Raw genomic sequence first — 71,013 nt, 5'->3', positions numbered from 1 at the left:
GCTAGGCACTAAACTGGCATTCTCTACAGCTTATCACCCCCAGACGGATGGATTAGCAGAGAGAATGATCCAGACTCTGGAGGATATGTTGCGCAGATTCTGCTCCTTTGGTTTTGAATTTAAAAATCATGATGGATACACTCACGACTGGGTAAGCCTATTACCAGCCCTTGAAATTGCATACAATAGTAGCAAACACTCCTCTACTAAAGTAGCTCCATATGTACTAGAAAGAGGATGGATCCCACGTATGCCCAAAGACAATCTTAATGAAAAATTACCTCATCTGCACCCTACCGCTCTTGACTTCAAAAAGATGCTGGACTCAACTCACCAACATGCCAGGAAGTGTGTAGATGATGCTGTTGAATATAACAAAGGAAGATGGGATAAAAGCCATAAGGAACCGGAGTTCAAGATTGGAGAAAAAGTTCTATTATCCACGATGAATTTTAATAATTTAGGTGGTAGCAGAAAACTTAAGCCTCCATTCATAGGACCATTCACCATTAAGCAATTGCATGGTAAAAACGCAGTGGAAGTCATTCTTAGTGAAGAACTATCTAGGAAACATCCTGTCTTTCCTGTGAGCCTGATCAAACCTTACAAAGTCAGGCCGGAAGAAGAATTACCCCCCCCGCAACCTGTCCCAATAGAAGAAACTCCACCCTCAGGACAGTTAAGAGTACATAAAATCTTGAAGGACAAGAAAGAAAGAATACAAGGTAAAGACACCAGACTCTACTTGGTCAGATATAAAAACTTATCTGCGGATAGAGATGAATGGCTACCAGAAAGTAATATACCAGATGGACCTATTCACCTGAGAAACTACAGAGCAAGTAAGAGATCAACCTGAGATGGCCAAAAAATTTTCTAGACCTTTCTTTTTCTGAGCAGAGACTCATCTTAGGGGTAGGGAATGTCAGCTGGCTACTATGGCAGAGCCACCGTGACATAAAAATATACAAATAAAATATGAAAAGTAGTTTTACATATGAAAGAGACATTATTACTCTTACATATGTAAAACTACGCAAAAAACATTAAAAACACTTATAAATAATTAATTACTTAGCTTTGTGTAATTAATAAGTAAAATATTATGAAAGATTCTGATTCTACGGGTAAAATAACCTAGGGTACCTCACTTACATGTACCCTTAATTATTATCCCTTCCTTGTGTAAACTAACTTCAAAGTTTACGCAAGTGCATCACGCCCCGCGTGGATGCACTTGTATGCACATATATATATAAGTACATATATTTACAACCATTTTCAGTGACGTAACTGAGGTGTTGTGTACAGTTCAAAAGATAGCTTTATTTGTTGCGTGGCGCACCCAAGCCCGCGTGCTTTGTTGCCTAGAGCTCAAGCCCGCGCTCCTAGTGTAAATATATGCATAATGCATAAACTAGCCCGCAACCAAAGCGCTCAGGTTACCAATAAGTAAGAATGGGCCAGAATACGCCCCAATAACAATATTACATGTGTTATAGGGCTTGTACACATGTAATTAATCACCAAACAAGATGTAATTACCACGTCATTCAATATAAAAACATTCTAGACTGAAAAGAGCTCTTGCAGCGTGCACAGGAGACACTAGAAAGCGCCCCAGCTTCTCCCAAGCCTCACTACACCTAAATTACAACTGTAGTAAATATGTAGAAGGGGTCAAATGAACTGGAGCAATCAATAAGCGCCTCCAGAACATGTATAAAGCACTGCTTACACGTGTACTAGTACACAGAAGCCAGTTCTAGTACCTTCTGTGGCACATTTTCACGGAAATGAGCGTCACAGAACCCCCAAACCAGCCCCCATGACGTGTAAGGCACGTGTAAAATCACGCAGAACCTCTGTAAAAGGTCCTTGGCAACCCTTGTATCCAAGCCCCAAGGTTCCACGACCCACAGCGCCTTCTAGCGCAACCAAATTGCCTCAGAATGCGCCCACAAGTGTCCCCATGTCCCCTGGGCGCCCCTGGAGGCCTGCCTAGGCTATATAAAGGGCCCTTTCTCCGCCCAAAAGGAGATTCCCCAGCTTTACATTACCTATTAGGATTTTACCCGCCTTCAACAGCCTCATTAGCCTGTGATTTGCCAGGTAAAATACCTACTTTCGTGATTTTTAGCCCCAATTTCCGCCCTGAAGCTGTCCAGTAACCACCCTGCCCTCAAGATTACCACTTCTGAGCGCCTCCAACTGCCCAACTTCACGCCTGAAGAACCTCAAGTGCCCCTAGGGTCTTATACTAGTAAGTTTAAGCCCCTTCTCTTGAGATTCTCCGCTATTTCTTTCTGGGATTTAAAACACCCCTGTTTACAGGCCCCAGTTCTTCATTCTAGAGGGATTAAACACCCCTGATTTATCAGGCCCCTCTTTAAAATTAATTATATTCATTTTATTACGTCAAATTGGCCCAAATTGGCCCAAATTGCCTTATTCTTACGCCATAATTCCCAACAATTACGTTGGAATTAACCCTTATAACCTTGCCTTAGAGTTTTATAACTCTAATCTTTTGCTTTGCACCACGTGTAGCTAGAAGGATAATATCCTTGGCATCACGTAGGCTGACAATAAGAGGATGATTGAAAAAAAAACAATCACTTACCTCAATGGAGTTTCCCTTTCTCTTGAGCATTTCTCTCAAGTGTTCACAGTGACTGAGTTCTTTCTTGAATTGGGTGATTAGATAAGATAAGCCTTCATACATCAGTGCATCAGTTTCATGTTGGTGAATTGATGGGTGTGATTCATTTAACCTGACTTTTGCTACCCAGTTGTTGATGTGCTCAATTCCAACTTGAAGCTCTGTTTTCACCTGAGCTGATATAGGCTTTCCTCATGCCCCCACTTCCCACTATTTTATTATGGTGGACCTGGTAGTTAATGGAATTGGTGATGCCTTGAATGCTATTGGAAAGTTCAAATCTTGTGCCTGTGGATGATGATTTGGATGTGATATGACCAAAAGCGTTAAGCCTATCAATTGCATAGAAGTGGGGAATAAGCTCTGCAGCTTAGTCCCCAAAGACATAGCATGGTCTTCCGACAGGCAAGTGTCACTAACTGTAACCTAACCACTTAGGTCACAGCAGGATGGAGGGTGGGTTGTGAAAAAAGATAAACGCTGTCCTGAAACCCAGTTGACTGATTCCCCACCAATGGAAGAGCTATGTACACGTGTAATGAGGCCTCCAAGATGAGATGCCAGATGTTTTGGATTGTTAGTTGGTTTTGTGAGAATACCAGCTTAGGGGAACGGTGCCTAACTCATAAATTGAGCAATACACTGGGAACTAAATTAGCTGCGGAATCTGGTAAGCAAAAGCAAACCATTTCTGCAGTCCAAATCAGCGCCGCAGGAGTTGTGAAACTAAAATCATCTTCTGATGTAAACAGGTCTGACGCACATGAGCAGCAAGATTAGGCTTACAGAAAATCCCGGCCCAAGATCACTGATCAAGAGAATATCAGCAAGCACCAAAGTTAAGCGGCTTCAGAGACTCATGGTGAGATGATTAGATAGATGCTAACACTCTATTCATTTATCTTAGACAGAACCGTCAAAGAAAGACAGACCAAACACCCCAATACCGCTCAAAGAGCAGGAAGCAATATTGGAAAGTGATTTGTGTTCAAAGACGGCAGAGGCTAGAATAAAACAACAGCAGCTGAGGCAAAGTTCATCTTGGAGATTGTGTTGCATTGCTACTTAGCCGTATAGCCAACACAAAGTGAAAAGTCACCCAGGTCAAAAGACAAATACAAGTAAGGCTCAAACAAACCTTCAGGAGAGAGCAGAAAAGGAAATTTAGCTAATGATGGTTGTTGACCATGACATACCGCCAAAAGCCAACACTATTCTTTTCTTACTTTATCTCAGTCTCAACTTAAAAGTAGAGAGCGGCTCTGTTCCTGCTCTTAGGTACTTTTTCCTTTTTCTTTATATATCAATCTATTGTACATACCTTACATCACATAGTCTGATAAGAAAAAAAAAAAACTCTTAGTTCTTTGAAGTTTTTCAGGTTTGGAAGCAAATTTACCGCCCATGATTCTGGTGTGAGCTTTGACCCAATTTTTCCAGGTGATGTGTTTCTTCTTGTTATGGGTGGTGGTGATTTGGGTTGGAGTGCCCTTTTGGAAGACTTGACAGTGGTAGGCAGTTGTTTAGATAATTTGTACCTTCAGTTGGAATCTGTGCCTTCAGGATGGTTGTACATCAAGTCTTATATATAATTAGTTTTTTTCTGCCAGAGGTCTCACTAATGATACTATTAAGGATATCTTGAGTAGGAATTTTTGCTGTCCCTTGGCTGAGGGAAATAAAGGGCCTGGGTGATTCAGGAAGGTGATCTATTTCAGTGGCATTGTTGGCTAGTATGTCAGGTGAAAATTCTTTGGAGAACATCCGCGAGCTGCAGCAGTCCGTTTGTTCGCGCTTGAAAAAAACAATCAAGGCGAGCGCCCCAAAAATATGCCGGCAAAGTCATGCAAGCAGGCCTGGCCGTCCCTCCTCCCAACAGAGTGGCAGGATGGGGGACGGACGAACAGACATAAATAGGCCGAGCCTCCCCGGCGAAAGAACACACTTCCGGCGGCCGATCCGAGGTCTGGTCCGACTAAGTTCGGAGTGTGCGCGGTCCTGATCAGCGGGCCTGGCCCGGAGTTCATGGGCTTGTTCTGGGCGGAAGGGTCGGGGGGCATGCCCTTCGAACCCGAGAAGGTTGTGGACGTAGTGCAGACTGCAGTATCTATGTACTGCGGCCTGTACTCGGCATATGTATCTGAAACGGGTGTCAGAATTCATTTTTCGTTTTCGTTTTGGGTGGCACAACCAATGTCGGCCCAGGTCCACCGTATGTATCGGTGTTTAGCGGGTATCGTGCTGTATCGTGTTCGAAACTAGGCATGGTGATGAAACATACTGGACACAGATTTTGACCTGAAGTGGGGCTCTTCGAGTAACAAGAGGCCAAACGGGCGGATGTACGTATGTATACACGTAAGATGATGAAACAGAAATCCTTTCGATTTCTGTCCAAGAAGAATTCGGAGGAACTGGCACTGCAAGAAAAACTCTAGAAACTGCTTGCAGTTGAGATGCAAGAACTCAAGGCAAGCTGTGCCCCATGCAAGAATCAAGCACTGGTTGATTCCATGCACATTGTCTAATTTATGCAAGAGTGAGTCTAAGGTACAAAAAACTAAGTGCAGGAGTTGATACCTGTGCAAATTCCCCTTTCATGTGCACATACCCCTTTCATGTACACATACCCCTTTCATGTGCATATATCACTTTTGTATGAATTCACCTCTTTCATAATGTGTACATAGCCCTTTATGTGCACATACCCCTTTCATGTGTGTATATCCCTTTCATGTGCATGTATCCCTGTCACAATGTGTACATACCCCTTTCATCATGTGTTCATGACCCTTTCATGCTTACATGCCCCCTTTGAGTTTTTTAGATCCCTTTTAATACCCCTTTTATCATTCAGGTTTACATACCCCTTTGATGTTTACATATCCCTTTCATGTGCAAATACCCCTTCTGCACAAACCCCTTTCATGCATAAATACCCCTTTCATGCATAAATACCCCTTTCATGCATAAATACCCCTTTCATGCATAAATACCCCTTTCATGCATAAATACCCCTTTCATGCATAAATACCCCTTTCATGCATACATACCCCTTTCATCATGTGTAAATATCCCTCTTATGTGTTAATACACCTCCTCACATTCCCCTTTCATGCATACATAGTTCTTTCATCTGTACATATCCCTTTCATGTGTACATACCCTTTTTATGTTATTCTGGCTGGATTTTTTGATAAAAGAAAATGAAAGGGTGCTCAGGGGGGTACTCATTTGCCTCAGCCTACTGCATGAGCACTACAGCATGTTCAACATTGAGATGCTGAACAAGGTACACACTCAAGTTGCACCAGCACGGAATTTGGGTGCTTGACTCCAGCTTGAGCTGAAGCTTGGTTGAAGCTTGCTGCATCTCAACTGCAAGCAGTTTCTAGAGTTTTTCTTGCAGTGTGGGTGCTTCGCCTAGCGCTAAGCTTCAGACCTTGACACTGTCACATTACAAGAGGGGCACAACTCTGCAAGGCTTCTCCGACTCCCGACACCTCACCGACCTGGTTGCCCTCACGCTTTCTTTGCCTCTTGTTCAATGCACGCCATGCTTTCGAAGCGCCAACGACTAGCCTCAATCGTTTTTTGCTGCTTTCAGGCGGCTCATTACATAGCCAAGCCTGGCTCAGGCTGGCCACACTACGTCGAAGAAGGTATCTTTCTTCGTTTCCTCTTCTCCTACATGATACGATCAAAATACGAAAATCATATGATTTACTGATATTGTCCCTCAAAATACAGAAGCCACTTCCTTACTAGCTCCTGTGCTAGGTGCTGGGGATAATCGACAGCCTTTGAGTTATTATGGAAGGATTGGGTCAGGCGAAGCTGAAATTTCACAACTAGCCGCACTTCCAGTCGCCCAAACACGTCAGTTACATGTCTCATCACGTGGTAGCGTAAGCTTAGGAAGCAGAAGAAAGTGATTGTTTGTGATTAAAAATTAAGATCTGTCAGGGACAGGGGTCGCGGTCTCTCCGGAATGGACACCAAGTATTCACTTTCATGGCATCACTCTTTTTTCACCATCCTCAGGTTTTTGGAAACTGACGCTAAAAACATTCGAATAAACATCAGGGCCAGAAGCACTGGATCATGAGTTTAACCTTTTGCTCGATAATGTCCCACTGTTCAAGGAATACCTTGACGCGAAAGATGATGTTCTCAGCAGAAAGCGTTCCACATTTCCATATCTAATGGACCTGGAAATTAAAAAAAATGACAAGTTACAGGCCAACCTTGAAAAACTAGAAAAGATTCACAGCATTATAGGAGATTGTATCCGAGACGGGTTGCTTAAGCCCACTGATAAACTTCACCTGCCGTCACCAAAAATTTCCGCTGATCGCATGGGGAAATGGTTCAAAAGAGTATTCAAAGGAGACAAGTTCGCATTCTACTCGCATTGATTTAATCATCAACTTTCACAAAACTAAATTTCCAATTGATTGCAACTTCCTTACAGATTGAAAGATCGTTACAAATCCACGGGGACGAGCTACACATGGATAATCAGAAAATTAAACACGGAAGAGGAAAAACTGTACGCCTGATCAATTGAATTTCTCTCAGGGAGTTCTGTTGAACCAGCAAGAATGACAGGGCATGTTCTGGATGTGATCATGGGTAGGGTTACATGGGGATGGCTCAAAAGTTTACATCAACTGTCACACGAAATCATTTCAATTGACGAGATGCGCGCAAGGCTCAGCGACGGCAGAAACACACAACACGCTTCGGAATTCATTTCCCTCCAGCAATTGGTGTTCAGAACCGTTGAAATTCTTTACAATAATGGAATGATCCCTCACAAACATCTTGAGAATTTCTTAGGATTGGAGGGTACAAGAGAATTTGCTAAAACTAATCACTACGCAGATAAGACTCCCACTCCTGTATACCTGATACCACGCCGGGCGCATGCGACTACGTGCCCGTGGTTCTACACCCACTTGGAACTCCTGGATCGACTATTTGACCACCGTCAAACTTGAATTATTTGATTTTTTGGTTGATTTAGCTCTAAAATGATGGCCTTGAGTTTTGCTCTGAAATGGTCATGTAGTCACATTTATACCATCAATGTTACTTTATCCAACGCTCCATTTCCGATTGGTCCTTGATTGGAACATGATCTTGGCTTCTATTGCAGTCAAGTGCTACTATTACTGCTCTCCCAGCACTTAGGCGTGCACCTATTTCTCTATATAGTGGAAACACGGCCGAGCGACCAGGAAAATGTCCTGCGGAGTCAGCACAAGGAGCTGGGACACCAAGGTGAAACGGAAACCAAGTGGTGAGTACGGTTGCGGTTCTGGTGGCCTGGTATCATGCGGAGCGTGTGTCAATGGGTGCGGAGCTGTGAACAGTGCCAGAAGCGCAGCCTGTCTCTGCAAAAGGAGCTCGGCAAACCTAGGGAAGCGGATACCCTCTTTAGCAGGGCGTTCCTGCCCCACAAAAATCTTATGTTTGTGTTTGTGTCATTGGTCTTGTTTTTCTTCTTGTCTTGTGCGTCTTGTCTCTTTCCTCCCTCTCTTCTTTCCTCAAGTCACTGTGAAAAAAAGAACAACGTATATGAACCCAATATAAACTTTCCAAGTTCCTTGTTATCCTTTCTTTTCTTGGTTACCCTTGGCAATGACATATATATATTTAGTGAGCAGCACAGAAAATGTAGAACAAGGTGGCTTTCATGCAATTTTGCTACTCTTTGGCAATTTCACTCTACCTCTTTGCAGAATGTTGTACCAAGCCATCATTAAACTGAGTTTTTCAAACAGTTCAGCCCAGACCCCAAAAATTGTTGAACATGTCCCACCAACAACTGCTTAAGGTTTTAGGATCAGTCAATTTCTGCATATCATTTTTTTACAGCATTGGCAATCATCAGTCTAGACCCTATCTGATAAATCAGTATGTTGTGTAGCCAAGGGGTTTTGCTTGCATACATGGCACCAAGTTTTATCATACAGGTAAATCCTCTCTTGTGTACTTTCCTCACCAAGGTCTCATACTGCTTTTCCAATGTCCTCTAAAACTAGTAGCAAAAGCTGTATTTTGTGACGGGGAAAGGAGTTTCATTGAATCAAAGGGATAAACACCATCTCAAACAACCTTGCATTGCCAATGCCACTCAACAAATTCATGCAAAGTGCAAATTCTACTGCCAGTCTTGAATGTGGGGATCAAAGAATGGCATGTGGACTTCCCTTTCAACATAGCCCCCACCCCAACACACCCATTTCAAAGATTATAGAAATCAATAATAGTCAGTCTTGCCTGTCCCTTATTCACATATGGCAGTTTTTCCATGTGAGGCTCATTTTGTTGTTTCAACTTTATTTGATGTGGATATTTCATTTGAAATGCATGGCTTACAGCTGCTACAAAACAACCTCATTCAGACCCTAGCCATTTCAGAAAAAAACAAGCATTGATCCTTCCTGGCCCTGACTCCCTTCAATGAGGCTTGCTCATGGATGTGGCTCTCTGTTTGTTTCATCTTATTGTTTCACCTCAATTGTTGTGCATCTATAAGCCTTAAATTCCTCACGTGTTTCTTTCCCAAGTTTTCATTCCATTCTCATTTCCTTTCTGGTTCACCTCTGCAAATTCTTCTTTTATTTTGAATATCACCTCTAGCAGATTCAGCCTCTTTTTGAGGCATCAGCCAAATAATTCTGCCCCCTCTCCCTGTTTATTCCAAAGTAAAAAGAAATAGTAAATACCACACATAACTCTCTGGTCCCTATTGGCTCAACTACTGCTTCATTTTCTAACCCCATTATACCATGAAGATCCTTTCAGTCTTTCAAAAGAAAGGATTGTGGATATTTTCTCTTTGCAAATTAATCCAATGCATGGAGCTGGAAGGTAATTTACTTTGATCCTCCCCTATTCCTCTACACAAAAACTGATGTTGCTTTACACATCTGATAACTATTCCAGATGTTACTGGACTAACTACAATAGGGTCTGATAAAATAGGCAGCAATGAAAGTCGCTTGGCTGGTAGCAATTCAGTATCCAGAACCTCAGAAAAAGGCAAAAAAATTAAAACAGATTCATTTTCCAGTGGTTTTAATGAAATCAAAGATGATGAAAACAAAGAAAGTATGGATTTTGAAGCAAGCAGTAGCAGTATATCAAGACCTTTCAGAAGTACAGGTTTAGTGTTTGATTCAACTGAAGAAGAGAAGAGAATTGCCAACGGCTTGAAGCCTATCAGGCAATTTTCTAAACAATTTGGTAAAATTACAATTGGTAAGCTGACATTTTTTAGTGCACATTTTTTAAGATTCAATGAGCTGACAATTGTTACTTCTTTTTATCATAATCTCCCCCCAAAAAAATCCTAACTTAAACATGATTGATAAATAATACATTAAAGATCAAGGAGATCAAGGGAGTTCAATCAAAAATGACTACCAATTTATTCACAACATCCTGGTAAGATGGAACCGTGATTTTGTCAAAACCAAAATTGATTATTATTTTGAACAAACTCGCTGGAAGAATAAAGAGAAAATATCAGAAACATTTGAGTTTCTACTCAAACTGATTAAAATAATTTCCCCAAAAAAGCACTTTTATCGCCGTAATTACTTTGATGTGCAAGCTGGTGAAGATTCATATGAACATTCTTTGAATAGATTGAGCCCATTCCAGAGGACCCATATGTACAGAACCCTAGAAACAAACATTTTACGCCATGCAATGGAAATCACCTTCACCAGGAAAAAAAAAATAGTCACTTGATGACAAGTGACATCATGCCAGCTCCAGCGGGCTACCCACCATCTACCCACCATCTACCCATCATCTACCCACCATCTACCCACCATCTAACCAGTTTAAGAATTTCCACAGGAGATCCTCAGTTTTTGCTGGGCACCACTGATCCCCATTTCTGGTCAGCTGATACTCAGCTTTAGCTCCCAGCTTATGCTCAGCTTTGGTGCCCAGCTCATGCTCAGCTTTGTTGCCCAGATCAGAACCAGTCCTGGCCCAGCTTATTTTCAGCTTTATTCCAGTCATGGCTCAGCTTATACTCAGATTAGGACTATCATTGGCCCAGCCAATGCTCAGCTTTGGACCAGTATTGGCTCAGCTGATTTTCAGCTTTGGATAAATCTTGGCCCAGCCAATGCTCAGATTCTGAGTCTGACCATTCCTGTAACAGCTTATGCTCAGCTGTGGACCAGCCTTGGCTCAGCTGATGCTCAGCTGTGGACCAGCCTTGGCTCAGCTGATGTTCAGCTGTGGAACAGCCTTGGCTCAGGTGATATTAATCTTTTGAATAGTCTCAAAAAATCTGATACTCAGCTTTGGAACAGCCTTGGCTCAGCCAATGCTCAGCTTTGTACCAGCATTGGCTCAGCCAATGCTCAGCTTTTGAAAATTTTTGGCCCAGCTGGTGTTAATCTTTGGAACAGTATTGTCCCAGCTGATCCTAAGCTCTGCACAAGCCTTTTCCAAGATGATGCTCAGCTTTGGACCATTGTTAGCTAAGCTGATGCTCAGATTTGGAATATTCTTGGTCCAGCTGACACTTGGATTTGTTTCAGGCTTGAAATATCCAATGCTCAGCTGTGGCCCAGGCTCAGCCAATGCTCAGCTTTGGCCCAGGCTCAGTCAATGCCTACTGCTCAGCTTATGATGAGCATCAGCTGTTCCTGGGAAAAAATTAGGATCAGCTGACTGTGCCACATTGAGTGCTCTGGTGCAGTCCTGCAAGCTTTACAAGTGCTGTTAGAGCAGACTTGGAGCAGCGCTGGAGTAGCTCTGGAGCAGAAACCAAAGCTGCATCATGTCACTTGCCATCAAGTGACTATTTTTTTTTCCTGGTGCTTAGATGAACTTCAGAATTTCTTTGCTGGATACATGAAACACTTACTAAGCTTTGAAGAATTTAGACCTTTTTATAAGTTTGACACAATTGATTACAAACATGATGAAGTCAGAAGAGACTTTGAAATAAGAAGAATCATAATACTTGTGATTAATTACATGCTCAAGTATAAAATGATCAAAGAAGCAGATTTTGTACATCACTTTGACAATTGGGAAACCCTGGATATATGTGCAACAACAATGGTCATGAACTATGTAATCAAACATGGAGCTGTTGACATTGCTTGTACCACTGATATACTGTATAGCTTTCCTAGCAGCAAATTAATGCCTGGAACTGGGGAATTCTCAGATTTTAGCATTTTCACAGAGAGTGAGTCAGGAAAATGTTCTTATCTCCAAATACTCTTCTTGGACTGATTAAATCTAAATTTTGTTTCATCTTGGAATGGGAACAATTGCAAAGTTTTGAGCCAAAGGGGGCAGATGATTTTTTCACATCTTTCTCTTAGTAGATCAATCTTTCACATGTATTCAGGAAGGTCATCCTATCTTCCTGAATTTAGTCATTGTGTAAGAGAATTCAGCAATTGGAAACAAATTGAAGTATTGCAAAGTTTCAAAAGAGGCGAAATAAAATATGAAGACTATTCATGTATCCAAAGAATGGACAAAGCCTATCAAATATTAATCAACTCCTTTCTGTCTGATCCTATGACAAATATGGAAAAAGTCACACCTGGAAGAAGAATTGTAGCATTCTTTATGCTGCAGTTTCTTCGTGATCACATTGGGGAAGATATCTTTGAAATCAAGGATCAAGAAATAAGCAATCATCATTTGAAGGAGAAACTAGAATTTTCAGCTTCAGTTTTTGAGTTCATGGCAGAAATAAACAACATTTCTAGTTATATGAAATCTTATTTATTACAAAAGGTTTATAAGCAGAAGAAAGATTACTGGATTTTGGAATCTGGACCTAAAAGTAGATATAGCCATGCAAAAAAAATTCTTCCATGCATTGAAGGATATGCTGAGAATCTTACTAGAAAATATTAAGATATTATTTCAAAAAGTATGAATCCCATGGATTCTTTCTTTATGAATCAGGTAATCCAAGACTCCATGGATGTTTATAAAGAAACACTTCAGGAAACAAAACAAAAAATTCCTTCCAAGAAATTGAAGAAAACAATGCAAGCAATTTCCATGCTTGAATATTCAACTTGTTTCTCACATCATCTTGAACAAGAACAACAAGGAATACTACTTGTCCCTAGACAACATCAGATTCTACATCTCTATTTACCTCATATTCTCAAAAACTGGTGAAATTCACAGTATGTATGTCAACATCTATCACAAATATCACATCCAATTTGGATTGCTATTTAATGTTTCCCCCTTCATGGCCAGTCAGATCTAAAAGCAACCATCAAGATTCTCACCCATCCTCAAGACTTCAAGATCCTCAAGAACTTACCTCTTCCGCATCTCTTTCTCATTCTTAAGATTCTTTTACCCCTTCCCTCATTCCATTCCTCCTTCCAAACTCTTTTCCCATTTCCCTTCTCTCTCAGTTCCCCAGCCTCTTCATCTTTCTTGGTCCTAACACAGCACCTGATGTGGGTTTATTCCCTGATCTGTTGTGGTTTTCCCCTTTTTGTTCTGAGTTTTTATCTTTCTTTCTTTCTTTTCTCTTCTTTCCTTTCTTTTCTGTCTCTTTCCCTGTTTCTCCCAGTTTCTGATTGGTTTCTTCCAGTCTCATCTCATTGTGTTTCATCCTTTCTTCTGTGTCTTGTTGTCTTTTCTCTGTTTCTCTGCTTCTTTCTGTTGTTTTGTGTGTGTGTGTGCGCGTAGCGCGCGGAGGAGATGATGAAATACATGTGACAGGTCGCCTCCCGGAGTCCAAGTTTGCCGGACTTGGATGATGGGAGAGGCATGGCATTCTGATCCACAGAATACGGTCCATCACTGAGAGCTTATTGATCAGATCTTCAGAGTTGAAAACTCCACATCCCCTTCATCAGTTATCATCACCTAGCTCCGCATCAGTATTCCGCCTCTTTTGGGAGGAAACTCCCCATCTTTCTTTAAAACAAAACAACCGCTGTAAGACTCAAAAGTGGTAATGAAACCCTTTTGCTGAATGGGGAAGGGTATGGTGGAGTTGCAAGCTCTGCCCTTCTGTTATCAGTCAACAAGACCCACCAAGCTCAGCTTGGCAAGTTTTATTAAGTGATAGGTCTGGTCTGTTCCAGATGAAATCTGTTTGACTGGCAACGTGTAAGTGTTTTAATTACTATGTTATAAGGGTTGAATTGTTGTTATAAGGGTTGATTTATTGTTATAAGGGTTTTTAGGATTTGAGTGTGGATGAGTGTTGGGTGACTTGTGAGTTCTGGGTCAGGAACTGGGGAGCAGACCACTGGGGGTGGAGAGAGCTCCTTTTATAGACAAAAGTGGAGCCCCAAAGGGGCTTGTGGGTTAGGGTTTCAGCTAATCTAGACAACAGGGTGAGGGATTTTAGCTGGTGGGAGTAGATACAAATGATGTCATAACCCCTCAGGGGCGCATGAATGGTGTCAGAATATACAACAGAACATTCTAACGCATGCATGAGGTGACAGTAGACTGCATGAGCTGTCATACAGGGGGAATTAGTGTATACACAAGTCTGAGGCTGCAGAAACAGTGTAAATGATGTCATACTATGTATATAAAGGAGTGTATGTAGTTAATATGTAATGAGTGTAGCCTGACAGGGAGATGTATGTTTGTATCCTGTGATATGTATAAGTGTACTACTGTGAAACTTGGGTTGAGGCAGGTGACAGCTGGGTTACTGAGGCTGGCCGTGTGATATGTGTCCATGAGGTGTAACTTCCACACTAGAGGGGGTCCAGGGGTGCTTCCAGTGGTGACTAGGGGTGAAATTGGCTGTAGAATCCATTTCTGGGGTCCATTTGATGGTATCTTGAGGCCTAGTATGAGTAATTATGTGGCATAGAAAAAACTTTTTATTTTTCCACTTTTCCGTCTACCACACCGCCACCAAGGATCCAAACACCAGCAAACATCTCAAAACCACCAACCCCCAAAGCTATCACCAATCTGCCTCCGCTCATCACTCCGGAGCACCACCAGAGGGCAGCTCACAAAGCACTTTCCCCTCACATGACTGCCGCCGCCTAGCACAGACAGGAGTCACTCACCGGCAGTGCTGTTTGCGGACCAAATTTCTAGCAAGATTATGACGGGGTTTTTGTTGTACAAGATGTTTTTTGATTTTCAACCGGTTCTACCTGTGGATATTGAGATGCTCATGTACCTAGCGATGGACTGGTAGAGCTTCAAATTGGCAGACAACTTGCTGGCGGTCCAAGCGGAGCAACTTTTGCGGCAGGAATCTACCATTGCAAAAGCGGAGGCGCACTTGAAGAAGAGTCATGCTAAGGTGGTTTGTTACTGGGACTGTTGTTGCACCAACTGGTTGCAGGATTCCTCACATAAAGGAGACTTGGTCTTGCTGTATAACCACAGCCTTGGGCCGCAGTGGGGAAAGCTGTTTGTGAATAGATGGAATGGACCTTATCAAGTGTTTTTTCAATTTCCTGGCGGCAGCTATTGGTTGGAGGAGCTGGACGGGATGCTCCTGAAGCGGCGGGCAGCGGCAGCGCACATCAAACGGTTCTATCCGCGCAGGTAAACTGAATTTGACCAGGCAGCAGAGTCTGACAATTCAGAGGAGGGAATTTGCGTGCCAGAGGATGCTCAGTCTTTAGCAAATTCCAATAGTGCGGATGGCTCTGATGGCCAGGAAAGCGGCAATGAACAGTTCTATTCTGGTGCAGCGTCTGATGTGGTTGGTGCAGAACCAGAGCCTCCACCTTTGTGGAGTAGGTGGTTGAAGAACACTGAGGAAAGTAGTCAAAATTATGGGGCAGTGATTGTGACAGGCAGAGGCCACAAGTGAATATTGGGTAAGGGAGTGCGCTATCTGGTCTACAGCCAGTTTATATAGCCACTCCAGGATTTTTGTTACACTATAGAATTTTTTTTCTTCCATTATACATTTCACTGGCTTGTCTATCTGTATTTCTAGATGCAAGGTGCAGGATTTTGTGCGGAAATCTTACTGGGGCGGACCAGGTACCTTGCTTTCACCAGGAAAAAATATAGTCACTTGATGGCAAGTGACATGATGCAGCTTTGGTCTCTGCTCCAGAGCTGCTTCAGCGCTGCTCCAAGTCTGCTCCACCAGCACTTGTAGATCTTGCAGGACTGCACCAGAGCACTCAATGTGGCACAGTCAGCTGATCCTAAATTTTTCCCAGGAACAGCTGATGCTCATCAAAAGCTGAGGAGTAGGCATTGACTGAGCCTGGGCCAAAGCTGAGCATTGGCTATTCCAAGCCTGATACAAAGCCCAGTGTCAGCTGGACCAAGAATATTCCAAATCTGAGCATCCTAGCTCAGCCAACAATGGTCCAAAGCTGAGCATCATCTTGTAAAAGGCTTTTGCAGAGCTGGGGATCAGCTGGAAAAATACTGTTCCAAATATTAACACCAGCTGGGAAAAGAATTTTCAAAAACTGTGCATAAGCTGAGCCAATACTGTCAGCCACAGAGTACATGTCACAGTACCTTACACGTACCAAGTACCTGAAATTGTTCACCTTAATCAAATATGTATATCATTACATACAAGCTTAAGAATGTACTCTTGTTATACATCACATTACAGATAACCATAGTTAAATACAGTTACCATAATGTACTGTTGTTATAAGAGTTAAGTTACGTGCAAACAGTAAGATTACAATGCATTGTAATACTACTGTACACGTGAAATACCCCAAGACAGGCATCACTCATTTATCCCCTGTTACGCCTCAGTCCCTATTTACATAACATATTGGTTATGATATAAATACATAAACAATACATGATGTAATCCAATTCAAAGAGAATTGAATGGAATCAATGATTAGTTATGATCAGCTAGTGTGCACTGTTACTGATCTAGGATCAGTACTGATCATTACACTGCCTTGATCATTTCCAATGTTGATCCTCATGAGGATCTGCTTCCTTTGAGCGCTTCCAGTTCCCCCCTGGTCCTGAAGCGCCTCCAAGCGCCTCATATCCCCTCCTGCTCTTTCCCCTCTATGTAAACACGCCCCCCAGGAATTTTTATCCCTCAGAATATTATTATAGCAAGGTTTAACACATACATAGTTGAACAGTGCCTTCATTCTCACCCATCTTTCAATTCAGGAATAACATCAACTCTTGATTACCCTTACCTTTCTGTAGGTAAAACCACGAACCAAAGTTGAGTTATTCCTTGGATACCTATTCACACCCTGTGTTGATCTGGATGCGGCTCAATTGAGCAAGCCTCTCAGTCAAGATTACTGATAGAGTGAAAACTTTTACAGGTCTTACCACGAACCCATTGGCCCATCCTTGGCATCTTACACAATCATCTTGCTAGTAACAACCCTCTCAGACAAGGTTAGTTACCTACAGGCTGACAAGAAGTAGGATTGTGAAGACAAGCCCGTAAGGCGCAAAGAGCAAAAGACGTGATAGAGCACAAGGAGCAGAAGGTGGAGAAAAGTGATAAGATGGGGAGTTGATGATTGGTAAGCTGGGAAGTAAGTTTTAGCAGAAGGGAGATGAAAAGCAGATGAAGTGAGCTGCTTGGTCCTCCAAAGGTTGCTTTTTATAGACAAAGCTTACTGGTCATGGTTTTGCCTAGGCATGGCCTTTCTCACTGAATACAATCAGGGTTTGGGCTGGTTCTTCTCCACCGGTCCAGGCTGGTCGCCATGGACGCAGGTTGTTACTACGTTTGCCAAGGCTATGGTAAGGAAAGGAGCAGGGCATGAGTGAAACTGAACTGGTTTAATGGTGATGGTCAGGGTTCAGCCACATTGGCCACTTACAGTTGAGGAACAGTGTTGCTGCTGGATTCATACTCTGAAAGTATTTCCCCCTCAAAGAACTGCCACCCATCCCAAAAGGATTTCTCACAGCGGAAATTTGTACACTGTTACTCTCAGCCTTAGAGTCAACACAGCTGACCTAAAAGCTGCCTTTTCTACTTTTTTACATATGAATTACTTCATATCTTTTTCATCTTAAGAGATAACCTTGTTTTGACTTCAGATTCTGTTTCCCCATGCAATTTTAACCTTAGTTACAACTTACCATTTCTTTGTAACTCTACTCCTTCCCTGAGTTCTTGAGTTGTGGCGCGCAGGCGCAGTTGTGAAGTGTAAGCGCTACCAGGCGCGCCAAACCTCATGTACATATGTAATTACATAAGCAAACTGTGAAAATTTTCATAGTCAGGATCCCCCTTGCCTGAGGAGGATCTACAGACTTCAGCACACCAGAACCACACCCCAGATAACCCCAGGATCACCATGTTATGAGCTGCGCCCGCGCGCCATAGCCTCCTCAGGGACATGTTACAGTTGTATTTACATGTCACAGTCCCCATGCACATAGGGGAACCGGGGAGAGATCATCACACTCTCCCCATCCAGCAATCTACCTACTTAACCAACAGACCCAGAACCAAGCCCCCTCCCCAGAACCAAGCCCCCTCCCCAGAACCAAGCCTCCTCCCCAGAACCAACCCTTACACACCACCAAAGAGATTACCACGCTCCCAGTATACATACCGTCACAGGCGCCTAGGATATTGAAAGTAAGTAAACTCTTTCACTGAACCTTGTTTATCCCAGAGGTACAACTCTGTGTCTGCTTGATTGCTCTTCTTTTTCTGGCCTTTGCCCCATCTCTGATCACAGGTCTGCACCTGTCTTAATATCATCAACCAAAGGATTCTGCTGCTTTATATCTTTCTTTTTCTGTGGTTTTTGTAAGAAACAAACCACATAGGTTTCCCTTTAAAGAACCCTGACTATCCAGAAGGAAGCTAAAAAATTGTGGCTGGATTAAACTTGTCTAATCCTGAAGCCCTCCACATTTCTTTGGTGAGAGGAGGCTGTTTCACTCTCTAGCATAGCTTGGCAGCACTCCTTTAAGGAGTTAGCATTGCCAGTGGACATGCATACCCACCATAATAACCTTCAATATCTGCTTATCTTGAATCTGCTCAGTTTCTCTCTCTCTTTCTCTTCCTCTCTTATATTTATATTTTCTTTATCCAAAGAAATCCAAATATTGCCCCCCATTTTCTTGTGTCCTGCTGTCACTACAGAGACTCAGGCTCACAGTTACCAACCTTTATTTCTACACCGGTCATTTAGAGGTTGTCTTCTTTTCAATTACTGGTTCACTTGGCTAAATAATTCATCCATTCCAAGTGGATTAAAACAGGAGATTGTCTGCTCACACTCTGGGCCTACATTACTACTTAATATATAATTGTTAACCAGTTTGGAACCTTTTTGGACATGTAAAATGTCTCAATTGTTGACAGCATGACCCAAAATCTGTACTACACATGAATATTTGTAGGCATTGTTAAGCTCATATACTACACACCTCACTGCCAACGCAGTGTGCTCAATCAACAGTCCCATTCAGGCTTGCTGACTGCATTCACTGCTAATGCATGCAGTTGCCTGTGTGAAAGTGTTGCAAATGTGGCAAGGGGGTATTGCAGGGCAGTTGATAGCCAAGATAGGTGATTGAAGTTGCGGGTTAAAAAATTGCTGGGTCTGGGCTTGTTTTTGGTGGTCTGGGAGGGCAGATGTGCATCCTGAGGATGCAGCTGATGATGGCTTTTTAGCATCCAGAAGATAACCAGAGGAAACCTTTAAAAAGATGTCCCAGGTGTAGTTTGACTATGTGGATCTTAGGATGCTTTTTGCCCTGCCACAGGAGGTACATCCAAATGACCTCCCAACATACATCCCCAAGACATGCAATTAAGCATGTGGTGTACTGGTCATCAAGAGGGAAGTATCAACTACACTAGCTGTATTGTTTCTTTTTTTCACTGCACTCTGTTATCCTTGATTTTCTCTCAATAACAATACATCTTTTTGATTTTAAACATGGTCCTAGAGTAAGATAGGTTCACATCATACTTGTTCTTATCTTTTACATGCACATCATATTCACAGCTCAAGTTAAACCAAAGCAGACAAGAAAGAACATTGACCAAAGAAAGGAGAACAAAAAAGGAGTAAAAGCTAGCTATAGGGGAGAAGGAAGAGGTGGAGAGACCAGGCAGACGATATTGTGAGGGCATGATAAAAAAAACATCTGTTTGTCAAGGGAAAAAGTGAAGAGCGTTTGGTGAGGTCTTGAGAAAGGTTGTCTCAGAAAGAGGAATCAGGAACAAAGATGACAAAGAAAATAAGAAAACTCTAGTAAAGGCAAAAGAAACTTTTTTTACTGAAAGCACTCAAAACATCATGATTCATGAACTAGACATAAAAAAACCTCCAGTCAGATCTTAATGTCATGTGAGAATACCCACCCTGCTCTTGTTGATGGGACAGGGCGGGCGAGTGGAAGCACTCAAAGGTGTGAAATGAAAAGTTCGTTTTCCGGGGACATGTTCTAATTGATGATGGAGCCGAAAAAGAGGTTCTGCTCATCTTCGTAACGAAAGAGAATGATGGATACGCTCAAAGAGAACCCGATCAGGCGTATCGCTGAGAAAGATCGCCCAAATAGTCTGCCAGCTAGAGATACATGGGAGAACAAGCGGGAAATTAATGTCGAGAGGAGAGAGTAAGCCAAGCGGAGAGGGGGAGATGGAAAAACCGACCTTCATAGCGCCTGAACGCAAGCCGTCTTGCAACTCGTTAATATTGTTGTACCCGGCGGCCTTCATGGCCGATTTAGCGAGCTCACGGGCGCCCTGCTCCAAGCCCTGCAAGCCGTCGACGCCCAGGATGCTTTCCTGGGCTTGGTCGAGCATCTCGCTTTGGTCCTCACGGCCGAAGTACTGGTTCGACGAGATCGCCGTCGCACCTGAGAACTGCGTCAACCGACTCTTCGCTTCCGTCGACGCTTGTGCATCGTAATCGTTTCTTTCAAAAAACATGTCCGACGAGATCGCTGCGTTTGGTGAGGGCGAAGATCGGCGTGATTGTTTTTTGTTGTTTTGTTTTGTTTTGTTTTGTGTATGTTGGTCAGTCTGTTGGTTCAAAAAAATAGGAGCATGTAGGTGAATTTACCTTTCTGGTTTCCGAATCTCTCTCTGGCGACGGTGCCAGTTTCGGGTTCAACGTATCCCGAGGCAGCTTTAGCAGCGGCGCGTTTCTGTTGCTCAGCCATCGATGCGGCCTCTTCACCGGACAGGCCGAAGGTCTGCCCAAAGCCCAACTTCCTGAAGCCCATTCCTAGCCGCTCGTCCTGGGAGACGTTCTTGGCAGGGTTTGCAGCGGCGTTTGTTGAAGAGGTGGATGGCTTGACGTCGTTGGGTTTGAAGGCTGCTTTACTCTCTTGCGCTTCTTGTTCAGCTCGCGTGTCGTATCCCAGCTTCTTGACTCGCTCCTCCTCTTCTTTCGCTTTCCTTTCGGCTTCCTCGAAGTTGATCGAACCTCCGGTTTTCTTAGCACCTAATGTTATCAAACTTTCCGGTCAGAACTCTCTCCATATGGCTATTTCTGATTACCCAATGGCTCACCTAGTTTGACTTTCGTGGCCCCAACCTTTGTCGCTCCCAGCTTAGACTTGGATGGTGCGGATGAATTCGATGAGGTGGCGGCACGAAGAGAAGAAGACTGGACGGTACGCGGGGCGGCTGGAACTGCTGGGTTGGGGGAGGTGGCCCGCGAGGTGGGTTTGGAGCCATTCGGGGTGAGTCCACCGGTGCCGAAACCAGACAGTTTGGTTGCAGTAGGAGCAACGGCGCTGGGGGTGGAAGATGCTGGTTTGTCCCAGGAGCCAAAGAAGTCATCATCCTTCTTATCGGCCGTCGAGTCGGCGCCCGAAGAAGCGAGCGTCAATCCTTCGAAGATTACTGGCCCTGGGCCGTGCTGGGCTTGATCGGCGAGACATCGACGCTTAAGTTCCTCCTTGTACAGATCCGCCGATTTTGATGAATATTTCGCTTTCGTATCTGAGGAACTCGAGAATGCACCCGGATGCTTGTTCAGGAAGTCTTGGAATGAACCGTTTCCGCCCACCTTCATCGTCCTCAATTGCGCCCATGACCATTGATCTAAGTTTGTCGATCTGAAACGAGAGAAATAAACCCAAAAGTGAATTTTGAACTCTAGGATATCACAATCGAAGGTATGAGTGATCCAAACCTCACCTGACAAAACTGATGTGGACGCCCATGTTCCGATGCACACTCGAACAGTCGAGACAAATATACACCCCGAAAGTTACACTACTCCAGGTTGGGTTTTTGGCGCCGCAATCGAAGCACATCTGATGTTGAATAGAATAGTGGGACGGGTCAGCTTTCCGCACGCTCCCTGATTGCGATTGAGTGGTTGTGACAGGATGCTACACACCTTGTTCCCCTTTTGGTTTTTCAGCAACGCAAAGATCTGGGCAATTTCGGGTTTCGTAGGTTCCACGGCCATATCGTATCAATCAATGTAGGGATAGAGACGTGAGGGGGCAGATTCTAGTTGGAGCAGGTGAACGGGCAGGTAGGGAGAGAGAAAGTGGTGGGTGTGTGAGGTGGTAGGTGCAGTCGAGCCTCCACGGTAACCGGCGGCTGTGGCAGCGGACGTGCGGAGTGACGTCTGCCCGCAGTCCTGCGCTTGAGCCGCACACACTGCAAAAATAACTTGGTCAACTGCTTGCAGTTGACATGCAGGATACTCAAGCCAAGCTGCCATTGTAACTCCACATGAATGCAGAAGTGCCTTTCTTGGCACAGTCACTGTGCAAGGTGCACAGTGACTGTGCATTGAAGCTTGGGTTGAGTTAAACCTTGAGTAAGGCTGGTGTAACACCACAAGCTTCCTCAGAGTTGCCGCATGTCAACTGCTCACAGTTGACACAGTTTTTTTTGCAGTGATACATACAGCAATGTCAGAAAAGCTTGCGGCCAGCTTTTGGACCGCTGATTTCAGCCTCAAAGCCTGTATGGCTCCTGTATGTCAGGAATGCCATCAGAAGAAAAAACCCAGTTTCTTTGTTTTCCACTTTGGGGCCTTGAGGGCCCCACCCTGCCCCACCATTGGATTCCTGGAGCGATTTTACTTCGATCCGGCCCTTCGCCGCCCCTGCCTCCCTTGCCCCTTGCCCAGCCCGGCACCCATGTCAAGCAAAACCAGCTGCCCGAACGGGTTTTGTCTGGCTGTACAGTGAAGCTTTACAGGCCTGTGGCTGAAATGCAGAAGTCATTTCAGCCACAAAATTTGGCAAGCTTTTCTGACATTGCTGTACACCCCAGCTTGACGTCACACTGCCAACTGAAGAGCTCAAATCATATGTAGGAGAATCCGAGAATGAGACAAACCTCCCACAAGGAGGAATAACACCAGCCCCACCTCATGACTTGAGGGGGCCGAGATGGTCAACATAAGGGGGAAGACCTCTAGGCTCTTGGCATGTAAGTCCCAGGTTCAAATCCCCCTTGGAAGTGACACTCCATCACAAACAGATCTTTTGATGAAGGACTTCCCTTTGGCTAAAATTATTGGTCTAGAGGGAAAAGCCAAACCTTACTGGGGGACTTCCCATCTAGATCTACAGACCCTGCAGAACCAGATCTGGAGCCCCTTTTGTAATATTGCATGTCAACTGGCAGCAGTTTCTTGAGTTTTTTTTTACAGTGTGGGACAGCATTTCCCTATTGGTTTTCTGGCTGCAGATCTGACTCTGGAGTCTGCAGGCACTGTGAAAAAAACAAAGAAACTGCTGCCAGTTCACATGCAATATTATAGAGATGGCACTTGGGTACCCATTGTAGGGACTCTTGTGGGACACTAAATATAATTTGGTGAGATATCTGCTGAGGGGGAAATAAATTGCTAGGTTGAAAAGCTATTACAACTTACAGGTGGTTTGAAAGACCTGCTCCTCTAATAATACTATGTAAATAACTAAGGGCCTGTGCCAGGGGCCTCAATTTTGAAAAATTTCAACTTTTTTTGCCCTGTACACAAAAATTGAAAACTAGCAGAGGGTTCAAATGTGGAAATTTTTCACATTTGGGCTCCAGCCTACATTTTGTCCAGGCTCAGTTTTTGTCCCAAGAAATTTTGAGGCAAATAAATTTGGAAAATTTCAATTTTCATGCCCTATGTGATCAATATTTATAAAGATATTGTAGAGACTGTAAAATGCAGATATGTCTGGTGAGAGTTGACCTCACAACCTCAGCTATGCTGAGACACATATCAGAGTGCTTCCTTTACCAACTAGGCTGCAGACGCTTGTGGCTAGCATGGGGGGTGTTGAGTTGTGTGTTACTCGCTACCATGATGTATCACCACAACTTGGAGGGCTGTTGGATCGACCCCGGCCATGAGCACTACCAACCAACCACCCAGCTGGCAGCCACAAGTGTCTGTAGCCTATTTGGTAAAGGCATCACTCTAGTACGTGTCTCAGCATAGCTGAGGTCGTGAGTTTGACTCTCACCAGACACATCTTCATTTTACAGTCTCTACAGATATGGCTGATTCCAAGATAGATCTTACTTTTATATAGTAATCTCTATCAGACCTAGATCACTTGATTCAATAAGCTAGTAAATCTGTTTCAAACTTCTGCACAAGTGGGCAATATATTTGAGTGGGTATAATCCTACTACAAGGCTGTTGTTGCACACAATTGTTAAGGTAAATAATCCACTGTTACTAATAAGCTGCTAAAATCAAATTTTTTTGTTGAGTTCTGGTTTGTTCTACTACTTCTGATGCACTAATACCACTACTCTGCTTCTACACTACTTACGCTAACCGCTACTACCACTAATGACTGCAATACTAACTAAACTACCATATGTGACCAAACCTCCAATGGCTGATGGGGAAAAAAATCTGATGAAGGGGGGGAAAGGCCTCCTTATATATTGAAGAATGAGGGATTTTTGCTCCAGGTGAGCTCCTTGTGAGGTAGAAAATAACAATTTGGACCTGGGTACGGTTGGCACCTGGCTACTGGTTACGTTTTTTTCCCCAAGCAGGGACCAAGTACCGCACCCGGCACTGCCTGGCGGGTACCAGTGGTACTTGGGGCGGGTACTGGCGGTACTTTGTGCCTTTTTTTCACATACTTGGCATACGGGACTGGGGACACCAATTCCCCAAAGTCCAGCTTGCCAAGAGGTATTTCTCTTGGCGAGCTGGTCAAGTTGAGCTCGCCTAGATGAATACACACCTCTCGGCTGACTGGGCTTTGACCAGCTCACCGGGAAGAGCACCCTCGGCGAGCTGGTGTAAAAATTCAGCTCGCCAGGAGGTGTGTATTCCTCTCAGCAAGCTGGACTTTGACCAGCTCGCCAAGAGACACACCCCTTGGCGAGATGGATTTCTCGCCAAGAGGTTTAGATTTCTCTTGGCGAGCTGGTCAAAGTCCAGCTTGCTGGGAGGGATGCATTCCTCTTGGCGAGCTGGTACAAATCCATCTCGCCGAGAGGTGTGAATTTCTCTTGGCGAGATGCTCAAAGTCCGGCTCGCCGGGTGCAATGTATTAGGCACGGGCTCCAGCCCCTGCTGCATTGGGAGGCACTTGAGCGGGTACCTCAAGTGGTACCCGGGTCCCCACTTTTCACGAAAAAACAGGCACCCGGCACCGCCCGGTGGGTGCGCAGCGGGCGGGTACCTAGCAACGGGTCCAAATTGTTATTCTCTATTGTGAGGGATTATTGCTGCAGGGAGTCTCAACTGCAAAGCACTTTCATGCATGTACTGCGCTGCATGTACAAACAATGAGGGATTTATTCTGCAGGAGACACTCCCTGTACATTCTTATCTACCTGCATATGCTGTACTAAGCGTATAAACAAAGAGAGATTTATGCTGCAGGAGATGTTCCTTGTACATCTTATGTGCCTGCATATGCTGCACCAAACATACAAACAATGAGGGATTTATGCCACAGGCAACACTCCGCTACACAGCATTTATATGCATGATGTCATGTGTTGCTATGCAACCAAGCCACCTTACCTCCTCTTCCACGCACCCTGCACACAGCTGCCTGATCTGTTGCTAACTCCTCCCATCCCAGATGTTGGGGTTCAAAGCCTCTCCTCACATCTTCCTTCCTCCCTCCTGCATAATTACTCTTCCGTTGCCTCCCATGTCATACTAACCTTGCTACCTGAAATACCTTTCTGTACACTATACACATCCTCCCCTTGTAATGAATTTAGTTTGTATGTAACTGGACAATACCAACACTGCTGCACTAACGCTTTTGGCATAGGCACAGGCCCCACACACCACACCATTTGCAGGTACCCGTCACCCGCCAGCAGGTACCTGCAAGGTGCAGACTACTGGAGGAATTCCTGTCAATGTGAAAATTCAGATCTGAGCCCACAGATGTCAGATTTTGCAGGGAAATCTAGGTCCCCTAAGCTCGCCAAGGTGATCCAGAGTTCCAGATTTCAGATTTCCCTACAAAAATCTGAAATTCCAGATTTATTCAAAGTTCACAGCAAGTCCGCCACTATCTGTGAGATAAACAACCTTGCCAGCTGTTCTGGTGAACATCGCAGGGGAAGATCTATCAAACTCACATTGTGTGAGCGCAAATGTGTCTACAACACACACTCCCTTGTCACTTTTCCTAGCACCCCCCTTGGGCCTGTCACCCTCTGTTGGGGAGTTTTGTGGAGTAGACAATACCGCTGGGGCAGTATCAATGTCAGTTTTGGGGTCTGGGTGGAGTTCGGAGCACAATCTTTGGGATAAACAAGCTTGCCAGCCATTTTTTTGAACATAGCACAGCCTTGTCAAAATCACATTGTGGGGGTGCAAACATGCTAGAAGCGCACACCCCCTTGTCAAATTTCCTTGCTTACCCTGTAAGGACTCAAGTTGCGAGTCCTTCAATGTTTGGCAAGAAGGGTCCCAAAGACCTTGAAGGTAGAGGTCTAGTTCACAGGGCTCTAGATTGCAATAGGAGAGCAGGGGTTAGCCGAGAGAGATATGGTTGCAGGGATCTCTCAGTAAATACATGAACATATGGAAGGCACTGCAAAATGTTTGCATTGGTTGCAACCCACAGTGAGGTTGACTGGGGGCAACCAATATAATATTGGTCTCTCAGACTGATATTATATTGGTGGGGCCCGCCAATACATTACAACAAAGGGATAATGTTTTGGTGAGCCATTACAACAAAGGGATAATGTTTTGGTGAGCCCTGCCAATATAAGATTGGTCTTGGAGACTGATCTCACATTGGACACCCCCTTTCAAACCTATTAAGGGGGTTTTTAACCAATAAAACCCCCTTGACAGTGAGGGAAGGGAACAAATAAAGGAAGGAAAGAAAATAAATGGCCTGCCTGGCTGAGAGAGATATGGTCTCAGGAATCTCTGCTGGCTAGGAAGTGGAAGAGGTACTGGAAGATATACTCATGGAGCGGGGGCTGTCCCTGTGAAACCCTGCGGCACCCGGTGTGGTGGCCCCTCTCGTGGCCAGCTAGTCAGAAGCATCGCCGCCGCCAGGATTGTCATCAAGAGTCCAGCTTTTAATTTCATTCCTCAAGTCTCAAGAAACATCAAGATCCTCAAGACCCTCAAGAATTCACCCTCTCCCCATCTCTCCTCATCTTTCACCTCTCTCTTCCATACTCCTTTCCTCCTTCCTTTTCCATCCTTCCATCTCACCTTTTTCTCTCCTTCCCAGTCCCCTTCACTTTTCTTGGTCCTAACACAGCATCTGCTGTGGGTTTATTCTCTGGTTTGTTTTTCTTTCTCTTCTTTTTTTTTTGTCTGTCTGCTCTTTCCTCTTTTCTTTTTGTTTTTTCTTCTTCTTTGGACCTTTTCTTTCTGCCTCAGATCACTGTGTTTTATTGTGTTGTGTTTCCTTCTTTCTTGCTTCTCTTGTTTGTTGTGTGTGCATGCGCGCGTAGCGCTCGGAGGATGTGATGAAATGTATGTGACATGCCACCCTGAGTCCAAGTTCAGCTTGAACTTGGATGATTGGGTGGCTATGGCATTCTGATCCCCAGAATACGGACCATCAATATTCAGAGATCCTATCTTCAGAGTTCAAAACCTTCGAGCGCAGCTCGCCGATCATCTTTTCATCAGAGTTTCTGAGATCCCTTCCTTCCCTCTCTTTAAGATCACACCTCTCATCCCCTCAAAACAAAACAACCGCCGCCAAGGATCCAAACCCCCGGCGAACATCTCAAAACCACCCCCAACACCACAGCTATCCCGATTCCTTTCAGCGCTCATCTCTACGGACCACCGCCACGAGGGCAGCCTAAACAGCACTTCTCCCCTCACACGACTGCCGCCGCTTAGCACGGACAGGAGTCCCTCACCGGGGGCTTCACATACCCCGCCTTTCCAGTCAGGGTGCTTTTTGGAATGGACTAAACTGACACATCAGCTGCAATTTTGGAGTGGTTGGGTCAGAATGTGTGTCTGGTCCCGTCAATGTGGTGTCCATTTTGGCGGATTGATGGCATTTCATGGATGCCATCATAGGTTTCTTTCAAGAATAAGAGAGAGAAAGAAATCAAGAGAAATGTATTTTCAAAGTTTGAATGATGACTGGTGGGTACTAACTTCCACTGGGTATGCAACAACCTTAAGGGTTGGCAGCCAAGCTGTGCTAGAGATGCAACAGCCTATTCTCACAATGAAATGTGGAAGAACTGTGAATGAGAAAAGTATAATCAGCCACAATCTTTTAGACTATGTAAATGATAGTCAAGGTTCTGTAAAGGGAAACCTATGTGGTTTGATTCTTAGGCCCCGTTTGGCACCGATATAATTAGTGAAATAATCACAAGCAATATAATCTGTGACATGCTGATTATTACACCCAAAATAAAAATTAAATTAATATATTGCTAGCAATTTTTCAGTACATGCGGAATAATTATTATGTACACTTCACCCCGGTCCGACGCAGATTGTACACCTTGCGGATGACCATTCCAAAAAGTCATCCCTGCCAGGAACTTCTCCCTCTTGATGACCACTCAACCGGTCGTCAAAAACAAAAACAGGAAACTTGACCTCTTTAAACTGGTCTCCGGTGGATTTCACCCTTTCAATGACCGGTCAACCGGTCATCAAAAGGTTGAAGTCCTCTTGATTGATCTCAATGACCGGTCAACGAGATCAACCAGTTGATCTCTGTGACCGGTCAAACAAGCCATCAAGAGGCTTTGGGATGGCCTGTTCAAACGGTCATCCAGAGGAACCCAACCTCTTGATGACCAGTTGACTGGTCATCAAGAAGGAATATACAACACCTGGATGACTTGTGTGACCCGTCATCTATTAGAAGGTGTATGTATCCTCCTTCTCAATGACCGGTCGACTGGTCATCGAGATCATCAAGAGGTGGTGTACACATTGAGCACCGGTCAATCCTCTCCATGACCGATGGAGAGGGTGTATGATATGTATGTGTGTGCCGGGTCTGAGCTGCTGATATATCGAGGGGTAGTAATGTAATTACAGGAAATTGGATATATCGCTCCCCCAAACACCATTGGTATTTCACCGATATAATCTGTGAAATATATTGCTGATTATATTGGTGCCAAACAGGGCCTCAAAAAAAACCACAGAAAAAGATAATGTGCAGTCTGAGTGATCCTTTGGATAAGAGGTATGGATATATGAAGACCTGTGATCAAAAGAGAAGAAAAAAAGCAAACAAGGAGAGAAAACAGTCAAGAGAAAGAGAGGTGTACCTCTGAGATACTCAAGGGTTGGTGAAAAAGGGCACTAACTGTCAATATCCTTGGTGTCTGTGACAGAAGGTGTACTGGGAGTATAGTGGCCTTTGGTTGGTTATCCTGGGTTATCTTGGGGTGTGGTTCTGGTGTTCTGAATTCTGTGTATCCTCCAGCTGCATGGGGGATCTTGATTTCAAAACATTTCACAGTTTGCTTACATAATTACATATGTACAAGTGGTTGGAGCGCCTTGTAGCACTCACACATCTCTACTGTGCATGCCCTTCACAACTCAACAACTCTGTGAAAGAGAACACTGCTGGAGGCACTATGAACAGTTCTGGAGGTACTTTCAACAGTGACAGAGGCACTATTAACAGTTCTGGAGGTACTTTCAACAGTGACAGAGGCACTATCAACAGTTCTGGATGCAATATTAAATGTGCTGGAGGCACTGTTAACCGTTCCAAAGGCACTATTTACTAGCATAGTCAACCCATCATTTTTATTAGTAGCAAATATGACCAAAAGCCCTGGCACCTCAAAATTATTTTCTGCTTGTGTTTTCCTGCCTAGAGATGTCCCAGTGGACCCGGATACCAAAGCACTTTTTTTCCAAAAAACAGGCACCTGGTACTTTTTGCGGCACTTTCTGACGGGGTACCTGTGATAACCTATGGGGGTACCATGTGTACCTCCCACCTTTTTGTTCTCCTGTTCAAGGCTAGGTTGAGAGTAGGGATGCTAATTGGGCGGGTTTGACCACGCGCCACCTACGGGCCACTTTTGCGCCAATGAAGATTTCAGGACAGAGACCAGTTAAGTAAAGCCCCGGGTGGTCAGAGGATTGGCCTCACCAAGGGGCCCGCTCAAATTATGTCTCAATAGCCTTGCCAGGGTGAAGCCGGGCAGCCCGATTGTCATCCCTAGTTGAGAGGACACCATGTAAGGCACATGAAAGGAGATGAGTCAGGATTGGCAGTTGTTCATTGAGAGCAGCAACCACAACCGGTAATCAAGAGGGCACATGCCTCTCAATGCCCTCTTGATTACCAGTCTGGTCAGGTCATTGAGGGATGTATTCAACACTCTTGATGCCCTCTCAATGACTTACCCACAGCCGTTAATCAAGAGGGCACATGCCTCTCAATGACCTCTTGATGACCAGTCTGTCCTGGTCATTGAGGGATGTATCCAACACTCTTGATGCCCTCTCAATGACTGGTTTGTACCGGTCATCAAGTGGGTAGTGTCCTCTAAATGACCGGTCTGTTCTGGTCATCAAGGTACACTGGGGTGTCATGAGTTTTTTTTTGGCCCAAAGAAGGCAACTGGTACCTCTGGGCGGGTGATCCGGCGCGCCAAGGGGAATCAGGTACCCCCAAATGGTTACCGCAAGGCCATCTCTATTCCTGCCAAGCAGCTAATCATTTGGAGACAGAGTAATATAATTGAAACTGTAAAATTTTGGTGTAATTTGGGGCACAGTGGCAAAGGTTTTAGTAGTTTCCCTTAGTATGAAACCTGCTGAAATGGACCCACAGTTGCACACCCCTTTCCTTGGGTATGTTAATAGCATGCAGGTAAACATGTTCTCTTCAGATGCTTTTCTGCCCGCTGTAAAATTTTGGGACCATTTTTGGGGGCCTGCAGGACAGAGGTATAAACTTATTTCTATTCCTGTCATTTTTTGGGAAATTGGGTTCTGACTCCCAAATAAAATTTATGAATTTTATTTCTGACTCCCAAACAATTTGAACAAAATTCAAGAAACTGCTGCCAGTTGAAACTTGACATGTAATATTACAAAGTGCCAAATTTCCCAGGACCAGAAATTGGCCAAGGGGACCATTGCTGGAAGTCAAAATTTGGTCTTCTGGACGTCCAGTAATTGAAATTCTGTGATTTATATATTACTAGAGCCCAAGGCGGCTACGCCGCCGCACTCACAGCGTACCACCGCCACACCGCCAACCTGCCCGCCCCGCCCGCTCCCCGGAACTCCGGCCCCCCAGGCACAAGTCTCAGCACCCGCAGCCGCACCCGGCCCCCCCAAACCCTCCCGTCGCGTGCAACAAAGGCCCGCGCCCGGCCCGCACCCACAAACGTTCCCAGGTCCCCCCGCCTCCGCAGCGTAATACACACCACCCGGACGCCCCTCCCCACCCCGGCCCGCATCACGCAAACGCCCGGCATCCCACCCTCCAACCCCGATTCCCAGTCACACCACACAATCAAAAGCCCCGGCTTCAACCCATCGCGACGTACCCACCATACAGCAGGCAACCGGACGCACACCACCCAACGAACAACAAATCAATTAGAGGGCGCCAAGCCGGCAACCCCATAAAACATACAACACAAGCCGAAAACACAAGAGGAAAAAGGACGGGCAAAGCCACCTGACGCTCGAACCGTAGAATGGACCCCTACCCCAAAACAAGGACATCCCGACGCGGCCCGTTGGAATATCCCGCTCTCGGGCCCACCTCCCCGGAAGTAACCTACGACGCAAACAGGTCAGCCCGACTCCACACAAACAGTGCCCGACTGACTGATCTTAACAACCAAAGTCGCCGTTCTCGCAGCAAACCCCGCGAGCAGGCCGTTGAACCGCACCTGAACCCCTGGGGCAAATTCAACCCTATCATCAATCACGCAACTATCGACTTCCACGACATATTTCACGTAGAACCTCCGGCTAATCATACACTGAGAACACGAACAACATCAGCTGACCAAAGACTTCACGTCAATACGGCAACACAACTCACATTTGCCCCGTGGGCAACAACCAGCTCCAACCTAGCTATCGACGTCACTCCGCGCTCCCGCCTCCGGTTTTCAACAACGTTGACATGGCATATCGTCCCGCACCCGGTCATCCTCACTGGTTTGGGGATCGCTGTCGCCCTCGTGTAACGCCTCCGCTTGAATCCCGAAGCGTAGTAATGAAAGTTCTGGTTGCCCAACTCGTCGCCGACCAACACCTCACCCTCTAGCTTGTAGAATTCGCCACTTTCAAGATGAAGCCAATCCAACGCATACGGAGTCAAGGTCACAGCAATCCGAGGCATTGTGCCCGTCGAGTTGCCCGTCAAAATCGCATCGGAACTGGTCAATCGACGCTCCAACCCGGAAGACTCGAATAACAATTCCTTTCCCTCCAAAGTCAGCCGAACCAACCCGGAAAGGAAAATAACAGCTTCACCGACTTACAGAGCCTTTCGCCTTGAATTTACCCTCAAACACCAAATTTTCCCGGAGGTAACAATTACCCAACCAAGCGCCGGCAGTGATGGAGTTCATGTGTCGATTCGGCCGGGGGATTCACTCCAAACTTGATCTAGGTAGAACGTCTAATCAATCCCATCTCTATTCAAAGGCAAATCGTTAACAAAGACGCAAGTGCCAAGAACAGAGCGAAACTTTATACTAACCATCGAGCACCCTTGCAAGGGATGGTTGACGCTCCTAACCCAGGCAACTGACGAGAGGCCCCTAGGGACAGTGGTGGCCCGACCCATTTCGTCCAAGCCCCCGCCGCTACACATGACACCCAACCGCGACCGCCCTGGTAACCACACGCCCTCCCGCTAACAGTTCAAGACTGACCCGACCCTAGTACCCCCAACATGAACCCCTAACAGGCAGTGTCACGACCAAACCAACTTCGCCACTGCCGTCCACCCTTGAATGTCTGTGCCACAGCTATCCCGATTCCATCGCAACAGTTGCGCGTCCCCAGCGATTTTCCCAGAAACAGTCCCCCTATCAACGCAAACCCTCAAAACGAGTCAAGCCCAAACTTATTACTCCAACCCGACTCCGGACTGAATCGTCCCCTCTTAAGTATATCGGCAATTGACAGAGTAAGCTAATTCAAAACTTTCTCACCTCAACCACGACATCCTCCCCCATTCCCCGACATTCGATCGCAGCTCCGACCACATACCCCTGCCATGCTCCCAACTACTGAACTGAAATTCGAGCCCGATTCACCAACTTTTGCAGGGCAAGACCGCCTACGATTTTTTGGCAAATTCATACCAGTTAGTAAAGTGAGTTGCTTCCGCCGCCCTCCACCGCCTATCACTGTTAACACAAAACAATAGGTCCGTCAATATTTCAGACTTCCCAACGGCCAAACCCCACAATCCAGCAAAAGTTATGCCAGCTTGTCCGGCGTTTGGAGCCAAGGCAAGAAGATCTTTCCGGTCAACCTCATTGCAAACAACCACTCCAACACCCCTCTGACGGAAGGACAACTTTACGTAATTGAAGGAGAAATACGCGGGATCAACTTCATGCGCGTCCCCAAGTTGACCTGGACAGCTGGCGACGAGAGAAATTTGAATGTTGACAAACATCCATCTGAATGGCAACGTGTCCGCGTCTCCGGCCTCAGTACAATAATCAAAGTTCGAACCAAAGCCGCTTGGCCGGAAAGCAATGGCACCCTGATTAGCATCAGCGTTGAACACACGGGCGAGGTACAATGTTCACTCCGCTCAACCTTGAACATTACTGACAGGTTGTACAGTTGGACGAAGGTGGAGTCTTTCGAGTCCAATGTGTCTTAGGCTTAAGCAACAACGAGTTCCCTCGCGGCACGACATTATTTCCGGGAGGTAAGATCAAATACAAAGGGTTCCTCGATGGCTTCGGCAGGACATCACGACGGATGATTGTCGAGGTGAGCCCCTTTTCTCATTAATTAATATTACCAGCGATGTTCACCCCTTGAGACCTTATTTCAGGTCACTCACGCCACGTTCGCTTCTGACAACGTACTCTTCACTGACTCCGACAAAACCGCCAGCTCACTCAACAATGACTTCTGAATTTCGCTTGCCACCACAACTAACCATACCCAATGGCTACCAGTAACGCCCCGTTTTGACCCCCGCGTTCAGCTCTTACCTTTCAAGACCTTTTTTGTCTGTTCCCCTCCCCCTTCACCTTACTTTCTGCTCTATTATTTGTCAATTCTTCAAATTGAAGTTGCCAATTACATCTCGGAATGACAAAAGTTTTTACATTCAACTCGAGTTCCAAACCGCTTCTAAGGAACCCGCTCCCCTCGAGTACTTTCTCATGTTCCCTTTTTCAATTGTTCAAATTCAAGTTACCAAATACATCTCGCAATGATAGCACATTTTCCATTACACTTGAGTCGCAAACCGTCTCTAAAGCCCCGGCTCCCTCGAGTGATGATTAGGCAGCAATTCAGCTAACTTCACGATTGGCATGTCGACATCAATAGTTGACATCTGCAATCAATTTCTTTCCCCACTTGTTTTGACTGGATCTTCTTGTCAATTTACAACCGAACTCTGATATAGCACCAATGATCCACCTGAGGTTATCAACAACCCAACAGACTTCGCGCTTGAAAACAAGCCCAGTCGAGCTTTGGCATACAGTTATCCAACCTCCGACGTTGACCCGCGATTGAGGTCCTGCTTTGAGCGCAGTAGCTCCCTTTTTTTGTCTACATTGACAAAAAGATGTTAGTGTTGTCCAGTTCGTTATGAGCAAAACTCCTTACTTTTCCGTCTGCTTGATTTGAAAATCATTTTATGCACCACATTAATCAACCCATCCCTCATCTTTGGCTTCGCGACCAACAGGTTTGCAACGTCCGACACTCTTGAAAGCGCCACGTAGAGCTGACCATGAGCAAATATATCAGTTTGCAGGAATACCCCCACGCGTGCTAATGTTTGACCTTGGCTTTTATTTATTGACATCGCATAGGCCGCCTTCACAGGGAACTGCAACCGAAAAAATGATTGGCCACTTCCCTTTCCCCCTTTGCTTTGCAACTTTATCCTTGGTAAAGTCACTTCTTCGCCCTCGAAAGGCCCACCCATTATTACCCCAGAAAGAAATGTCTGCTCAACCGTTGTTAAGAGTATCCTTGTCCCGTTACAAATCCCGCTGCCAATCCGCAGGTTCCTAGTTACAACGACAGGCATCCCAACCTTGAGCTTCAATTCGTGGTCGGGGAGTCCAGATGGTGTCAGCTTGTTGAGCGCCTCCTCCGGCAAACATTCAAACTCATCCGGGTCTGCAGTGTCGACGGATCGTAAGCTGATTGCATTTTCAGGCAATTGCGCCGTGATAACTTCGTTCATCCGCTTCACGTCCCTATTCAAAGGCGCAAGTATACATCGTTCGTTAAGGTAAGCCAGCTTTTCGCTCCTGGCCCCCGCATTCACGGCGGCGATGTCGCCATATACAAAATCGATGAGTGCATCACTGCTTGTTGCGTCACTGTCGAAATCAACAATGTTTATGTTCCGCAGATTTATAATTTCAAAGTCGTTCTCCTGATTGATGCCTTCGCCCAGCGCAAGTAAAGATGCGGCAAAATTGATGTTTTTGTCACTACCATCCGCTGCGAGAGCTTTTGCGAGACACATATTTTCAGTAAGTTTTAGTTCAATAATTGACTCCCAGAGAATCAAAGACTTCAACGTTGCATTATAAGACTTCGGGTATTCATCGTGTTTGACTACCGGTAGGATTTGCCTGAAATCTCCAGCAAATACGACCGTCTTCCCGCCGAATGGGTTTGCTGATGTGCAGATTTGTCTCAACGATAGGTCAACAGCTTCAATAGCGTACCTATGAATCGTTACGATCTCATCCCAAATGATCAGTTTCGCTGACTGGATGCGCTGAGCGAGCACCGTATCCGCTTCTAGTCCACATTCGGCGCCTTTTTGTAAATCAAGAGGAATCTTGAAAGCCGAATGGGCTGTCTGACCTCCTCTCAACAACAGTGCGGCGACCCCAGAGGAGGCGACAACGATGCTTTCAATACCACGGACTTCCGAGGCATCTATTATTGAATTTAAAAGGAATGTTTTCCCCGTGCCACCTGGTCCATCAAGGTAAAATTTTTTGCCGTTTTGCCCACTGAGTGAGTTGGCGACTTTGTTGAAGATGACCTTCTGGCCGTTATTGAATTTTGACTTCGCTTGGTTCAGTCTCGCCTCCACGGCCCGTGGATCATGTTCAGGTACTCTTTCATGTCGAACCCATTCAACCATTTCCCTTTCTTCGCGTGAGACAGTTATATTGCAAGTTTGCAGCGTGCCGCCCATGCTTTCCAACATGCTCTCGAGGCGAAAAAGACCCATCACCCGACGTTCTGCGGGGTTCAACTGGCGGCTGTTCCTATCTGACATGTCAATTCGTATGAAATCGTCCGTCATTGCTTCAAAATGAGACTCGAACAGAGTCTTTGGGTCAGTTGGCGCGGAGTGTACGCAGATGATAGCGTACATTTGAGTCAGCTGATAACCCGAGTTGACCAAACCCACCTCCCGCAACGCCATATCATAAAGAGTATCGTTTGCGAGGAGTCCTCTCCGATTGCACACTTCCTGGTACGTATCAAGGATTTCCCCCTCGAATGACCGGAGATCTTCGAACAACTGAGGACCCCGAACATGGAAAAGAAGAACCCTCAAGTAAAATTTTTCACCTGCTAGGTAAGAAACCGCGTAGATCCGCCCAACTGATTCAGCTTTTGATTTCCGCGGTTTCCACTCCTTGTCGCCCTTGTCCCACCAAAAATAACATGGGATGTCGTTGTAAAGAAGTGACCTAGCCGTGCGCCCTTCTGCCCCAACCGCATTCGTCCGATTGAGCTCTAGAAACCCAGTGAGCGTGGTTCGCGCCGCCTTGCCGCTCTTCAGCTGACCTTCCGCGCCAATGTTTTCCTTGAAATAAACAACTTGCTCATCTTCTTCGTGCACGGTGAGTCTCGTTACTGCTGGTGATCTGTCAGATAATGGAAATTTGAATAATCTCCAAGCAGCTTAACAGACAGGATTTCAGCTGATACGACTCATTTTTGATAAACAACATTGTTCCTCACCTTCCGGGGGGCTTATGTATCTCGCGTCCACATAAGCTTTTGTTTCATCTTTGACCTCTACTGCCATATAACTTCTGTCGTGCCCTTTCGTAATATACTTTTATAAATATTTAATAGCGGTGCTGTTGACGGGGATTTCAACATTGATGTGGCACTGAAACATTGACGTCAAGAACCGGTTGAACGGGACAAAAGATCCGTTGTCGAAACGAGTTGTGTGCTTTGTAATTGACCTCCCGTTGTCGCGCCTCAGATAAACCGGGTAAGCTCCATCGACTGTTACTGTCCGGGGAGAAAAAGGCTTGGGAAAGCCAAGATTGCATGTACCGTTCCGCCAGCAAGCTCGGCCCTTGCATGGTCCATGCAACATGAAGCGTCAAACGAGTCGATGCAGGTTTGGTTCTTCAAGTTCGTCAGGAATCTCCGCAGAGACGAGGAGATCAATCTTCTCCGGCGTGGTCGGTTTGTCTTTCTCATCAAGCGTAACCATTAGATGAGCGTGCGGGAGTCCGCGCTTCTGAAACTCAATTGTGTAAACGTATGCTACAACTTTCCCTAGCCTGTCCATATTCACTAGTTCGTGGATGAGTGCCTTGATCTTCAACCGGAATACCCGTGCTACAATTGTTGGGTGATCAAAAGCCTGCTCGCCTTCAGGAATCAGCGTCTTGATTGCCATCCAATCGGGATTTGCGGTCATCGTGATAAACAAAGAGGGTGGCCCGTATTTGTTGCAAATTGCCATCGAGTCGTAATACAGCTGCGACATCCCACGAGGACTCCCAATGAATGTAGCTGGTAGAATAACTCTACGAGCTGAAATTGGTTTTTGATTCTCTAGACCCCTTAAAAGCGAGCGGTATTGGCTTGCTTTCATTGATTCTTGATTGTCTCTGATGAACTGCAATCGTTGTCGCTCAACGCAGACATACATGTCGACCACAAGTTCCTGCAGCAACGACCGGCCCCTTAATATAGGTGAAAAACACCCCGGACGATCGAAGAGTAGGGCAGCGTACCATTCAAGTGATCCTACTTTGCGGTTGGTCACTAGCAAAAGGAGTCAGTATTTTTAATCTCAAACAGATCAATGAACCGCACAAACCTCTTTCTGTTGAACATCTATAAAAGGTATGCCATTGCTGCTCTCCCTTTGGAAAAAACAGAGGGTATCGCAATGGAAAATAAGCCAAATGTGTATCCGAAATTGAAATTAACTTTTCGTCCTTGCGATGGAGTAAAATTTCTCTTTCTTGGATGATATCACCGTCGCCTTCGACTATCGCAGCGACTTCACTGATCGTTGGCTCGTTATACCTCTTCGGATCCTCTCCCGGACGATTAATCCCTTTCAACTTCAGTGTTTTTGCGTTCCGCTCCTCGAGTACTTGTTTGGCTGACTTGAATAACTTGGCGTAAGGATTGTGCTTGTACATATAGCTCATTATTGTCGATACAGTTGATGGCAAGAGCCCAGCAACTTTTCCTTTACTCAACCCCATCCCTTCGGCCTTCCGTACTCGCAATTCGGCTTCATTAGTCCCGTGGTCGCCGACTACAAAAATCTGGGCAAATCCTGGGTCGGATCCTTCGGCAGGCTCAATGCTTGATATCAAATGAGCTAAACCTCCGCTCATCCTGAAAACGTTTACGCCCAGTGGTCCTTGAACAGAATAATCCACCTTTGTCCGGAGAGACGTGAAGGATACTGCATTGTTATACATTCGTGTATACTTCTGGAAATTTAAGGCAGCTTTTGAACGAAAGATCAATATCAGTCACTGGCAATGATCATTAAAAAGGAGGGGGGATCTTACTCGAGTTCGATCCACTGAATAAGTTCTGGAGGATTGATGGGTAAGGTTTTGCATTTGCATCAAAGTTTGGCAAGGCGACTTTATTTTTATTGCAACACATCGTGAACTTGATTGCAGCTTTCTGCCTGTCGGCCAGCGACGACTCTCTGATCCAGTGAAGGCACCGCAGGCCACGCATCCAAAGTTGCACTTCCCAATGTTGTGCGGTATTTTTACAAAGTCTGCGCCAAGGATCTTCTTCTTGTTGTTTCTTTCCGGATGGTCGACAATTTGTCCTTTTGATTCAACCATGAGGCAAGTTAATCTTTGTTGACCCGGATATTCTTGTTGTCTCAAACTGTAGCGGCCTGCTTGAATTTCCACGGAAAGGTTAACCTGGTTATATTTATCCCAGTTTTGGCTCTTCTGCTTACCGTTGATGAGCACTGACCACCCCAACAACCAGGATGGTCGAAGTCGTTACCGTGGCATCGTCTAACAACCTGAAATGTCAAAGCGGCGACAGCCAAAAAAAGCCCGATTTGATTCATTAGCAGACCGTCAATGGGCTAGTCCAGTTGATGATTGACAATCCCATATTTTATTCAGGCACATTGCCGGGTCGCCCAGTTGACCAGATTTGCATAACTCAGGCAGACGGATTGTAACTCAACGTAATGGGCAAACAATAGCATTGTTGAACCGTCAAAGTTTAGGCAAACCCACGACTTGTTGATTACATTTAGTTGCCTGACGCGCCCAGCCGGACTATAATATCATTTCCAGCCCAAGCTTGATTCCTGGGAGGAGGCGATTAGGCTTGGCGAAGCCCCATCGGCAATCCTAACAACTCGCCCGTCGCGCAAAAATCCCTGTTGTTAAGTCGAGACAGCAAATTTTCCCCAAATCCCAAATCTCCCAACCTCCTCCTTGGAAACTCAGACGCCTGACTTAACTCACATTATTGTTGAGATTGCTATGCTGGAAGTCATAGAGACTCGGAAACTACAAACCGCGCAAATTCTCAAAAGCTACTCCTCATATCGCTCTTCAATTACTGGTTGGCAAAGAAATCCATGTAAGTAGTTGATTGCACAAATTTTTCCCGCACGAAGAGAGTTGAAACCACCTGTTTGCACTGAATGCAGGCGCACAAATTCAAGTTGCGGACAACTGAGAGAAAGTCCAAATCACGAGAATTATAAGGAAATCAAACTTGAGCCACGAAAGGTTCAGCCCTGGTAAAGCTTTGTTAGTACGCGAAAATTATAAGCAGATTGAACTTCAATGGGGAATCCTGCGCCTTTTGAAAGCTGGACGATTCAACAGAAACAAGTGCGTCTCATCAAACATTCGCATTTGAGAAGGGGAAGGAATTATGCTGGCCACAGTGGCCCACAGCGACTGGCGCGCAAAAAACAACGCAAATTTTAGTTGAATAGCCAATCTGAAACCAAGTAACTGATGTCAAATTCTCACCTCGACGGGGAGAGTAACTCTTTAAAGTTTCTTGAGTCTCTTGGCAGCGTCTTTGAGGATGGCCTTACAGGGTCGCCCACGACTCGGCTTTTCCTCTGGCTCCTCTTCCTCCTCTTTGTCTTCAACTTTTTCAACGTCCTGCTCGTCTTCATTGTCAGATTCAATTTGTTCTGACGCTTTTCTCTTCCCCTTCCGGTCGACCGAGCCATATGACGAAGTGGGTGTGTCGAACGTTTTCTTCACCGGCGAAACCAAAGGAGAACTCGTTGAGGGCATATTCTCATTGGAGTTCAACTTCACTCTGAAGTGATATCCCGAACCAACGGTAAGCAATACGGTTGACGTTGTGGGTAAGTGATAGCTTGTATTTTACGCACAAGTTTCTGCCTTTTCCGTGGGGGTTCGACTTTATTGGCGGGCCGCTTGCCTTTGCGCGGCCGATCTGGTGGCCACTGGTGATACTGCAATCATTCACCTAAAGGCAATTCTATGTTAGTTGGTTTGAACGACTGACTTCCATTGGTGGAAAACCCACAAGCACCACGGCCATCTTCGCTCTCACGTCAAAATCGACCAACAAGCCGACAATTTCCAACTCTCGGCCAACAACGTAGAGGGAGTGGGTTTTGATGAAATTTTTTGACCCCGGGATGACGTACTTGACGTTGAAGGTTTTGTGGCGTCGCTCCTTAGTCAACTGTTAGTCTCCGCGAGCCCCCGATGAGATATATAGCCTTAATCTTACTTGAGAATCCCAATCCGTGTGCTCGACGATGACTTCGAGCCTTGTTTCGAGGTTGAAAACGACCTCCTCTCGTTTGATGACAATCCCGAGTCCTTCGACGCTCGCTTTGTTGACAAAGTCGAACCCGTCCTCTGACACTTCCATCACGCGGGCGACTGAGTGCTGATTGTAAGTTAGCGTGGGCGTCTTGCCGTCGTTGGTAGCGATCAACTTCCCAGTCATGTAGTAAACAACGCTGGGCTCGAGAACATTCGTCAGCGCCGTATTTGTTGTCAATGTGACCTCGAAGTCACGTTGGTCAGATCCGTCAACCCCCGAACACTGCAAAAAAGATGCAGTGGTGACATTTCCGGATTGATTGGCGCGAACATTCTCTGGTACGGACTTTGAAAGTTGTCAGTACCGTGCAACTTGAAGAGAAACTAAATTGACGTACTTCCGACAATGGCTCGACAAGGGTGGTCATATGGACTGGGTGATTGGGGATCCGATTACCAGACATCGCGATTAGAGCTTGACTCAAAGAGTTGTTTAAGGTGATGTGGTCGAAATGGGAGGAAAGCAAATTGTCGACGTTGCGGTAATTGAGAGTTAACAAATGGGTCAATGAGTGAATGTTTATTAAGAATGAGAAAGTTGTGGTCAAGACTCAACCACGAAAGACCTGGCTTATAAACACCTCATCTGCCTTATTCGGGTTTGGCAAGAGGCCATGGAACGCTGCCCCAGATGAAAGAGTAGACCCCTGGCAGACCCTTGAACATATCGCATGACTACCAACGCTGCAACCGGAACCGCCCCCATGCGTGATTCCTACCCAGTCGACAATGGTTGTAAGTAAATGGTTGAGTGTCCGATGCCGCGTTGCAATCCCAAAAAGAGATCGGGGGCGCAGGGGCGGAAAAAGAAGAACCAGGGAGAGGAGACTGTTGGTAGGGTGTTTCGAAAATCGTGGAGAGATGGCTGAAACATTTAGTCACTTGTCAAGAGAATGCTGAATGTCGCGCGATCGTTTAACATCCCCCTAGCTACGTTTCCCTAAACGAGCGATCTGGACAAGTAGCAGTCCATAGAGTGTAAGAAGAGGTGTGCCAAGTTCCAAATTGAGAATGCGGGTGAAAAAACTCTTGGGGATTCTGATCGGGCTGTTTCACGTCCAAAACAGTTGATAGCGCGGTTGTTGGCGGCGTTCATAACGATTTGATGCGAGTGTGGTAAAGTACAAGAAAGATCAACCCCCGTTTTCCGCCAGGAGGGGGCCTCGAGGTCACGCGAAGTGTCTACGAAGCGGGATGGAATTATCGAGAAAAACCCTGCCAGCGAACTGAATAAAAGTCAGCAGGAGAAGTTGATTGAGAGAAATTGTCCAAATCATGAGACATAAGGAGAAGACGGACCCGGACTGTTAATAGGACCATGAAACTGTTCGAGGAACTGTAATCGAGTAGAAAACGTCGACTGAAACTCGCTCGGAGTTTTTCCGTTGACGCTGAATTGATGGCTGGGTCGGTGGTTGAATGATGGCGCTCAGGATTATAAAAGGAGGATCTTGCTGGATTACATTTTCCCCCGCGGCCGGCCTCTCCCTGTTGCATTTGCACTGGCTGGAGGTCGCGCCAGCCATTAGCCCCCCTCCGTCCCCTCCCACTTGGGCCAGGCCGGAGGGGGTTAAACCCGGCCCCTTTTTCCCCGCGCTTGCCGCGGGCTGGGGGGTCAGTCCGAGGCATTTATGTTCGGGGGCTATTCTCTCTTCTTCTCGAATTGCATTCAATAAAGGCCGTTAAAAAATTATGTATATAGTTGATATTTTTATTTGTATTGAAAGTTGTAGAGGGTTGACCCTCAGGCTTTGTTTGTAGTTGCCAATTCATAGGGGAAACCCTTGAATTTTTTTTTTCTTCACCTGTTGTAATTCACTCTTTCATAAATGTACAGGGGAAACCCTTGATCTAAATTTCTGTGAAAGTGTGGATTTACTATACTTAGATTATTTATGTTATGTCACAGTGGCTCTGCCATAGTAGCTAGCTAACAACAGGATATTGTACATGCTAGTCAAGGGAACATATTCAAAGAAAAAAAAATGGGGAATATGGAAAATGCAACATGATGTTTGGGAGAATTATGGTATTCAAAGCTGGATTATGCATGCATCCAAGTTTATTAAAGACACAGATTTGCCTGAATTTCAAAAAAAAAATCATGGGTTCCCCCTACAACTTTAAAAAAGTGAGAAAAAAAAATCATGGGTTCCCCCAAATTATAAACAGAGAAAGCAACAACCGCAACTATTAACTCAAATAGCCTTCCAACATCAGCAAAAGTGCTGTGCCACAGGCTCAGCCCCCAGCCCGCGTCAAGCGCACAGGTCAAAAGGACTGGACGTGAAGGCCCCCGGCCCTCAGCAAAGGCTGGAGACCAGTGGGGGGGCCACTCTTTGCCCTTCAAACTGCGCACTTGCAGCAGCGGAAGGGTTGAGGGAGATGGATAGCTGGAATTGCAGCATCTCCAATCGCCCTGGGGGACATCAAAAAACAACTGGTTCCTTTTAAGCAATTGACCGTCCACCCACGCCTCCCGTCAAATCACCCTTGAACTCCATATGTACATACCTGCAACTATGCACCACAAATCATCTCCACCATTGCGCTCGCCACGCCCCATTGTCACAGTAACCGCCGGTCGACCCTTGTTTTGCCCGCTTGGCCCTTGCAACTCGGCAATCGCCTTCTTTGCTTGGGTCCCATTCCAATTAGGCTGCCTATTCCATCTGCGAGGTGCGTCTGTTCCCCCCGAGGATACATCATCTAGCAACCTTCATGGCAGACAGTTATTCCAATTCACGGTGAGAACAACTCACCTCAGTTGCTGGGCTACTCAGAATTTAATCCTGTTTCAGCTTGCCAGCAGCTCACCGCTAAACTTCTCTTTACTCAATTTAGTGGCATCGCCCTTTGCATCCGTTGTCACTACCGCGCCTGGACCCTTCTCCTTTTTCATCATCACGCCTTGGTACAACCAGCCGCCACCATTATCCCTAATTCAACTGGCCCGACCACACGCTCCCCCCATCATGCCCCCCTGCCCCGTTGCTCTATCAAGGTCAACAAATTGAATACAGCCAGCTCCTCAATATGGGTGTTATACCGCTTCCTTCTTGCAGCCCTTCTTGCCGACCAGCTTTTCTCCCACCTTCTTCTTGATTGTCACCCACAGCAACCTCAACTCTTAAATCTTGGCTTGCCCCTCCTGCATCAGCTTTGCAACTCTTCCAACCCCCAGCCGGTTCGCACCTCCAACCGTCCACCAACGGTGGGCCGCTACGCTACACTACGCTACAGGGCCACTTAGCGTTAGCGTAGCGGCAAAAAGCGCCCGCCCATTTTGAGTAGCGTTAGCGCGCTGTTAGCGCCGCTACGCTGCGCTACGTTTCAGCGGCGCTAACAGTGCGCCAATTTTTTGTTAGTGTTAGCGCGCCGTTACAGTCACTACGCTACGCTACGCTGCGCTACAGCGCTTTTAGCGGAAAAAAAGGCCTTTTTTTCAGCTAAAAGCACTGTGGCGCACCATAGCGCGCGCTCTTTTGCGCCCTGCGTGTGTAGCGTTAGCGCAATTGCGCGCATCTGCGCTAACGCTACGCTAACAGCTAAATTAGCTGCGCACCCTTTGCGCGTAGCGTTAGCGCAGAAAGGCGCAATTCCGCTAACGCTACGCTAAAATTTAGCGGAATTCCGCTACGCTACGCCACGCTAACGCTACGGTTAGCGTAGCTGGACCACCGTTGCGTCCACCCATCTGAAACCTTGCCGCCACCAAACACCCCCAATCACACCCCCGTTTCCTAAGGCTCCGCACTCATGGATCACAGTAGTATGCCGGCATGGCCGCACCCCCAATGGACCACAATGGCATGTCCGGAATTTCGATGGAGCCAATGTCCCAACCTAAACCAGAACATAGTGACATGGGAATGATGATGTAAGCAGCATTTTCTTTCCCTTTTGTCCCGATTGCACATGTGTGAAGCCTTGATAGTGTCACGATAGGCTCATTTACTAACGGGTAAATCAATGGTTACAGGAACACGGTTTTCGTACCCGGTACAACCACTGTACCCCTGTGGTTTGACGGCTGAACGCCGTCCACCGGCGGGGCCACGTTCGGAGCCTGTTTTGGGTTGTTTGTGCTGACGGTGGCCGTCAAGCTGTTGGGCGCCCTTAGGCTTCGTCACCAAGCTCATCTGGCGTGGTTGATGTCCAAATGGCACAACAGCGGGCTCACCACTCACCACACAATTGACAAGCCCAGCAACAACCCAACAACTCAAGCCAGCTCCTTCCGACCCACTTGACCCGCTGTCCCCTGGAGCGCCCAACGTGATGTGCCCTACGGTATCCTGGCCGCTCTTCACGTCGGTCTCAAGTACTTTCTGATGGTGAGCTCGTCGGAGCGCCAGACCCTCCGATGACTTTGCAAACTTCTACTTTAAGAACCACCCCTTCTAGCTTGACCGCGCGAGCGAGGAAGAGTCATCTGTAGACTCAAGGTGGGCCAGCACGGCAAAGCATCCCTGCGATCAGCCGCTAGGAGGCAACATATGTATCTCTCTTTCTCTATGCAGGAATGAAACCAGTTTTGACAAACATGGATTTCATGCATAGATTGTGGGGCTGGTGTCGCAGACCGAGCCTACTGTCTTGTTGGCACCCTCCACGTCGCGGCCCCTGCAGTCGCCGCCCATCTGTCCCCCAAGTGTGAGCATCACCAACCCTTTCCCGGCGCCACCTCCTCACCCAGCACACACTTTTCAGGTAACTGTCAACGCAAAACTCTCCCAATCACCCTTTAACCTCATCATCCGTGTGAGAAAAAAAAAATTGTCTCCAAGATATGTTCTCTAAAATCTCATACCAATGTATTTGACTGACATGTACCCTCATGCCTCTTGGGTTTTTGCAAAGTATTTGTCTTAGGTTCACTATTTATTCTCAACCTGATTTGAGTACATACATACACACATTTGTTTCAGCCACTGAAAACAAACTGTGCAGATTGAAGAATCCTCTCGGCATGAATTGATATGATTTTGATTGATTTTTATGTAAAGCGGCGCGCTGCACATGTCTCTTGAACTATTGTGTCATCCATGTACACGCAAAATTTAAAAACATGGACCCAGAGTTGTGTGTCATTTGACTTTGAATTTGACAGTGGCATTTTTAATTATGTGACTGAGACCTTAACAGTTGAATATGAATTGATGTGTCATAAGCATGGGCATCCAAGACATCAAATCACTCACTCTTTGCTAAGATCTTGGTTAAGGAGAAACAGCAGTCTGCCAGCTACTTAAACTCAAAAATTTGGGCTTAAATTCATGCCTGTTGTAAAAAAAACTTGAATAGACATTAACATGAATGTTGAGGATCAATTATGTATTTAACATCAGGAATGTGATGAATAGTATAAAAATTTAGCCATACATATATTTCAAGTTGATTGTTAGGCAAACATTGGTCTGTGCGGCCTCTGGGCCCCACAGCGGCGAAGCCGCCTTGGCCTCTAGTAAATCATAATTTCATAAAAAAAATCATTGGGATTACACATAGGTATCATACTTGCAGGATCCACTGCAAAGACGGCTTCATGAATTTATGATTTATGCATGCTTAAACTAACTTTGAACAAAATAAATGTGCTCATAATTTCTTCGACAAGGACAGGCCTCATGTGACAATGAATAGTGAAGAATTATCATTAAACCTGGTACGGTGTCAAGAGAGTGATCTTCTAACTCCACACAAGTCCTTTGAGGACACATTCCAATTGTTTTGCCAGAGGTAATCCATCTCCCCAATAGCCGTGATGTTTGTTGGTATGTTAGAGTGATCTTGGTCTTTTACTTCCGGCGGGTTTTTTAGGATAAGCATGTGTAGCGAGGTCTGCAAAGGAATAAGGGTCCGTCTGCATAATATGAAAGTATATCAGATAATTGGTGTATATACAAGACCAAGCTCTTAGGAAAAGTTCATCAAATCTTTAACGCACTCCTAGTAGATTTTGTTGGAAGTCCGTACAAATGGTCTGCTCTACTTTACCGAGGCCTATGGTTTGACCATCGCAGGTAAAGCTCACGGAGCCAAAACCACCGACTCGGTTGGCATCAATCGCTAGCTCGCCGGAAAAAAAACCAACGGTCAGCCTCTGTTTTCTGGAAGAAAATAGCAATTCCAAAATATATTAACCCAACACAATGCTATCCGGCTTCAACAAATAGTTTATTGTTGTGTCTGTTCTATCGTAATTTGTGATCTGCCTTATGCATTTACCCGTCTTCTTGTTGACATTTTTCGGCGAGTTATCGTCGCAGGCGAAGGTTATAAATGAGATGGCTTGACTTGGGATCAAGACTAGCGCGGCGAGAAATAAGAAGCTAGAGTACTGCATTGCTGGTCGAACAGATTAATGACTCGAAAAATGGTGTGGATGAAATGATTTAGGGATGTGAATATGTTGCCGGAAGTCGAAGAGTGGGAACTTAAGGTCAATGTTGGCCACCTTATATATTACTTGGATCTCCAATCCGTGGATTGTGACTCACTCGGTAAGCAACCAGCGGGCGTCGGCAGCCGACACCCCATCTTGCATGTCGTTCTTTCCTTTTTGAAAAACTTGCGAGCTCTGCACCTATGCCAATCGGAATCTAGACGACCATTACAATCCGTGTGCGTCGTCCCAAAAGTCGTGAAGGGCAGATTTGCTGCTAACTTGCAACGGTGGGCCGCTACGCTACATTTAGTCCGTAGTTCAGCGCAGCGTAGCGGATCTAAACTACAAATGACAGGGTTTTCCGTTAGCGGGCAGTGATTGCCCGCTACCGCTAACAGGCACCCCTTGAAACTACAGGGCCTCTATCGCCGCTATCAGCGCTAGCAGTGCTATTCAACCGCTAAAAAAGCTGATAGCGCTGTTAGCGCCCGTTAGCGTAGCGCAGCGGCCCGTAGCGGGCGCTACAACTAACGGCAATGTGTCAGGAACTACGCAACGCTAAACTAGCGGATAGCGCACGCTACGGATAGTTTAGCGTAGCGGCCCACCGTTGTGCTAAGCAACGGATATGAAAGTGCGGCTCAGCCGAGTAGAAGGTTCGACCGGGCGAGCACTTTACACACACCACAGGAGCAATCGAGGAGATCTCATGGGTTTCGTCGACACTCGATGAAATATCAAATGTTCTCTCAACACTTGGCACACTGGGCCAAGGGGTTTTGTTAGAGTCCAAGATGCACTTATGCACACTTTAGCTATCTCTATGTACTTACATCAGATGTACATAGTCATTTAGCTTCCGTCAGTGACAGGTCCGAACCCTAACCCTGTCACTGCCAGGCACATACAGTCCAGCTCCCGCGTGCCCGGTATCTTCTCTCTTTCCTCACCGAGATTGGATACCGGGATCGACACGTGGAGAGCTGACCGCCGCCGGACTGTATCGTGCAGGTCAGTCAACTATTGATTAGCAATACAACCAAGATTGGATACCTGGATTGACACGTGGAGAGCTGACTGCCGCCGGACTGTATCGTGCAGTTTCCAAGCCTTTATAGGTTAGAAGCCGGCTCTTTTTCCAGGCCACGCTTGTCTTAGGATAAGGTTCCATATCTACAGGAGGTCGGTAGATGATCAGCAGGATATTGAGATAGAAAAGATCTGCTTAAGGGACAAAGGAATCCCTGAGGAGGAAATTGAAAGAATCATACAGGAAAAATAACCCCAAATTCCCCCCATCCCAACCAACATGGCTGCCAACCCCAATGAAGCGCTCGCTACCCTCCAACACCAAATGGCCAACATGATGGCTGAGTTGAATTGTTTGAAGGCATCCCCACCCCACGTCCATGACCCTGTGTCTGCCGCCGTTTGTGCCCAGGAACATTGCCAGGAAATCATCCTGAGCAGCTTCCTAAAGTCCCCTCTCAAGCTTCACCGAGAAGTGAACCCCAATCATGCGGTCCTATCCTACAACTCGGCCAACTATTCTCAGTGGGAGGAGTCAATTGAGGCAACTCTTCAATACGCCTTCTCCGTGACCGAACCAATGATTGCGAAAACAAACACCTTCTCCGACCTGGCGACCAAATACAATCATGCAATTGCCACCCTGATGAAGAACACAATTGACAAGTCGCTGCTTGGGATCATCAAAGCCGCCGGTCACAAAACCACCAAGGCAATCTTTGAAGCATTGAAAGCCAAGTGTGAACGGTTGGATCGTTGCTACAAGATCAATCTGATGTTGTCGCTCATGGAGCTAGTTAATGATACAAGTATAGCAAACAAGGTGACGATGTCAGCATGGGAAGTCATGAGCAAGCTTGAGCAGTCAAAACTCACCCTTAATGAGGCCGTTGGAATCCTGCTTCAAATGAATTTCAAACCAGTCACCGGTGCCGCATTGACAAAGTTTGAGTTTATGGTCAATCAGAACCTCAACAACAAGAAGGCCCCGTCCTTTGCCGATGTTGCCACGGTAATCCAATTGGCAACTGGAAAGGTCAACAAGAAGGGTGTGGACAGCATGGCGATGGATCTTGATCAGATCAATGCGTTCAGCCAAGGAAATCAGGGGAAGTACGTTGCACCGCAAAAGCGTACGTCGGATGATAAGACGGCAAAGCTCAACCATCCGCGCTTCGCAGTTGAGCGAGCTGAATACTAAAAAGGGAAAGGACAGACGGAAGCGCAAGTTCAACGCTATGGCCTTGATTGTGCTTACTGTTCCCAACATGGCCACTGGTTTGCCAATTGTTCAGAGTACTGGCGTGCAGTGGCAACAAAGAAAATTGCCCCTCCTCCTGCAGATTTCGAAGCAAAAGATTCAAAGTACATACCACCAAGGCGGTCCCAAAACCACGTGCGTAAGGTGAACATTCCCGGGATGACGGAAGGCGTCCTACTTGACTCTGGTGCTTCAGCACATGTGAGTGGCCACATGTCACTTTTCAAGGCAACTCGCAATCTGACGGCTCCACGTATGTTCTACCTTGCTGTGACCAATTGCAATGTTACCGTTACCAATGTTGGAAGGGTGACAATTCCAACACCGACGGGGAAGATTGTGATTGAAGACGTATTTTTTGTGCCTGGTGTGGATGGGATAATTTTGTCAACCGGCCGGTTAATTGCGTCTGGGTGGAAACTACAGTATGAAGGGACCAAAGTGACATTAATTGATACCTGTAATAACCGCTATTCAACAATTTTCCACAATTATTGCTGGTCGTCAGAAACTCTTAACAACAGCCACCATGTCAATAAAGTGACGCAATTACCTTTGTTTGATCCCTATAAGTGGCATTTGCGCCTCGGACATGCGTCTGATGAGATAGTCAAGCGTTACCTGAAGTCAAACTGAAGTGGTCTGAGTTCTTCTGCAATTGTTGCGCCATGTCTAAGAGCACCAATTGAAAATCCTTAGGTGTTGAATCCCAGATCATCCGCGAGAAACCACTTGACCTGATGGTTTCCAACGTTGCCGGACCGTTTGAGACCAACTTGCATGGAATGCGATACTGTGTGACACTTCGAGATCATGCAAGCACTTTTTCCTTTGTTGGTGCAATTGAGGCTAAGTCGGATGTTCCAGCCAAAATCATGTCGTGGTTGGCACACCTCAAAAATTACTTTGGCCAATATCCCACTAATATTCAATGTGACAATGCACCTGAATATGTCCATGCGCTACGGAAACGGCTCGACGTCATTGGGTTGAAAACTGCACCAAGCGCCCCGTACACGCCGCAACAAAATGGGGAGGCGGAGCGGTTGAATAGGACAATTGCAGACATGGCCCGCACTATGCTCCATGAAAGCTGTCTACCGCGGCGTTTCTGGAGCTATGCATGGTCGACGGCTGGCCACATTCACAACCAAATACCCAATTCAAGAACAAAGGATAAATTGCCTGTCAAAATGTTCTATGGAGTGAGGCCTAACCCAGACCTAGCGAACGTTGAAAAAAATTGGATGAGAGAGCACAAGAGGCTGTTTTGATTGGATACCCGGATGGCTATTCTTTTCACCCAGGGAACGAAGGGCAATATTTCCAGATTTCCAGAACCTGCCTGTCAAGAAGCAGGTCAAGAAGTCTGACTTGGATTTTGTCCTGAACCAAATCATGCTGAAGTTAGGCAAGGAGAACACTGACAAGATTGCAGCTAATGAGGAGAAGGCACTTACTCACCTGAATCCTAACCCAGAAATTGATTTACCAAAGACCATCAAGGCGGCTCTGGCTGGACTTGACTCAATATCCTGGCGTAGCGCAGCAATGTACGAGATGGACAAGTTTGGTGAATTGGATGTCTGGGAAGCCGTAGATCCGTTTAAAGGCGTGCGAGTTCTTGGCGCTAGGTGGGTGTTTTTGTTGAAGCAACGGCCGGATGGGACAATTGAAAAATTTAGGTAAAGATATGTTGCCAAGGGTTTCAACCAACAAATGGGTGTTGACTGCAATGAAACGTACGCACCAACAGCATCCCTGAATACGCTCCGGTTGTTGATATCCATGGCAAACAAGTTTGGTTTACCTACGGCATCCTTTTGTGAGAATTCCAGCTTAGGGGAAAGGGGTCCAACTCATAAACTGAGGAAGACACCTGGAACCAAAATAGCTGCGGACTTTGGTAAGCAAACGCGAACCACTTCCGCAGTCTAAACCAGCGCCGCGGGGGTTGTGAAACTGAATTCATCTCTTTGATGCAAACAGATCCGACGCACATGAGCAGCAAGTTTAGGCTCGTGGAAAATCCCGGCCCACGTTTGCTCATCGAAAGAATCTCAGCTAGCACCAAAGGTAAGCGGCTGCAGAGATCTAACGACAAGCTGTTCAGATAGTTGCTAATGCGCTATCCCTTTTTCTTAGACAGAACTGTCAAAGTTAAACAGACCGATCGCACCAATACCGCTCAAAGAGCAGGAGAACATATCGGTGAGTGACTCGCGTAGCTTCATGAGCAGAAACAAAAGGCAAACACTAATGAGACGTTGATCTATATTAGACAACGTCGCATTGCTTCTTAGCCGTTTTGCCAAAGGCAAGTGAGAACGCACTCAGGTCCAAAGACCAATCGTACCATCGCCAAGCGATAACTTTTCCATTTCATCTCTATCACTCTATCATCTATCCAAAGTAGAGAGCGGCGCTTGTACCTGCTCCTAGGTAAATTTTCTATCATTCAGGATGTTTTATTTCACTCAGATTATCATTTGTTTAGAGATAGTTTCAAGAGTCTGATACAAATATAACTCCTAGTTCTTTGAAGCTTTTCAGATTTACAGTCTCAAGGCTACGAACACTACCTCAGAACGAAAAGAATAGGAGCAGGGCAATATGGCCGATTACAAAAGTGACTCAAGTGAATCCTCCCTTGGCGGAAAGCCTACGATGAAAGTCCCCAAGTTCTCGGGAGAAAACTTTGAAATCTGGGAGAAGAAAATCCAAATGGTTCTCTCTGAATTCAACTTGGAGCACTTTATAGACAATCCCCCATTGCCGGACATGACTAGACGGACGAAAGCCAAATCCCAGAAAGCAGCGAACCTACTTTGCGCCAATCTTACGGATGGAGTCTTCAACACTATTGTGAAGAAAGACAACTCGAACAACCCGTACGAATTATGGCAGATGTTTAAGTCCGTCTATGCTTCTGACTCAATCTTGGCCAGTTATGAAGTATGGGCAAGATGGGAGGACACTCAGTTCAACGACGACATGGCGGCGTACATCGCGGGGATTGAGGAATGTCTTGCAAAGTTTGATTCTCTTGGAATGATCGTCCCGGACTTCGTAATCTGTTGCAGCATAATTAGCCGGATAACAGAGAAACGACCTTTCTTGATGCAAAGTCTGTTCGGGGATCTCAACTCTCTCGGAAAACCGAAATACGTCATCAATCGACTTCGCGAAGTTGGACGCTTTGAACGAACCAACAAGAGGAAAGCACCAGAGCCAGCGCCAGCCACTAGCACATCGACGGCACTTGTCACGGACACTGGAGCTCATGGCACAAAGAGAAGACGGCCCTATACTCCAATTACGTGCCCAGGAAAGAAACACAATCCTGAGGCTAATCACACTGAAGACAACTGTTGGACTCTGCACCCAGAAAAGTATCAACAGCACCTGGAGAAGCAGAAGCGAGAAAGAGAGAAGAAGAAAAGTGCAACGTACCACACGACGGCGCAGACCTCATCTGAGGATCCTGGCAATGAAAACATTCGGCCGTCATTCAGTTACCTCTCTGGCATAAACGGGATGAAATCGCAGACGACTATTCTTGACTCCGGAGCTAGTAATCACATGCTCACGTCGCTGGGATACTTCAAGCAAACTAGTCGAGTCTCTATCGACATTGTAACGGGGAGTGGCTCTGGTGAACTGGTGGCGACTGCGCGAGGGGACGCAGTCCTATTACTTGGCAACGGTGGAACGTTAACGTTAAAAGACGCATTATACGTCCCAAACCTCACTAGAAATCTCGTGTCGTTCGTTCAACTCATGAAAACCAAGGCACTCATCCATCAAGGAGCGGACGGATTCGCTGTCAAGATCGATGATGGACAGGCCTTTGGGGTAGACGTCAGCAACGACTTGTTGGAAATCAAAGGCGTGCTGGATCCGACAAATCTAGCGGTAGGGCTGGCAACCACTGTAACGAACAAGCAGTCAGACTTTGTCAAATGGCATAACCGTTTGGGCCATGCCTGCTCGTCTCGAATTACCACCGCCGTGTCTAACAGTCTGGAGATGACGAAGACACACGCCTGTGAAGCCTGTATGCAAGGGAAAGTCACGAGACTCCCATGTAAAGGCCACTTTAAATCAGCAAACGCTGCGCTCGAGGTAGTTCATGGCGATCTAGTCGGACCTATCTCTCCATCAACCAATGGAGGAGCGCGGTATTTTCTTACGCTGGTTGATCAATACACTGGGTACATACACACGACGATACTCAAAGAAAAAGGTCAGGCGGCTGAGGCGATCCAGAGTTTCAGGGCAATGTTTGAAAACCAAACAGGTACGAAGATGAAGACGCTGATCACCGATGGAGGAGGTGAATTCTGCAACCACAAATTGGGCGACCTTCTTCAGGAAGCAGGGATACAACACCACGTCTCACCGCCGTACACGCCTCAAAACAACGGACTGGCCGAAAGGGCCAATCGAACAGTCATCGAAATGACTAGATGTATGCTGCTGCAGTCGAACTTAGCTCCCAAATGGTGGGCGGAGGCGGTGAAAACCGCCACTGCAACAACGAACAGTCTACCGTCACTAGCGAAAAGCAAGAAATCACCGATTGAACTTCTGTTTAAAACAAAACCAAACATGAATTTCTTCAGGCCTTTCGGCTGTCGGGTGTGGATCGTCAAGCCAAAGCAATACAGAACGGAGAAATTCGGACCAATCTCCTGGGAAGGAGTGTTGATAGGGTATGAAAACGACTATTCATCATACAAGGTCTGTCGCCTTGAAGACAAACAAATACTCACGGTCAAACATGCACACTTCGATGAGCAAACGTTTCCCGAGTGCAAAGCGCTCAGGAAAAGTATCAATCTCTCATACGAGGACCGGCTCCCGCGCTTCAACTCAGACCCAGAAATGCCGTTCCAGGACGAAGATGACGACGATGAACTCCTGGTAGTTAAAGAAGCTGAAGATGAACCGGATGAACAACTTGAGCTTGAAGACATTCTGGCGAATCTACGAACTGCGAATCGGAGTGGCGAGCCAAACAGTGCTGCTAATCTAGATGAAGACAATGAGCCACCGGCGCCAGCAAGAGCAATTATCGGCGGAATTGACCGACGGAACATTGTTGACGGGAAACGTGAAAGAAAACAAGCTTACACTGTCTCGGTATCAATTGAACCGAAAAACCACAAGCAAGCCATGACTTGTGCTGAAAGCTCCAGCTGGAAGGAAGCCGAGCTGAAAGAAATCAACAACATGAACAAGCACAAAGTTTGGATAGTCAGAGTGCGTGTTGAAAGTGATGATCCAATTCCCTCGACATGGGCGTATCGAAAGAAGCTGGGATCAGAAAACCAGGTCGTTGAATTCAAGGCACGAATCTGTGCGCAGGGCTTCAAACAAACTCAAGGTCTCAATTTTGAAGCAAAGTATGCGCCAACCGGAAAGCCGGCGTCTCTTCGCTTCTTACTCTCCTTTGCAGTAAACAATGGACTAAAGATTCATCAGCTTGACGTTTGCAGCGCGTTTCTCACTTGTCCGCTGGATGACAAGGTGACCCTGCTTCCTCCTCCAGGCCTTGACTGTCCAGCAAACTCAATTCTTGAATTAAAGAAAGCTATCTATGGGCTGAAGCAGGCCCCACTAGTGTGGTACAAAAGGCTCTCTTCGTACTTATTCACTTTAGGATTCAAGGCAGCTCTGTCGGACCCGTGTGTCTTTTGGCGATTAGCCTCTGCAGAGAGACCATCTACGTGGATCTTTGCGCACGTCGACGATCTAGTGATAATCAGTGATCGACCAGAAGTTTTCAAAGTCGAAATGGAACGTGAATTTGAAATAAAATACATGGGACAGGCTGAATTCCTCCTTGGGATGAATATCGACAGATTCGACACCGGACTGCAAGTCAACCAAACTCAATATATCAATAGGAAGCTGCAAGAGTTTCATCTCGAGAGTCTCCACCCGGAGTCGTGCCCATTGAACCCAAGGGAATATCTGAGGAAGGCGACTCAGGCGGAAGTCAAGACATTCAAGGAGCTCGGGGTGAACTACAGAGCGCTGGTGGGATCCCTCAACTATCTCAGCATTTTGACGCGACCGGACATCGCGTATGCGGTCAGCACACTCTCTCAATATTTGGAATCTCCCGGCATCAAGCATTACCAGGCGGCAGTGCAGGTCTTCCGGTATCTGAAGGGGACCAGGGAGATAGGTTTGACTTACGAGAAGCAAGAAGGTGTGACGGTGCAAGCATTTGTTGATTCTGATTGGGGGAACTGCCCCGACACGAGAAGATCTACCACCGGCTACGTTGTCCAATGCGGTAGTCATCTGATAAACTGGAAGTCAACAAAGCAAACCACAGTATCATTGTCGACGACGGAAGCGGAGTACAAGGCCTTTTCTGATCTTGGTCGTGATCTGGCGTGGGTGGCAAATCTAGCTGATGAAACGCTCGTCTTCCCGAACCTGAAGAACATCAAAGTCTACATCGACAATAGAGGCGCGCTGGATCTAGCGAAAAGTGAGACATCGCAAAACGGATTTCGGACCAAACACATGTCGATCCGTCTTCACTTTGTCAGAGAGTTGATTGCAGTAAATCTCATCAAGGTCCTCTACGTGAAAACCACAGAGAACACGGCCGACTTTCTCACTAAACCAACCGGAAGGACTACCATCAAGAAAGCCCTATTCAAACTAGCGGTCCTCCCGGTCTCCGAGGCTGCTTCACATCTTTCGACTCAAAGCAAGGGAGGCTGTGAGAATTCCAGCTTAGGGGAAAGGGGTCCAACTCATAAACTGAGGAAGACACCCGGAACCAAAATAGCTGCGGACTTTGGTAAGCAAACGCGAACCACTTCCGCAGTCTAAACCAGCGCCACAGGGGTCGTGAAACTGAATTCATCTCTTTGATGCAAACAGATCCGACGCACGTGAGCAGCAAGGTTAGGCTTGTGGAAAATCCCGGCCCACGTTCGCTCATCAAAAGAATCTCAGCTAGCACCAAAGGTAAGCGGCTGCAGAGATCTAACAACAAGCTGTTCAGATAGTTGCTAATGCGCTATCCCTTTTTCTTAGACAGAACTGTCAAAGTTAAACAGACCGATCGCACCGATACCGCTCAAAGAGCAGGAGAACATATCGGTGAGTGACTCGTGTAGCTTCATAAGCAGAAACAAAAGGCAAACGCTAATGAGACGTTGATCTATATTAGACAACGTTGCATTGCTTCTTAGCCGTTTTGCCGAAGGCAAGTGAGAACGCACTCAGGTCCAAAGACCAATCGTACCATCGCCAAGCAATAACTTTTCCATTTCATCTCTATCACTCTATCATCTATCCAAAGTAGAGAGCGGCGCTTGTACCTGCTCCTAGGTAAATTTTCTATCATTCAGGATGTTTTATTTCACTCAGATTATCATTTGTTTAGAGATAGTTTCAAGAGTCTGATACAAATATAACTCCTAGTTCTTTGAAGCTTTTCACCTTTGACGTCAGCTCTGCTTACCTGTATAGCCCAATCAAAGAGGATGTTTTTGTTCAGCCGCCGGTAGAAATCTTTTCACACCTGAAAGGGAAAATAATGAAACTGAAGAAAGCCCTGTATGGGACAAAACAAGCTGCCCGCTGTTGGTGGAAATATTTTAAACTGACGGTAGAGAAGCTTGGTTTCACGGCTAGAAAAATTGAACCCTCACTTTACCTGTTCAAGAAAGGTGCCGGATTTGTTATCATTTGGCTCCATGTTGATGATGGATTCGTGGTGGCCTTGGATGTTTCACTCCTGCACCAGCTTTGGGATGGAATGATGAAAGATCTGGAAATCAAATGGTCAGACAGGGTTGAGAGGCTTGTTGGAATCAATTTTGACAAGCGGGATGACGGAATCTACCTGGATCAGACCCTAATGGCGACAAAGATTGTGGAGAAATATCACCGTGTGACGGTTCCCCGTACCGTGGCGCTGAGCGACAACCTGCTTGAAAGCCATGCCAGAGATCCTGTGAACGCGGCAGAATACCGCTCAATTATTGGGTCGCTGATGTATCTGTCTAGCGGTACACAACCGGATATCTCTTTTCCGGTAAACCTGCTAGCGCAATTCAGCTTAAATCCCAACAAGACTCATTGTAATGCACTTGACTACTTGATTGGCTATGTTAGGAAGACAGTGAAGAAGAAATTGGCTTACCGGGGTACTGGAGAGGGACTGCAATTGTGGACCGATGCCAACTGGGGGGGCGAGCACAAGCGATCAACAACGGGGTATGTGATGATGATCAACAGAGATGTCATTGCGTGGGGGTTGAGAAGGCAGGCGGTGGTTGCACTTTCAACGTGTGCAGCTGAATATCTTGCTCTCTCAGAAGGTTCTCAGCAATTGGCGCACATCATGAATATCCTGGATGACATCAAGGTTTATCCAGACATATCAATACACGTTGACAACAAAGCAGCTATTCTCATTGCATCTGATAACGCTTCGAAGAAGAAAACTAAGTATCTACAACGTGCTTTCTACTTTGTTAATGACCTGGTGCGGGCAAATGGAATCAAGCTGGAATGGACGAGTACGGTAAAACAAGTGGCGGATGTGTTGACAAAGAAACTGGGGGCAACAAAAATGATGGAGGCAAGTATCAAGCTGGGGCTAATTGACTGAAGTGTACAACCTTGCCTGCAAACACCTGTGGGCACCTCTAAACCCCATAGTATGCAGTTACTCAGAACCCATATTAAGTGACTGCATACCGCCTTTCTGGCAGGCAAAATAAAAACCCTGGGAAACCCAGGATACCCAAAAAACCTGCCTTTGGGACTCCCCCAAAATCTCCCCAAGTCCAGCCTCTGAAGCCGCACCGGTCATCACCGGTCATACTACAGTCGGCCGGTGATATTACTGCTACATCACCAACCACCGGCTCACATCACATCCCGCACCACACCGGCCTAACCCGGTACATAACCCTGTCCCCGCTCATCACACCAACAGCACCTTCGTTACACTTTGGGATCATCATCACAATCCACCGGTAACATATTTACAACTTCAACAAAATCTGGCCACTCAATCTCGCTGACACTATTCATCTTCTCTTTCATCAAGACCTCAACGGCCTTCTCCGAAACCACTGCCAGGGACGAGGACCGCTCGGGGACGCCGATGATCCCCAACCTGAAACAAGAACATCTCCGCGGAGATCTGTGCAATCCGCGCCGAGTTTGATGGCCAAAGTCTCCGCGTCGTCTCCGCTATTGCCGCCTGGATCAGTGAGATGTTGCAAGTCTTCGGATTGGATGAGCTGCGCTCTGCTGTCGATTCCACCTCTTCAGTGATCATGGATCGGCCGGTCGGTGATCTTGTTGACTGGAACTTCTGCAAACCAGTAGGTTGTTCTTTCTCCCACTATCTTCTTTCATCATAGGAATTGCTCGTCCCAAAGTCTTTGCTGATCTTCTTTGCCTAATCTGTCTTCCCGATGACCATGATAGGCCGAGCCCAAAGCAGTGGAGTATTGGATTCAACGGTCGTCTTTCCACGACCAAGTCCGCAAAACCGCACGCCAAAAGAAGCTTAAAAAGGCCGCAGATCCTTCGTCGTCAACAGCTACGGTCTCGCTGACCGATGGCTTGAATCAGCTCTGCCAGCAGCTGTTTCGGAACCAGCTTTGATTGCTCAATCTCTCTCCTTCAGGTACGCTCTTTTTAACCCCTCGGTTCGATCCTTTATTCTTTCTGATGTCTAATATTTTCTTCTCTCTTGCCTCGAGAATATGCCAATCCATCTTCTTTTGTCGGGCACAAAAACTTGCATATGGAACACCTGTCTGAGCCTGTGAGTTTGTTTCTTTTGTCCGGAAAGACAAGCATGAGGAGGCTAATATCCCTGGGAATTGGGAGTTGAAAAGCAGTCTGGCTAGTCATCTGCCCATCTGGTATGAGTCCTGGACCGAGCTCAATCGGCTCTCTCGGTCCAACTCTGGGACGTCTCCTGCGCAAGTCTTGACTGCTTGTGACCAGCTGCGTGACGAGAAACTGATCGAAATCGGGGTGGCTTTAGATGACCAAGATGGTACGCGTGTCTTGCTTATCCTCTTTTCCTGTCCGATGCTGAAACTTACTAATATGGGATGATAGATGGAAACGCACTAGTGAAGCTGCTACCAGCGGGCATGCTACTCCACGCATGCGACGAAAAACAGAGGATTCATCGAGAGAAGGAGAAGAAGATGGTAGAGATGCAGAAATAGAACGAGCGAAAACGGCGCGAGAAGCTGTTCAAGGGCAAGCTCGCGCCCGAGGACATGTTCAAAGCCTCCCTCGAACTCAGTCTCTTCGACCCAAACGGCGTCCCCACTCATGCCGCTCTCTCGGGTAAGGAACTCTCGAAGTCTAGACGCAAGAAACTGCTCAAGGACTGGGATGTCCTGAAGAAACTCCATGCTGACTATCTCGCGTGGGTCGCCTTGGGCATCCTGACCCAGCTTTTCTTGCACTTCGCATTATGTACATAGTTTTACTCCTGAATCATGTGGACCTTGGCGATGCCGTTGATTCCACAATGTCCAAAACAAACACCATCGCACTTGGTCTATTTTCCATACCACTTTTTTTCTTGAGGGCAGCCAATGATCAGAGAGTGGGACTGGGTTATGTGTGTTAAGGGGCCGAGATTGAGGGCAATATATTGGTTATGAGGCAATAAAATATGAGCCAGAAGCTGAGGTTGAAAGAGTATGGTGTTCCAGAATATGTGATGGGTGGCTTGGTGGTAAATGACAAGTTGAACTTGTGGTTGCTGGAGAAGGAAAGGGTGGACACAACTCCTTCAAATGGCGGAAAAACTCCATCAAATGATGTTCTGCATGGATTTCTGGCAGATCAGCCGGATGTCTTTGCTCAGCGTCGCACTGAACATGATCACTTGCTTGACATGGGGCCTGGAAAGGAAGACTTGCTAGACGTCGCGGCGCATGTCTGTGGAAAAGTTATTTTCTCCTGTAAGGAGTTGTGTGTGTACGTATTAGTGGGGCAAACTGACCAATGGATTCAAGCATCTGTCCGCATTTGTCAAGGATGATGGTGCGGACTGTGCTAAATTTCAAGCGTCTGTTAAGGACAAGAGCTTTGAGTCTCTGGAAATCCTAACCAGGATATCTCCGCCGGGACTTTGCCGTAGTAGGCCAACAGGGTGTTCATCACGTCCAGCTTGTGCAGCTGTCCTTGAATGGGCAGATAGCTGATGAAATCTTTTTTGGAGGGGTGCAGACAGGGTGAAAATACAAGGTGAGGATCAGTCTTGGGTGACTTAGCTTAGCCTTTTTTTTGACAATGGTCCATTCACAATACACATCTTTTGGGTGGGTCTGTTTTGGCTTGTCTTGCTGGAACGGGTCCGGACGCGTAAAAAAACTATGACCTACAGACACCCCGCATAAGGGTGTGCTCACCTTCCCGGATCCTCTCTGAATTCTTCAGCAGCTTGCCGGTCATCTGGGTGTCAAGGTCTGCCCACCTCAGGCAAACAAAAGGAGAGTACAAATCATTCAGATTTTTGAGTGTTGTTGTGTTTGTGAAAATAATACTGACACTCACCAAGTGGGAAGTCCTGGAGCTGGCCCAGATAATGATGTTGCAAGAGAAAGGTTAGAAACTTAGTGAGTCTAGTCAGCAATAAGTCATTGGGTTGAGTGTTGCCAAAAGGTCATAAAATGAGGTTTCAAGAGAATGCTGAGTAGAAGAGGTCCCAAGAGTAGCCAAATATCAGATATTGGGACCGGGTTATGTTCATTATGAGGCAGAGAATGAGGGTAAGATAATGGTTATAAGGCAATAAAATATGAGCCAGAAGCTGAGGTTGAAAGAGACCATGGTGTTCCAGGATGTGTGATGGGTGGCTTGGTGGTAATTGGGAGTTGAACTTGTGGTTACGGGAGAAGGAAAGGCTATTCAAACAAATTGCAGAAAAAAACTTGGAATGGCGGACAAAGCCCCATCAAATGAAAAGGGCAATATATAAATTTTGTCTACCGTGAAGCTATTTGTTATGGCTTGTTGGGGCCACAGTAGATATCATTAGGCAGTTTCAAAGGCACAAGTATCTTTATAAACAGTATGAAAATTACTCCCAGCATTGCAATCATATAAATTGTCTACTGTATTAGGCCCAACTGGCAAGGTGTAACTGTCAAGGTGTATTCTTCAGCAGTTAGAGCTATGTATAGTACTTTTAATAGGATAATTCCAAGACTGGGAAAAGTGTATAATGTAACACTGACCACTTTCCAGTTGGACCAAAGTGGAGATAATTGGATGATTGCAACTACAGGTATAATTTTAATAAACAGTATGAAAAATCATCTCAACTTTGGAATCATATAATTATTTTAGCTTCAACCCCAACTAGCTAGTGTTTAGTACAATGTGTACACTTTCAAAGAAATCAAATGTGATTTATTGAAGACCACAAGGCAGTTGTGGCTAAAGTAGACCTATTTGAATGATCCAAACGCTAGGAATAATTTTAACTAGAGTCAAAGGCAGCTACACTGCTGCACTTTCAGGGGGAAAAGGTTTGGAAAAAAGAAAACAGGGTTTTTATCAAAAGGCTTGGAAAAACAACTCCCATGTTCCATGTAATAGAAGCATAGAATTTTTAGGTCACAGATAAATGTGCATAAAATAGTTCCCCTGAATATTTTAGCAACATTGTGTCATCAGAACATGCTACATAAGGGGAGTACGGCAGGCTTACTAGGAAACTGACTGCTAACTGTATAACTTTTTGGTTACACACCCAAACAGTCTAATAATTTCAGGAATATTTTAATGTTAAATATTCTCTGTGCCATGAAATTTTTAGCAATGGGGTGGCATCAAAACATGATATTTAAGAGGGCATGGATGGCTTAGTAGAAAAATGACTGCTAACAGTATAGCTTTTTTTACATGTCCCATCAGTCTAAAAGCTTTGGTTAATTTCCAATTATGCATATTCTATGTGCACCAAAATTTTTGGCATTGGTTTGAAGTCAGAACCTGAGATATAAGGCATGCACAGTAGAACTAGTACCTACTAGTGCATACCCTTATATCTTACGTTCTGATGCAACACCATTGCTAAAAATTTCAGTTCAAAGAGAATATGCATACTTGGAAAGTAAATGAAGTTTTTGGACTGATGGGACAATTAACAAAACAGTTATACTGTTGCCAGACATTTTTCTACTCAGCCATGCATCCCTTAAATATCATGTTTTGATACCACCCCATTGCTAAAAAATTCATGGCACAGAGAATATGTAACATTAAAATATCCCTGAAATTATTAGACTGTTTGGGTGTGTAACCAAAAAGTTATACAGTTAGCAGTCAGTTTCCTACTAAGCCTGTTCTGATAACACATTGCTGCCAAAAACTTCAGGGCAACTATTTTATGCACATTTATCTTTGCCCTCAAATTTTTATGCTTATATACAAAAAGTTACAATACAACTGCAGGAGACTGTTTAAAAAAATCTGGTACAAATGGGTGGATGCTCTTGGCGCCAAGGATTTGGACATATTGAAATCAGAAGTTCAATTTTGCTTTGGAAATCTCGTGTGTTCTGGAAGATAAGAAAAGAAATAGACTAGAGAATAACAATAAGCCATGCAAGCGGAGGTGCCCATAAAAGTGCCAGCCATTGAGCCAATCAGTTCACCGGAAACACCGAGATTGAAGATCTTGATCAAGCCGTCCCTGGTGACGAGTATAATAGAGGGCTTGATGTCCCAATAGATGATACGTCCAGTGTGCTAATATCTTAGCCCGGAGAGCATCAATTTGGCTACCTTGCCAAAGATGTTCTCCCCAATTCTTGCCTTGCAAGGATAGGAAGGTTAATGAGTTTGAGGAGTTGGGTTTGACCAGCTTGTGGCTGGTGGAGCTGATGCTGTTCATAGCCGCCTGGATATCATTGATGATCTTCTGGAGGTCGTTGAGCTTGCTGCCATCCTCAGAAAGGGGGTGGAGGGTGGATGAGAAGGTGGTTGGGTAGACGCTTGCGCCGATCGACTGGTTTCTGGTGCCTGAGAGTGAGTGAGTCTGCTGGTCATGGCCGCCAATCGAGCTGGAGACAGAGTGCTGGGAGCAATGTTTGCTCACTTGGCTGCTGATGGAGCGGTTCCTGTGGCAGAAGACGGATGGGACGGAGGCGGTAGTTGGATATCTGGAGCTGGCGGATGCGCAGGAGATCTATCGCTTGACGATCTGGGTAGACGGTGGATGGTGCGCGAGACGGTTGGGGCGGCCAAGCTACTGGACAAGGCCTATCTGACAAGCAACTAGAAATTTTGGGTGGATGGCGCGCAGTCGTATCTCTACAAGTGGGCGGCGGAGGCGATCAAGCTCTCGCTCTGTGAAGGCACGATCAGCAAGGAGACCCTCTGGACCCACGGCGACCGGGCCTTCTGGCAGCTGCTTGTCGACAACGCGAGTGCGTCGGTCCAGCGGATTGTTGAGCAGGTTAACCCGTGCTGTGTGCTGCTTGAGACCGTCGAGCCGTCCGGAGGAAGAGGAGGAGGATCCGGGGCGTCCTATGTGGGGCTGACAACCGGCGCAGAGGAGGAAAGCCCAATCCTTGCCGCATAGACATCCCAATTGCTCACCCCTCCCTCCCGACACTTCTTGTTTTTTTTCCTGTATCTCATGAACAATACCTTGAACTTAAGGAGGGCCCTTGTTTCTCCTTGCCTGCCGTTTTTGAGCCGTGACGAGGCATGGGTGTAGGTACCAAAGGCTTGAGCAACAGGGAGGAGTGTGGTCCCGCTACAACAGGGCTGGGTTTCTGGTAGGCGTTCTTGTTGTCCGCACAGGTCTGCTTGCAAGCTTGGGGAGAGACTGAGATACTTCCAAGCAAGCGTGAGGTGTGTGAGTGAAACTTCAGCAAACTTGGGATAGCACTCACTCGCTCAGTTGAAAATACCCTAAGCAATTCTTAATCCGGACACGTAACCTTAGAAATGGGCCCCGGGAAAAAAAAGGGTGTCACACATTACATACAGTGATTACCGCCTCGGCTTTGCAGCCCGTTAATTATGACCAAGATTATCCTACACATTGTTGCATGTCCGGTTGTCTGAGTTCGCCTCCAATGTAAAACATTTGGAGTATTGTCTTCCCAAGGAGAGCCCTGGGACCGTGAGGCCCCATATAAGTAGCTATTGCTGCTGCCACAAAGCAATAGCCCTCCAATCAACCCAGTTATTCACTCGGCCCGGAGCCATCATATCAATCTTGTTTTGCATTGACCACAACTCACAATTTTTCTTATCAATTTTGTCTTGCATCAACCACAACCGTCAACCTCTGCCCAGAAATCTAAGCTTCCAACCTTTTAATCTATACAGCAAACCTAAGCTTTCAGTGTTTGCCTTTCATAAAATCACGATCATTGCGTTGTTTGTACATATTTACTTTCAATTTAATCCTTTCATACCCTTTCGGTTACCTCCAGTCGCCCGGCTTTTTTACAACCTTCCCCCCAAGCTTTTGATCCTTACATATCGTTGCCTGCGTTATTGTCTTCCGGCACCGGCCTTCCCCTCAGGTCTTTCCATTCCTGCCTCACTCCCCCCCAAATTTCCTTTCACCGCTTCATCCCCCACATTACCATCCATAAGACCCGAGCCAATTACTTATCCCTTACCTTCCTCGCCACACTCCATTGAAAAATGCTCTCAATCACCTCAAACGCCAACACAAAATCATCTCCACATTCCTCAGTGCTTTCATCCCTCCAAGCAATGCTAAACACCGAACTAAAACCACCCAGTAACAAATATCCACTCATTATTGACATTGAAGATATTGTACCTGAACCGTTCATCGAAGAGGTCCCTGTTCCACATGGTGCCAAGCTTGCTCCATGCACGCTAAGAATGGTCCGTTGGTTAGGCGGCGCTGGTCCGGCTTTCAACAGTCATCCGTTTTGCTTCTCCATTCTTGGCCGTTCTATGGGAGAAGCCCAGCTTTTTGTTGAAAAAATGCAAGTGACAGTTCGTTGGACCCTCGACAACTGCTTTACCAATCAAGTTGAAACCCCTCCAATCAAGAAACCCGGCCCACCGATGCAGTACCATTTCAAGCTCTACTACGAATGTCCTCGCAACGGGCACCACGAGGCTCCAATCAACTCCCGGAAAGAAGAATCCGGAAGGAAGTGTGGCTGCAAGGCCAGATTCACCATCACCCACCACATTGCCACAGACTTGCTGCGGGTCGAATGGCATTGGAAACATTCGCACGAACTCAACACTAAAGAAGACATGGAAAACACTCGGATTCCCAAGGTTATTGATGACTGGATCATCGCCCGTGTTGATTCGGGTATTGGATGGAAAGGCATCCATCGCCTCTTGTCATCTCGAGACCTTCATGCTGTAAGTTTTTCTTTTCTTCTTCTTGGTAGGTGTGGAAAGCACCAACACTGAATTCTAATTGCACCGCCAACACCTCAGCTTTGTGCCAGGACCGGTGTTGTTGTTCCGGCATCGAATGCGGTCCTATACGACCATGTCAACTACCTGATCAAGACGAGGCTCACTTTTCAAGCTAGACGGGACCGGGACGTATTCGTGTCGATGTCACTTTGGGAATCTCACTTGACCAGTACCGGCTGGCACACTTATGCCCCTGTGCTGACCGATTCCGATGCGTTTCTTTTTGCAATTCAATCTCCGTGGCAACGCGAGATGATGCTAGAACACGGCAAGACTATGATATTTATCGATGCAACACACAACACCGTGAAGAATTATTTCCTCTCTCAAGGCCGCAAAGTCAGTCTATATACGGTCTTGATCCGCAACCCCATCACTGGCAAAGGATTGCCTGTATGCTGGGCCTTCACCACCTCCCTGGCCATGTAAGTGCTCATCGTACATGATTCCATTCCTAAAAACAAACTCATCCAGTCTGTTGCTGACTTACCACTAACTTTTTGATATCACAGAGATCCCATTGTACGCATCCTCAGCTGGATCCGATTCTCGTGCGGACTTGTGCCCCACGCCGTGATGAGCGACTGTGCCCTCGCCATCAAGACAGCGGTTTCGGAATCTTTTGGCGACCTCATGGAACAAGCACCAAGACACTTTTGGTGTTTGTTCCATGTCATGAAAGCCGTGAAGAGCAAAGCAGCCAATTACCTGGGAAATCGCTCATCCGAGGCGATAGCAGATTTCCGACAGATGCTTTACGCTGGCGATTACCCAAGAAGCCGGATGATGATTTATCTCAGCAAGTGGCGGTTAGTGAGCAAGGGGTTCGCAGATTACGTTGATTCACAGTGGTATACATACATCAAACACTGGTCTTTATACTACCGCACTGTAAGTTCGCCGTTTGCATCCCTTCCGTTGTTGGGAAGCACTAAAATGAAATTCCTCTTTTTTACGACAGACTGCACACCAGGGTATGGACACCAATAATTACGCGGAGGCTTGGCACCGCGTCCTGAAGTCACAATACATCTCGGCATCTGAGCGGCCTCGCATCGATGAGCTGACACAGACTTTCTGCGACGTTGTGGAGCCCGATTTTGGCAGGGATCATTGTCAGGCGAACACGGGATTTGTCAAACAACGCGCAAACAAGTTCCAATTGAGAACCAAGAATCGGGCAAAAGGCTTCACCAAGCAGTACTTGGAGCAGATTGGCGCTCGGATCCTCAAGTACAACAACCATGTATGTATGCTCCTCCTACATGTATTTAAAATTTACTGCAGATGAATCGACACAACTGACACTGCACGCAACCAACACCACACTCTAGTTCCAGGTCGATTCCTTTTCTAACCCAACCAAGATGTCCTATCGTGTCGATTACCTGCCTCCGTTTGGAGTCATCGAGGGTCGCCTGCTCACCTGCAGCTGCATGTTCTTCACCAGGTCCGGCAGCGCATGCATCCACATGTATTTCTTGGCGCGAGAATTCAAACTTCTGGTTGTTGAAAAGGCACTCAGTAGACCCCAGCCCGCCACCATTCAAATCAACAGCGACCCTTGCGATTCCGATATCGAGGTCATCAAAAGCTCACATCTACCCAAACCTGAATCTTCCAAGCGACGTAACTCAGGTGTTTTCTCACCTTACGAGCTGAATTTCTCAAAACGATTTCGCCCGGGCCAACAAGAATATGCTCCGTTCAGCACTGCACACCCAACTTTTGCCACTGGTGGGTCAAGCGCTCCTGATCCGGTACAAAATAACATCAACCACGGAGCGATAGAGCCGATTGCGTCAGCAGTGCAACTAACTCCAAAAGGAATAATTGCGGCGGAACTCAACTCTGGAATGTCTGCGCTCAAGCGGATCACCGATGTGCTCAAGAGAAAGAAAGATCGGAAGGGTATGGCCAAGCTTTCATCACCTCGTTTGATGAATCGATTTCAGGAGGTGTGCTTCGCGCTCTTGCGGATGGTTGAAGATCGCATACCAGGCATATCTCACACAGTGGCACCTATGTTCCGGGGTGTTGATGATACTTCCTCTATGAACGGCGCCGAGGCGGCGGTCTTGGTTGGCGAAATGGTAGAGGTCGGATGGGGAGCGTTCAAGCGCATGGATGACTTGTTGAAGGTCGTGAAGAACTCGAAGATGTTTGTTTCGAAATCCGACGTTTTGTCGATGGGTTTGTTCAAGGAGCGGCTCTTTGAGATTGTTGGGGTGATGGAGGAGGCAACAATCCTCGCTCCGAGGGTGCAACTTTGATGAACATAGCCACTTGGTGATGCGATAAGATGGAAGGAAGGGAGCGAGGTGTGATGAATGGGAATGAGGGGCTGCTGATTCAAGATGCAGATGACAGGGGGATGGTAGTGTTGCTTATATGGTGAAACAGTCCATCTTGGACCGCTAACTTCTCAAATCTCTGTTTCTTTCTGTTTAATTTTTTGCTCATCTGCCTGTTCACCAGGCAACAATGATTGTCTGGTTACATGTTTTGTATGCTACTCTCGCTTTCATGTGTGCTCATTGTTTCCACTGTTGCGCCCCCCACCCATGGTTACAAATTAATGTGTACGTGGCTCAAATGGCGCGCTTTTTTTTACTCGTAAACATTTTTTTTTGCCCTGTTTCCAAAACAACGCTCCTCCCGATTTGGAATTGCTTAGGGTACATTCGGGCATGCCACTCACTCCTTTGGCCTCTTTTGGATGGTACAGCAAACCGGATTACAATTTTTCTTGTTAGATATGATGATGTACCTCGGACTACCACCGGTGATCTGGCTTGAGGAGGAGCACTTTAGGAGGGAGAATCTGCAAAGAGGCAAACCGGGTCAGATACTGGAACAGGGACAGCTGAGACTAGAGCAGCTTATCGGACATCAAACCAATCAACGAGTTGGTTCTAGCTTAACTAAGCCTCTTGAACGGAGGGTCCGGGGGACCCCGCCCGGAGGGCTCTCCGCAGGAGAGGCTTATGAGTTATGTCTTGATTTAAGCAGGAGCAGAAAGGATCTGCTACACTAAAAATCCCAACCAATATAGAAAAACTGAATACACAGAGCTGTAGGTTCTGTTCTTGCAATCAATTTGAGCCACTTATCTATCTTGTAGCCAGAAAAACAACTCCTGGAGTCCCAAACAAGTGGAGCCTCATTTGGAAGACTTGTGCATTTTTGATCTTTTGAAAAGGTCAACAGATTGAGATAGAAAAAATCTGAGTAGACCAAAATGTAGAGAAAGAAAAGTAGCATAGGGTACAGATAGGGCATATTGGTGGAGAGGCTGGGGGAGGAGCTATAAAAATTTTAAAAACCTCTCAGCCAAATGAACTTTCTGCTCCCGCGTAAAATTTGGGATAATGCACAAGTCCCTCCCTGCGGGAGGGGCGGCTTCGCCGCCAGCCACAGCGCTCCCACCAGGGGGGACTTGTGTTAAGTTAGAGTTGGTTGGGGTCGAGTATTGATGGCTGTTTGAGGCTGAGATTGGTTAGAGAAGTGTAGATGTTTGATTAGCTGACCACTGGCAATGGACACGGCGAGTCGGGGCGGTTGGCGGCCAAGGAGAGTTGAGATGGTCACAGGTATAGGCGCGGAGAGAAGGTTACATTTGGCCTGAGGGGATGCTCCGGATTAGATGAGGCCGATGTGGTGCGGGATGTGATGTGAGCCGGTGGTTGGTGATGTAGCAGTAATATCACCGGCCAACTGTAGTATGACCGGTGATGACCGGTGCGGCTTCAGAGGCTGGACTTGGGGAGATTTTGGGGGAGTCCCAAAGGCAGGTTTTTTGCTAACTTAACTAAGTCCCTCCGTTTGTGGAGGGGGGACGCCGTCCCGCAGGGACCCTCCAAAGGAGGGACTTATACATTACATCCTAGTACTTGGCCTACTCTTTGTAGAGCGAGTAAAAGGAATAGTGCGGACAGGGGGAATCGAACCCGCATCTCCCCGATGCATGCTGGGTTGCTCTACCGTTGAGCTATATCCACAGGTGTGGGGTGTACCAACATATACTACCTCTACACACCCCCTGTACACCTACACCAGTGACAGAGCCCACTAATCCTCCCAGAGGCTCATCCCAGGTACGCAGCTGCTTATAGCGCTGGGCTCATAACCTGTAGAGCGAGTAAAAGGAATAGTGCGGACAGGGGGAATCGAACCCGCATCTCCCCGATGCATGCTGGGTTGCTCTACCGTTGAGCTATATCCACAGGTGTGAGGTGTACCAACATATACTACCTCTACACTCTTTTTCATTTTTTTGTGTTTTTTTATGTTATTGCTTGTACCTCCTCACTCTTAAGGAATACCATGAAGCTTTGGCGGAGCCATATGACCGCCTGCTTCTCCTGCATCTTGTAGTATACTTATCATAGATGCTGGATTTGCTCCCCATTTTTTATCTTCAAATTGATAGATTTTAAAGCACTCAAGTGTCATGATACCACCTCCTGTACTGTGACCGGTGGCTTTCCACTATGCACATAGGCAATGATGTACAAATATTCCAAGCC

At 46.3% G+C, this 71,013-nt stretch overlaps 9 protein-coding genes across 9 annotated transcripts; 5 read left to right on the top strand and 4 right to left on the bottom strand.

Annotated features, from left to right (window-relative positions):
* Positions 1-20,160: 20,160 nt before the first annotated feature.
* On the bottom strand, positions 20,161-22,062 carry PtA15_8A135 (uncharacterized protein; the record flags this gene model as incomplete). Its single annotated transcript, XM_053171534.1, has 6 exons — positions 20,161-20,202; positions 20,289-20,581; positions 20,701-21,084; positions 21,153-21,703; positions 21,786-21,904; positions 21,991-22,062. The coding sequence occupies 6 exons, from the start codon at positions 22,060-22,062 to the stop codon at positions 20,161-20,163; spliced, it is 1,461 nt and encodes a 486-aa protein (XP_053022788.1).
* A 9,680-nt stretch (positions 22,063-31,742) lies between these two features.
* PtA15_8A134 (uncharacterized protein) lies at positions 31,743-32,243 on the top strand (the record flags this gene model as incomplete). Its single annotated transcript, XM_053171533.1, has 2 exons — positions 31,743-31,840; positions 31,910-32,243. 2 exons carry the CDS (start codon positions 31,743-31,745, stop codon positions 32,241-32,243), a joined length of 432 nt encoding a protein of 143 aa, XP_053022787.1.
* A 630-nt stretch (positions 32,244-32,873) lies between these two features.
* Positions 32,874-34,165, top strand: PtA15_8A133 (uncharacterized protein; the record flags this gene model as incomplete). The annotated part of the gene is made up of 7 exons (XM_053171532.1): positions 32,874-32,898; positions 32,972-33,054; positions 33,119-33,193; positions 33,263-33,382; positions 33,437-33,814; positions 33,865-34,017; positions 34,082-34,165. The coding sequence occupies 7 exons, from the start codon at positions 32,874-32,876 to the stop codon at positions 34,163-34,165; spliced, it is 918 nt and encodes a 305-aa protein (XP_053022786.1).
* A 6,346-nt stretch (positions 34,166-40,511) lies between these two features.
* PtA15_8A132 (uncharacterized protein) lies at positions 40,512-40,766 on the bottom strand (the record flags this gene model as incomplete). The annotated part of the gene is made up of 1 exon (XM_053171531.1): positions 40,512-40,766. The coding sequence occupies one exon, from the start codon at positions 40,764-40,766 to the stop codon at positions 40,512-40,514; it is 255 nt and encodes an 84-aa protein (XP_053022785.1).
* Positions 40,767-45,115: 4,349 nt separating this feature from the next.
* On the top strand, positions 45,116-45,586 carry PtA15_8A131 (uncharacterized protein; the record flags this gene model as incomplete). The annotated part of the gene is made up of 3 exons (XM_053171530.1): positions 45,116-45,213; positions 45,316-45,346; positions 45,440-45,586. 3 exons carry the CDS (start codon positions 45,116-45,118, stop codon positions 45,584-45,586), a joined length of 276 nt encoding a protein of 91 aa, XP_053022784.1.
* Positions 45,587-47,115: 1,529 nt separating this feature from the next.
* On the bottom strand, positions 47,116-47,682 carry PtA15_8A130 (uncharacterized protein; the record flags this gene model as incomplete). The annotated part of the gene is made up of 3 exons (XM_053171529.1): positions 47,116-47,199; positions 47,284-47,405; positions 47,481-47,682. 3 exons carry the CDS (start codon positions 47,680-47,682, stop codon positions 47,116-47,118), a joined length of 408 nt encoding a protein of 135 aa, XP_053022783.1.
* An 11,595-nt stretch (positions 47,683-59,277) lies between these two features.
* PtA15_8A129 (uncharacterized protein) lies at positions 59,278-59,674 on the top strand (the record flags this gene model as incomplete). Its single annotated transcript, XM_053171527.1, has 2 exons — positions 59,278-59,388; positions 59,495-59,674. 2 exons carry the CDS (start codon positions 59,278-59,280, stop codon positions 59,672-59,674), a joined length of 291 nt encoding a protein of 96 aa, XP_053022782.1.
* Positions 59,675-63,701: 4,027 nt separating this feature from the next.
* PtA15_8A127 (uncharacterized protein) lies at positions 63,702-64,764 on the bottom strand (the record flags this gene model as incomplete). Its single annotated transcript, XM_053171526.1, has 5 exons — positions 63,702-64,065; positions 64,149-64,301; positions 64,368-64,399; positions 64,440-64,579; positions 64,710-64,764. The coding sequence occupies 5 exons, from the start codon at positions 64,762-64,764 to the stop codon at positions 63,702-63,704; spliced, it is 744 nt and encodes a 247-aa protein (XP_053022781.1).
* Positions 64,765-67,851: 3,087 nt separating this feature from the next.
* Positions 67,852-68,757, top strand: PtA15_8A126 (uncharacterized protein; the record flags this gene model as incomplete). The annotated part of the gene is made up of 2 exons (XM_053171525.1): positions 67,852-67,880; positions 68,013-68,757. 2 exons carry the CDS (start codon positions 67,852-67,854, stop codon positions 68,755-68,757), a joined length of 774 nt encoding a protein of 257 aa, XP_053022780.1.
* Between the last annotated feature and the right edge of the window lie 2,256 nt (positions 68,758-71,013).

Source organism: Puccinia triticina, chromosome 8A, assembly GCF_026914185.1.
Source record: "Puccinia triticina chromosome 8A, complete sequence".
Lineage (NCBI taxonomy): Eukaryota > Fungi > Basidiomycota > Pucciniomycetes > Pucciniales > Pucciniaceae > Puccinia > Puccinia triticina.
Note: the sequence above shows the minus strand (reverse complement) of the source record. Positions and strands in the feature narration are given on the sequence as shown.